The sequence below is a fragment of the Silene latifolia genome, chromosome 3 (genome assembly GCF_048544455.1).
Source record: "Silene latifolia isolate original U9 population chromosome 3, ASM4854445v1, whole genome shotgun sequence".
NCBI lineage: Eukaryota > Viridiplantae > Streptophyta > Magnoliopsida > Caryophyllales > Caryophyllaceae > Silene > Silene latifolia.
Window position 1 is genome coordinate 106,884,644 of NC_133528.1, and position 72,089 is coordinate 106,956,732.

The window sequence follows — 72,089 nt, forward strand, 5'->3', positions numbered from 1 at the left end:
CCCAGGTCATTCACAAATCTAGGATTACCTTATACCCTTGCCTTGAACAAATTATCCTCTCTAGGTCTTCTTCAAACAATAGGACCTACACCAGATCCAGAAAAGAAATCTAAATCGTGGGATGGCAATTCATATTGTCAATACCATAGGAGTAGGGGGCATGGTACCGAAGATTTTTATAAGCTCAAGCATGTCATGCAAGATGGGATTGAGGATGGTAGGATTTCTGTCTCACTCCTAAAATGTTTGGGTACAGAAACTAAGCGACCTTATAGGGATTTCAACATCGCGGATGATCAAAAAGATGAACAATCCACCAATCATTTGGTGAAAAGAAGAAAAATAGATTCACAAATACCCGACCAGTCGAAGGAGGCGACATTGGTTGAGGACGTTATTGACTGTCTACACCCAATTTACACCTCTCATTTGAAAGGTGGCATCAAAACCGTCGAAAACTTATCAGCAGAGATTGTTCATATCAATGAAGTCATCCAAGGAGGTTCACCGTCCGCATCTACACCTAACAATCAAACAATCTACATTACCGATGTAAAGGTTATAGAACCTTCACCAGAAAGAGGAACTCGGCATTCAAGGTCATACTCCAATTTAGGCATGCCGTATACGGTAGCCTTTAAAAGACTCTTTACCAAAGGACTGATCCAACCAATCGGTCCAACCCCAGACCCTAAGTACGAGTGGAGAGGTCGCTTCTGGGACGGTTCTCAATATTGCTTATTCCATAGGGGTAATGGACACGACACTGAAAAATGTTCCAAACTCAAATATACCATCCACTATATGCTCGATCACGGCAAGATATCTTTATCAACCCTCGATCCGTTAAGAGAAAAGAATGACCCTCATGGGTGTCTTACTCTTCAAAGACATGAAGGTCTCTTTGGCCTTTACCCTTCTAGTATTCCCAATGATGAGGACGAGGTGTTCAAATGGGTGAATGCTCAAAGTCAGATGCCGAAGCCAGTTGCTGGAAGAGAAAATGTTCAAGCATGGGCTGATGATTACGAGTCTGGATCTAAGATCGAGTCAGAGTTCAAGTCCGAGTCCTAGACTTTATATCCCATATTTGTTCTAGTATCATTCTTTGTGTCCATTTCCATTTCTAGTGACAACCTGGGGGCTATCCCACGAGTCACATGTCTTCTCGAGTCTATATTAAATACATTCATTATTCATTTCAATAAAAGTACAATTTTCAATCCACATATTATATCCTATCTCTTCCTTTACCCTTTTCTTGTGACAACAAGAATTGATTTGAGACATTTTTGAACAACAACACATGCCAAGTCAATGTGAGTGCACTTAGATGATGGTCCATTCTCTGTTGTAGAGGACTTGAAACTACGTGTTCTTTTCTTACCTATTTCATGCCTGGCAATAGAAACCTTGTTGTACCCCAGTTTAGGACGAGCCTATCTCAAGAGGTTCTAGGACGAATCCAAACCATCTCCCTTATTAACAATCCATGACGGAAGGCAAGCCCATTCCCCGCAATAAACAACCCCTGTTTACTAGAAACCAACCCATTTTATACCAAAGGTGCTAGTCTGACCCAAATCCATGGTAACAAGCAAATCCAAAGCGATACGAGCCATGATCAAAGACAAAGGCTCAATCAAGAGAAATTGAGGTCAATATCCAAGGCCGCAGTTGTGCCCGTGATCCAAGACAAATGAGTCAAAAGAAGAAGGCTCAATCAAGCAAGTCAAGTCAATATACAAAGCCAAAATTATCTTCAAAATTCTGAATCAAGAATCTGAGCAGAAGCCGAGATATATTCCAGACCAAGAATCCAAATCTGAATCAAGAACGAGTATGAAATCAAATACGAAATACTGCTGAAGTCTATAAAGAATCAAGACACCAATCAAGATGGTCAGCTAGCACCCTCACTTAGCCTTTCACATCATACACCCTAAGCCCTTCTTGAGACCGTTACAGGGAGATAGTTAGGAATTTTGAGAATCCTCTGAAGCTTGTCAAATATACCCATCCTTTAGGGCCGAGACATGGAAACTTGATCCCACGTCAATTAACCTACCTTTATGTGCTCAGGCTACATCAAGCCAGGACACCCCATTTCCAAGCCATATTACAAGCCATAATCCCATCAAGCCTTAACTCCACAAAATCAAACTCCAGAGATTTGTTGATCAAAGCCTCTTATTTCCAAGCTCCACATTCCAAATATCCAATCCAGTTTCACCTTGACCCGGACACGGAGTCTTCGAATACTTTGCTAGCTAGAATGGGACATACCCTTATCATCCTTATGGTCCACTAAGTGTGCTCACGCAACAAGGAAATTTTTACAAACTTAATTATACCACTCTGATCTATGATCAGAGGGAGTTATCTCAAATCGATTCTTCGAGTCACCAAAGGAATATTACCCTTGTGACCCATGCACTTTAAGTTCCTGACAACAGAAGCTTAGGCACACACCTGAACTACGAGCATGGTTTGATTTCACCTCTTCAGGTGAATACATAGGCAGTCCTTTCTTACACAAGAAGGATACAACCACAACACCCAAACAAAATTAAACCTCAATTCTCAAAGCCAAACCTCAGAACTACGATCTGGTTTGATTTCACTTCGCGTGAATACGTAGGCAGTCCTCAAGGACACAACCATCCCCACTTCCAACTTTCAATCTCAATTATCAACCACCTCAACCATCAACTTTCAACCTCTATTTCAACCTTCCAGCCTCAATTAACATCCCTTCCACAACCAACACCTCTATACTGGGGGCTCCTTATTGTCGCCCAGCCTCTTTTTTACCAAAGTCCAGAGTCATCTTCTCATCCTGGGGGCTTCTCTTCCAAGATGCCAACCTTCCTTTATTCCTCTAATTTTAGCTAGTACTCGGTCCGGACAATGACAAAGATCTTAGATCAATTCTCCAAGTCATCATGCCTTAAGAGGGGTCTCTTTTACAGCAAACGGTGGTGAAAGATGTCCAAGTAGACAGATGGTCTATGCCTCATACCTTGCCTTTATATGCCTTCATCATTCTTGCAATTCTTCTACCTTTGGAACCGATACGCATTATCACCCACACTTGGCTAGGGGTTGGGCATACTTAAACAAAGTCTGTCAAAGTTATCCCTGCGTCGTGTCAAATCTAAGTTAGTGTCGCGTCAGTCAAACCTAAGTCTATATTTTGCGTTGTGTCCTAGTAGATATGTGTCATGTCAAGTCCTATGTCTAGAGTCCATTTGAATATGCATATCGCATTACAAACGACAAATTTCTTTGAACAAGTTTAAACGACTTTTAAAAAGAAACGACTTTTGCAAAACCTATGTGTTTCCTCATTCGAGGTCCATGTGATAATTGCTTACGTGCACATATTAGATTGCATTCTTGTATGGCTACTAACCATGCAGGTAAGTATCAGAAGCAGTACTTCGCTTACAACAACGAGCGGATTTTATCTGACGGTGTTTCGACACACCTCAACAATCCCCCAGCGAGAGTTCATGACAGCCGATTGTTCTTCTCGAGACATGGAGATTCAACCACAATAATCCCCCAGCGAGAGCCGATTGTTCTTCTCGAGACATGGAGATTCAACCACAATAATCCCCCAGCAAGAGTTCACTGTTCTTCTCGAGACATGAAGATTCAACCTCAGTTATCCCCCAGCGAGAGTTCATGACAACCAATTGTTCTTCTCGAGAAATGGAGATTCAACCTCAAGTTTTTGCCAGAGTTCACCTGAAACCGACGCAAGCAGATTCCCCAGTAGTTCTTGCCTACATCCTGCTACCCTTGACATTTTTGTTTCCTCACAGAGTTTGGCAAAGGTGTCGTTCTCCATAAGTTCCCAAAACAACGCCTCCTTCCTTAGGTTTGTAAACCCAAGGTTAGGATTCTTACCCCTAGATTCTTAGGTTCATAAACCTTTAAGCTCCCACACCAACGACCTTTGGTTCATAAACCCATAAATCCTTTTGGAGTTCTTATACCTCAGAAAGCTTAAGTGCACGCGTTTAAAACAAGAATTAGTAACCCAGTAGTTCCTAAACTTAACCATAGGATCCCAATTCCTCTTAGGTTCATAAGCCTTTATGTTCCCATACCAGCCGTCCTTTTAGGTTCGTACACCCAGGTTCATACGCCTAGCTCTTTAGGTTCCTAAACTCCCTAGAGTTCATACACCTTTTCCTTTTAGGATCATATACCTTTAGGATCACCTTTTCCTTTTAGGATCATATTCCCTTAGGATCACCTTTTCCCTTTAGGATCATATTCCTTTAAGATCACTTTTTTTCCCCTTCAGGATCATAATCCCTTAGGATCACCTTTTCTTAGAGTTCCTACACCTAAACCTTGGTTACCCATTATGTTCAACTTATATTTGGCCTCCTTCCCGTCGATGCTTTCCTTTAGGGTCCCACACCCTAGCACAATCCTTATATATCTTTTAGGTCTTAACCTTAGCTCCTACGCTTAACCTTAGCTCCCATGCACCTCCAGAAGCATCTCGAGAAAGAATTCTCAGGTATGGTCTCTTCTTATGGCTGGCGAGCTTCCTTACGTAGTCTAATGGACTTTAAACGACCCTCCCCGATAGTCGACAGACTCTAAAATGTTCCCGACGACAGGTCCTTGGCTCAGACCCCTTGAACCGCCTCTCGTCGCCATAGTCGTCAGGTTGTAATCTTCGATTGATCTGATGGCTATACTTTGACTTTCGCCTTGTCCAAGCCTCGGTCAAAATGGGGGCTCTGTAGATACCTCATTTCTGCACCTCCCGCAAGCCACCCGGTGATGATTGGGCCGCATGTTTGGTACATGGAATGATTTCTGACAATTCTTAAGTTTATTGTCAAGTGATATCTCAAATACTTGTGTCTACCTCATGGTCGTCATCTAGGTGTCATTACGGTCGTTTTGGCAGTAACTAGAGTTCATTTGGAGTCCGGGTCAAAAACCGTCTTCATTTCCTAAAATCGTCAAATCCCGAGTCAAAAGCAATGTGATTGTCTACCTAAGGTTAGGATGTCATAAAATGTTAAGAGTATATCTCATTTTGAGTCTCATGTCACTTCTTTGGGTTAAGCTTAAAGTTTACATTACAAAATGTGCATTTCATTTAGGTAAAATAATAACCCGACCTTTAGGCCCATTTTACGAGGTGATAAATACTTTTTTAGGTCAGGCCTATTTCTCAGAAAGTTATAGATATTTATTTTAGCTTTCCAACGCCACCGAAATCACCTTATTCCGAGTCTTGTAGGGAAAGTTATGTCTAAAATACGACAGGCTGTCAAACGCGCTTTTCTACGCAGGAGGAAACCGTTGGGGAAAGGACGCAGCAACTGCTGCGCCTCTTCCAAGGGACGCAGCACTGCTCCGCCTTTTCCCTAGACTTTCTTTTTGTCCAAGTTTTCGTGTTTAACCTATGTCGGTTGTTTCCGGATCTTTCTCTCCTTTCCTAAACCCTTATTCCGTGATTAGTATAAATAGGGAGCTTCGTTCCTCATATTTCTCACGCGAGTGTCCGCCCTTCTCTTCTCCCTTTGCATTCTAGACCACGCTCTTGCTTTTTGGCGTCTACGTGCTGGAACTTTCTACCACATAAGCTAGGATCTTTCTGAGTATCAGCCTCGTTTTGCATGACCGACCAATTTGACCAACTCCACATCAATCAACATTAATCAATCTTATTCGTTTTCTTCCTAGAGGGCACTTTCGTCGTACATTCGAGTCGAGCATCACTAAACGTTAACTTAGTCAATCTCACTTCGTCAAACATGTAAGTCTGAGGGTGTAAATCCTTATTTTATTATTGTTATTTATTATTGTAATCACAATTGTAAGATTTATGTCGAAAATATGCTTTAAACCGATTTGTAAAACCTTGTTTCAAACCCTTCTTACGGATTATCAGGAGACAAACGTCGAGAAAGGACGCAGTAACTGTTGCGCCTCTTCGAAGGGACGCAGCAACTGCTGCGCCTCTTCCTGAGGCTGCCGCAGTTCCTGCTTCCTTTCTTCTTCCTTCGTTTTTTGTAAATCCGATTGTTTTTGTTTCGTCTTCAATTGTTCATGTTCTTTTAACATAATAATTTTAGTATGATAAATCTAATATGTAAATCATTAATATTTAATTCATCATTAAATTCCCGACGTAAATCCCTTATAATTCATATTTGCGGGTTTTCGTCATTAAAATCAATTCGGGTTTTTAGAGGTTCGATTCCTCAATACTGAATCTCTGGAATTCATTTTTGATATATTTCATCTGTTATTTATCGTCGTCATCATTAGTTCGTCATTAATAACATGTTTAACCTAATTAATTTAATTAGTTCGATTAATTTGTATTTATAATAACCTCATTAATCTTGTATATAATTCGTTCTAATTAGCTTTTATCCGTGTTTTATCGCTTTTATGACCTCAATCACATGTAAATAATCTGTTAATCACTTTCATCCAAGTCAAATAACATAATCAAGCATTAAATTTACCAATGAATATTAACGAGATGCAGTTCCGGCTTCACAGCCAGAACTCAACCCAGGAACAGACGCATCAACTGTTGCGCCTCTTCCAAGGGACGCAGCTCTGCTGCGCCTGTTCCCTGTTGATTTATGTCCCTGAATTCCCGTTTCTGCCTTGACCTAGTTTATTAGATTACGTATTTAATTAACTATTAATCGTATTATCACCTAATTTCTGTTTGTTTATTTATTTATTCTTTCTTTTCTAAAATTATCCGTTTTAGATGTATTTTCGACATAAATCATTAATCTGATGTAATTATTGTAATTTTCTTTATTGTATTTTTATTGTATTTTTTTATCATATTGCTTGTATGCTCTCACATGTAATCGATCTTAAATTTCTACTTCGACATTATTGCATGTTAAATTATGTGTTCACCGACTTAGTTAATTCTCACATGCTAGGATTAATCTAAGGAGTGTTGCATTGCATGCATATAATCGACAACATATCGAGTATAGACAACTTCCCTAATCATTAGTAGAGGCCGCTATCGAGGCGGGCGGGATTAGGTGTTCGATCAAAAGAGCTTCCTAATACGTACCCTCACCCCTTACTCCAGATCTCTGTGAACATCCATGTTCATTGGCATCCACGAGAGTCATTCTAGACATAGAATGCTAAGGGTAACGAGATCTTGGTGTTCATGTCACTACTTTGTGTCTTGACATGGCACGAGGTATTCGAACGGTTTCCAAATTTCCACAATAAATTGTGGCGACTCCACAAATGCAATAAGGAAAGCTTGCTCGCTTTTCGCCCCCATGGGCCCGCGTCCACAGAAGCCTGCGTAGCACTCGCGTACTAAGCATATAGACATTAGACACCATTTTCTACGTGACCATGTAGATAAGGGGAACATAAGACTGGAATTTTGTAGTACAGAAAAACAATGGGCTGACATTTTTACCAAAGCATTGGCTAGAGAACCTTTTGAGATTTTACGGTTGGAAATTGGTTTAATTGGTGGCAACTAAACTTGTCACAAATATTTTATTTTCCGTATGACTAACCAAATTTGACGAGATTGTATGAATGTGTCCGTATCTTTCGTTACAAATTTATTTGTGTTAAATGTTATATTATATTACGAGAATATTCCGTTTGCTAGTCATGTATATCTTGTGTCTTATTGCGAACCATAATTTCGGTAACAATTTATTCCTTCATATTCCCTTCACCGAAATTTTTACCAAAAATTCTATCCTTTTACCTTATCTTATCTTATCATATTTTCCAAAAGATTTACCCTAACAATTTTTCCTAATCTTTTATATATGATATGTAAACAAAACAAAACAAAACAAAAATCTACTCATATCTTGTGATTACCTACTTCTACAAGTTACCCCCTCCACTTTCCTAATCCTACCCAACCACAAAATTACCATCACCACAAATACTCCCTCCTTTCCACCGCCCTATCACCATCACTAATCCCTCACACCTTTTCACTCAAAAATTTACCAACACTCAACCATCCATCCATCATCATGTCTCCCAAACCCAAAATCCGGTTTCACACAACTCGGTCTTCCACTAAGGCCGAGACTCCCAAATCACCATGAAATCCCTCCAATCAATCTCAAACCACTTCCTCACCACCATCCAACCAAACCTTGCCCAATCCTAACCATAACCCTACGGATATTGACATAAGTGGGAAGAGACGAAAGCTCGCAAAGGCGAAAGGAGTTGTTTTTGAGGAAGGTGTAGTCAGAGACGAGGTCAGTGAGGTTGTTGTGCGCGATGGGTTTCAGCGTACTCTGTTTTGGGAAGCTTTGGAGCATGCTACTCTTGTCGGGTTGGATAAAGTCCGTCTTACTAATGACGATCGGATTAATCGTACTCTCCGTTATCCTATCCATGGAGGTCGATATTATCCTTCCTCTTGGTACACGAAAATTGATGCTATCAAATTCTTTCGCGATTTCTTGAAATTTCAAGAATGGGAGAAAATTAGTCAGTTTTTGGGTCCGATTTATCCGATTGAATTCATTCAATTCTTTGCCTCTGTTTCTGCAAACAATGGGGTCTTGCATGCAATGGTGAATGGTCATGAGGTTGAAATCTCCATTGAGGATTTCTTTCGGCTTTCTCGGTTCCAACAGATGGTTTGGAAATCAATCCGAGTCAAGAATGGCGCAATGTCACGGATGAAAAGAAGATGATCATCAAATGCTATTTTGATGACGGTGCTACATTTCATAGCAATGTCTTAGCCGGCTTATTTCCTCCAAAATTGAAGTTCTTTCTCAATTATTTGTGGAACACCGTTGTACCGAGAAAGAATGGCTGAGACAAGGTATCAAGTTATGAGTTAATTCTTCTCTATTCGTGGCTCGAAGGTGAAAAAGTAAGTCTTCCATTACTCGTCTTTTATAAGATTATTCAAGTTAGTTTGTCGGTAACCGGTGAAAATTTCTTAACCACGTTTGATTTACCTTATGGGATGTGGATATCCCGTCTTTTGGAATTAAATGGGCGGTAAATCCGGGTAGCTAAGTAGCTATGGTGTTAAGGCATTGGATTCAATGGGTGATAAGTATCTTGGTTTAATAGGTATTATGGCCGTCGGTCCCGAGTTGGTTTTTATACCGGAAGGTGGTGTTAAGGAAAAATCGAATGATTTGGTTGTAGCTTTGGAAAAGAAATTGGATTTGTTTATGGAGAATATGGGTGCCTTCATGGGAAATCAAACTCGGTTATTGGAGCAATTGGTTTCGGGTATGGGTAAGGAATCGGTTGTGGCTCCTCGAGATCTGGGCCGTGGTTTTTATGAGGTGCTAGCTCGTTTAAACGAGTTTGAAGCACGTCTCACGGTTGTGGAAAGGGTTGCTGACTCGTGTATGCATGAGGCAATTCATCAATCCACTTCGTTGGCCAATTTGTGTAGTCAAGGAGGTGCGGTGATGATGGCGGGTCGGGCTATGAGGGAGGAGATGGGTTTGATATTTGAGGCAACAAAGGCTTTATCGATGAAAGTGCTCAATTTTGATCGATGTCTTACCGCTCAAGCTGCGCACGTGAGCTCTTGCCTTGATCGTCTTTCTTCACTCGAGTTTCGAACTCGTCCCGATTATGTCAATCCTCATCGTGTCAATCATTAGACTTTATATTTTGGATATTTGTCTAAATTCGGCCCATTTTGGCTTAACTCTGTATTCGGCCCATTAGGCATTAAAACTTGTTATCTATTCGGCCCTTTGGCATTAGACTTCATGGTTTGTAGTAGACATATTTTATATGCTTATCGTAGATTACTATCTCTTTTTGTAATCTTTCTTTGCATGATTAATGTTGGAATATGTGTCCTCCGACAATAATGCGATCACAACTGTTGATCATGATGATCACATGTTTAAATCTCATTATAAAGAATACAATTGGGAAGTAATTTTTACTGTCAACTCGTCAACATATATCGGTAATGATTGGCTGACTAGAGTTTGACATTACTGTCGTGCGACGGTGGTGATCAGTTGACCCCCTAGGTCATACCTATAGGGCAACACTCTTAATTGATCATTTAATTAATCGTATAACGTTACGAGTTAATTAAATTACTTGAAAATTGACGGACGATTTTGGAAGTAAAATTTACGTATCACATTGAAATTTGATTAAATGAGATACGGTCTGAGTAATTGAATTGTATCATTACTCAGATGAAATTATTGTTTAAGTAAACAATTAAATTGAATGAATTATTATAAATACAATTTATTGTGATTTATAATTGGAGAAATATTTTGATACAAGTAATTATGAATTACTAAGTTGATTTTTGTATATGACGTATTTTTATTAATACGTTGATTTTTAACATGTTAAAAATACATAACAAATTTATGTTACATATGACATGTGACATATTGACAAATTGACAAAAATAATATGGAATCCATATTATCTAATGTACCGAAATTAAGGGGAGGTTTAAGCAAATATTGTGTTTGTTTAAATTAGTGGTAAACATAACGATTACTTGCTTTAGTAGCCATGCAACCCTAATTTACCTTGTGAAGATAAACAAGTGCATGTATTGGCTCCCTCCACCCCCTACTCCACCCGGTTTTAGAGAGGAAAAACCACTTGGTTTTTCCTCTCCTTTTACCATATACTCAATAATGTTATTGATTATTATTCATTCATTTCTTTACTCATCCAAAAATAAGAATTCTAGAGAGATAAAAAGCTCTCTTCTTCTTCTCTCCCAAAACCGAAAATATTAAGTGTTTTATAATATTTTTGGGTCATTTTTCTACAAGATTAATATTGTACTAGTAACTATAATATTAATTTTAATTAAGAGTAAGCTTTGGGTATAAATCCTTGGGAGAGATCCTACACTTGGGTCTTAGTTCATCCAAAAGGGAAAGCTCAAGAACAAGAGAGAAAGGTGATCTCTCTTGTGCCCATTAAACCGAAAATCACAATGTAAGAACAATGTTTCTTCCTTATTTTGTTTTAATGTTTGCATGCATAAGATCAATCATTAATTTTATGACAAATTAAATTATAACATATATGAATATGTAAGTATATAGATCTAATTTTCCTTCAATCGGTATCAAGAGCCATGGTTGTTTGCATGCAAATCGGTTAAAAGTTTTTCCGAGTTATAAAGATTAACATATAAAACTTGTAAAATTTGTGTTATTATGATATATCACGAAATTAATTCATGCATGTTAAAATTTCTGGTCCTAAAATGTTTTAGGATATTTTGGTTAAATTTACGGATTTTTATTGTTCATATTATACAATAATGGCATTTAAATGTGATTTTATGAGTAAAAATGTCATTTTCGGCCTAAAATTAGCTATGCTTCGAATTTTCCAGTGATTTTTGGATATGTTGTCACATATATTATTTTGAGATAACCTGTAAATTTTCATAATTTTTGGACTTTTTATGCTCGAAAAATGGATTTGTCATTATTAAATTCGGATTTAGGTGAAAAATAGGTTATATGAGATAAATTTCGAATCTGGTCATAGAAATTTAGTATGTTGTCACATGCAATTTTACAAGATGCGTGTAAAATAATGGGCTATAGTGAAGTTGTTTTGCATGATTTATGGATTTTTGAAGAAAAATAGCATAAATATTGACATTATTAGTGAAAAATTAATAAAACATAATCTATGACTAAGGAAAAACGTCCAATGTTGCATTTTATTATCTTTTTCAGATCTAAAATTGAAAAGTTAATGTATATAATTTTTCACATGTTTTTATGATTATTTTAGTTAAAACCGATAAGCCGCAACATTGTTTTTCCGGAAAAATTTCGAAATTTTTGACCTAAGATTTTGAACATTATGAGTGTCATGGTATCTTTCCAGAATGTTCATGAGTTTAAATTTCAAATTTTGAATTTATTTGAAATTTTGTGATTTATTTGAAGTTTATAGCTTATTTTTGTAATTTTTAGTCCATTAATGAACAATTTTATAAATATGAGTTAATTATGGTCAAATTATTAGTGAAGACTAAATTTTGAGTCCTAAGAGGTTAGGGTAATTAACTTATGCATAAATATGAATTTATGTAATTTTTGTGATTATAAAATGTTGAAATCACGCAAATCCGTAAAAACCGAGTAATATACGATATTGGCTAATTAAAGGCGATTTAGCATAAAATTGGGCATGTTCATACATATTATAATGCTGCATTTTCTTTATGATTGTCATAATTTTAATTTATGTAATTTTTGAATTATGTAATTTTACTTAGTATGGCCTTAGTTTTAATTGGTATTTCCCGAAATGTATGGGAATATCGATTCGGTTGTAATTTTATTGTGATCTCGTATCACCGTTTTGTAATTTAATAGATTTATTTTATTTTAGTTACAAATTTATAATAGGAAATTATGTAATTTGCTATGTAATTTATTTATCTCGGAGTTTCCCAAAGACGGATTTCTTCAAGATGGCGATACATAAAGACGGTGTTACCTCGAGATGCATGCCAAAACCGAAGTTCAAGGGACCAATGGTGTTGGTTTCTGAATATGTAATAGTTAAATAGTTTTTCTATTTTAGGAAAGGCCATACTAGGATTTATTTATTTTATGCTTGCATTTTATTTTATGTCGCATGCATCGCTAAATCGCCATAACTAAAACATGCATCTTATTTCATCGAGTTAATCGACCGTGTCAAATACAATTATCGTAGTTCACCGCTTTAGTTCACTTAAAACGTGATAGATAATACATTGACATGACCTCTCGCTAAAACAATTAATTGAGACATAGCCTTACCAAATAGTAGAAACCATGAAAACCTATTTCGCGAGGGAGTGCACTCGGCCATCCCGGGGTACAAACCTTGTTACGTAGGGAAAGTGGGTGATGAATGTCTATCCACCGAATTCATGTTGATGAGGGTTTCATCGGCCATCCCGTGCCCAAATTAATGTGAATTTGGATCATGGACACATTTATTCGAAATTTGGATTGAACTCAACGGAAGTATTCGTGACCATAGTCGCATGTGTTCCGGGCTATAGATAAACATTAGAGTAATTTTATCGACCAAGAGTTCTAAAAGTAGAATCGATTAAACGTTAATCCACCGAGTTATATTAATAAGGGTTCCATCGGCTATCCCGTGCCTAAGTTGATATGAATTTGGGTCTTGGAATCATTTATCTAATTGGGTAGAGGTCACTAGAAAAATGCATAAAACTTGTTTAAATCATACATTTTACGAGTATTATTATTAAAACGACATTTGTTTTACTCCTTATATTTTGTTTTGTAGACCACTTCTTTTTCTCATAACAAATGGCAACACCAACACCAAACGCCACGCCTCTCGCTAATACTTCATGGCTCCGATCCTTCATGGATCGATGTAAACTTGAAAAGAATGGGTCAAATTTCTCCGATTGGGATGCCCAACTCAAATTGGCCGCCCAAGGTGACGACAAGCTTCGTTACCTTACCGAGGCCTCTCCACCCGAACCTACTACTAGGTCGACCGCCGCCACTAGGGAAGCATATGAGGCTTACCAAAAGGAGTCCGCCGCAATGAAAAATGTCTTGATATTTGCGATGGAGGCGGACCTCCAAAGGAGAGCCTTTAAAATGGGCAATGCTAATGAGATTTACTCCAAGCTTGTGACAATGTTTTCACAAACTCCGCGGATCGTCCAATATGAGGCGGCCGCGGCATTCTTTGATCTCGACTTCAAAGAAGGCCAAAAGGTTAGCCCTCATGTGCTCAAACTCATGGAGCTTGTCGAGACCATGAAAATTCAAAAGGTTGAAATCCCCAAAGAACTCATTGTAGATAGGATTCTACACTTCTTGTCCAAAGTCAAAGCATATGTTCAATTCCGGGTGAATTTTAACATGCAGGACAAGGATGTGTCTCTTGAAGAATTGCACAAGTTACTTGTGCAAGCCGAGAGGGACATGGGGTTAAATGTGAACCCTCCAAAAGATGTGCTTAACATAAGCACTAAGAGTAAGGGGAAGTTCAAGAAGAATGGGAGGAAGGGTAAGAAGCAAACTCCCACATTCACCAAAGCTAAGACTTGTGAAGCTAGCACTTCAAAAATCAAGAAGGGTCCTCTTGATAAATGCCATTATTGTAATGGTATGGGACATTGGAAAAGAAATTGTTCCAAATACCTTGGTGATATTAAGGCTGGAAAGATTGCTCCAGTAGGTAAATGACTATCCTTCTTTCATTTTTCTAATTCAACTATGGTATTATGATGCAAAGTTGTGATAATGTATCTCCCTTTTTATTTGTAAATAGGGCCTCCACCAAGCAAAGACAAGGGAAAGGAAAAGCAAGCATGAGAAACCATCAAGAAGCTAGGGATAGCTTTCATGGAGCTTTGCTTTTCATTGTCTTATTTTAAATTATGTTTTGGATTTTAGAACCTTAAGTTTCCGTGTTCGACATGGAAAGGTATTTTGGATAATGGGTTGTATTTGGATAATGGTGACTTGGTTTGCAACCCAAGTCACCCGTTTTATCATTTTATCCTTTTGTTCTAAAATTCATGTTTAAATGCTTGTTCTTAGAAACATATAACTTAAAGGGATCTAATAGACAAATACAATGACGGGTTTCATTATATGTCCACATGCTTAAGGCTTGTGTATGATCATTTATAAAGCGATTTTGAGTCTATGAACTCTCTTAAAGGTATGTCAATCACCAAGTACACATATGAAATCTAAAACTATTAGTCAATCTATGAGATAGTTCTCCTCATAACTTCAACATCATTATTTGTGTCTCATATGCTATCTTTGAATCTATAGTGTATTTATTCTAAATATAGAGTGGGAGAAAAATGAGGACACAACACACGAGACAAGATAAAAATTGTGTACTTGTGTAAATGAAGATCTACGCAAGAAAGAATGATTTGAATGAAGGTATATCTATTTACATAATATACCAAATAGATGAGATCTATGGTCTCAAGTAAGTTCTATATGACAAAAGAGACCAAGTGAAGTAATCGAAAGAACATATTCTTATGATAACTACACGAGGAGACCAAAAGAAAGTTTTGGAAGAAAAATGACTAATGTAAAGTCTTAACAAGTTTTTGACTAAGTTCTATATGATAAATTTTGACCAATAGTTTCAACCTTGAGATTTACTTAAGAGCCTAAATGAATCATAGTAACATACTAGTTATGATCGAGTTGCAAAGATTGATATACCGATATCTTCAATGGCCAAGTTTTAACCACGCAAATGTCATTGCTTAACCTCATTATGAAATGGTTAAACCTCCTTCCGAAAGGGTATTTCGAAGGACGTGTTCTAGATATTATTTATATTTGAATAATGACATTGCTACACATCATTATGACATGAGTGTGTTAGAGATTTAAAATCTCTTTCCGTAAGGTTAAAATGAGACCTCTTCGAAATAGGTATTTTGAAGGGATATGATGGGAACATATATGGTTTTATCTTAATAACTTGGCAATGCAATTTATATTTCAATTCTTGAAAAGTTTCGATTGAGAAGTCAATTTCGAAATATGTGGAATTGAGTGGGAGTTAGGAAATTATCATGTGAAGACATGGAATTTAGTGGGAGCTATCATCCTTTGAATGTTTACAACTCACCACTCATTAAAGAATGACGAGCTAACACCTTCCTTCATAGAGGAAGTTTTGAGTTTTCAATTCTGGATGAATTTGGACTATGATGAATCCAATTACGACAAGAAATATTGGATTAGTATTAAGAAATACACATCATATCAACATACACATAGGTTATTCATATAGATGAAAATGGAATTGCCATTAGCAGTCATGGTCGTTCATTGAACCTATGAATGGTTGATCTCATGATTATTAGTAACTAATGTTTCCGCCATTAGAATAATCATGCACATGTTCAATAGTGAATCATATGCATAAGAGCATGATGATTCATTGGTAAGCCACAATAGAAACGTCATGAATTCTCGAGTAGAATCCGATGAGCGATTTCGGTGTTTGTCAGAATGCTCTTATATATGTCAAGAGGTTGCGCATATTAACGAAAATCCGAGCACATGTAAGGATTTATGAGAATCCTAAATCTTTCAGGCCTAGAAAGAAAAATAAGAAGTTTTGGAAAGATACTTAGTTGAATAAGAAGTTACTCAAAACTAATCTTTCCTAACCATGCTAGGACTTGTGAGAAGTGCTAGGCCAATCGTCTTGGCAAATTGTTGCAAGACTCTACAAAACATGTACCTAGTGCATTGTGTGTGGATGGAGTACTTGATCAGTACAAGTTATATCATTCACCACAAATTCGTTCGTTATGTGATAATCGATAAGAAAGTTCTTTCAAGATAAAGAACCAAAACCGAGGTCGGTAACCTTGATGTGTACTTGGTAAGGTTCATGCTATGAGAGAGAACATGAATGTAAAGGAAAATGCAAGTGTGAGAAGTTTGAACACATGGACACATGGCATGTTAAACTTCTATTGCAATCAATAAGTGTTTACACTTACGATATACATCACAAGGTTGTAATGTGATATTGACTACCCGAGTGTGATGTCGACATTTGTCGTTTGAGTTATTATTAACTCACCTTGTACATTGTTATATCCAAACGGGCTGTGGAGACAATTGAACCCCGTTAAAGTGAACATGGATTAACATTGTATTTGCCCATAGTTACTTACATGAGGTGACGTCTCGAAGTGACTAGAGTGTGATGCGATTGATGGCAAGTTCAAGTGCCATAGAGTCATGTGAGATGACTAGTCGATCACATAGGCAGACTGTTAGGAACATTTTGTTGGGCCTAATGACCGCTTATAGAGTTCTGGCAAATTTATATAGCCTGGTCGTGGCGAGAGCTACTATAGTATTCGAATGAGTCGATTATTTTGACTAAAGACTATTCACCTAAGATGGCACAGTTTCAGATTAACTTTGATTTGTGTTACTACGACCTTCGTAAATGGTGTCAAATGGGCACATTTTGGGTTATGATGGTTGTGGCTAGTTGAAGGGAATGAGTGCGATAGGAATTGTGCACCCCTAGTCAGGGTTATAACAATATCTCAGGGCCACTCGAGGAGTAATGAACTGGAAATACGTGGCCACGCTCGGAAGGTATCTATGATAGATAAATCCGGTCAATCAGTTATTCTCCAGATCGAGGAAACCACTCTCGATATGATCACTTGCAAGTACGACCTGAAAGACACCTTGCATTGAGTGGGAGATAGTAATAGGACAAGAGAATTGGTGACGCACACTTGTCGAGGACAAGTGGGAGATTGTTGGAATATGTGTCCTCCGACAATAATGCGATCACAACTGTTGATCATGATGATCACATGTTTAAATCTCATTATAAAGAATACAATTGGGAAGTAATTTTTACTGTCAACTCGTCAACATATATCGGTAATGATTGGCTGACTAGAGTTTGACATTACTGTCGTGCGACGGTGGTGATCAGTTGACCCCCTAGGTCATACCTATAGGGCAACACTCTTAATTGATCATTTAATTAATCGTATAATGTTACGAGTTAATTAAATTACTTGAAAATTGACGGACGATTTTGGAAGTAAAATTTACGTATCACATTGAAATTTGATTAAATGAGATACGGTCTGAGTAATTGAATTGTATCATTACTCAGATGAAATTATTGTTTAAGGAAACAATTAAATTGAATGAATTATTATAAATACAATTTATTGTGATTTATAATTGGAGAAATATTTTGATACAAGTAATTATGAATTACTAAGTTGATTTTTGTATATGACGTATTTTTATTAATACGTTGATTTTTAACATGTTAAAAATACATAACAAATTTATGTTACATATGACAAGTGACATATTGACAAATTGACAAAAATAATATGGAATCCATATTATCTAATATACCGAAATTAAGGGGAGGTTTAAGCAAATATTGTGTTTGTTTAAATTAGTGGTAAACATAATGATTACTTGCTTTAGTAGCCATGAAACCCTAGTTTACCTTGTGAAGATAAACAAGTGTATGTATTTGTAACACCCGCGAATTTCCCTTTGTGACATTTAAAATTTATTAAACCGTTTGATTACTTTATTTTATATTATTAAATTATTCAAATCAATTAATTCATTTTGAGCACGGTTTTTATGAAAAGAATATTTTAAAGCGTAGTTTATATAAAAATACGTATTTTTGGTCGAATAATAATAGTGACAATAATAATGACGGTAATAATAATAATAATTCCTTCTAGCAAAGATCGTCGCATTTCTCTTATAAAGCTATTTCAATTCAGACCAACCCGATTCCGACAACACACTCTCTTACACTCTAACTTTATTATTATTATTATTATTATTATTATTATTATTATTATTATTATTATATATTATTGTTACTACTACCCGCAAACCCCACACCCCCTGCAATTTCCCTGCAATTTCCCTGCATACTCACCTCCTTTCCTTTCCATTCTTCTTTTCGAAAAACAACAAACAACAAACAACAAGCAATAATAGAACCGTGTAACACCATTTCCGTCATCTTCAAGCTCAGTTTCCGACTGCATCTCTCAACGGTTTTCCTTAATTTTTCCACCAATCTCCTCCTTACTTTCCCCCTTCCATTGTTTCCCAATTCTTTTTCAATCTACAGCAACAACAACAATCAACAGAAAATCACCATTTTTCCTCCCGAGCTTCAAACTCCGATTTCTCTTCCGTTTCTTAACCAAATTCGATAATTTTGCACCAATGGCTTCCTATCCTCGTCCTCCTTCTTTGTATGTAAGAAAGAGTCCAGCTTTCATCTTGTTTCATTCGGCCGTCTTTCAAAGGATGCGGATCTTGGGTTGATTTATTCCATTTTTGGGTTTAAGATCTATCCTTGGGCGATTCCTTGGACGTTTATGGAGAGCAAAAAGGTAACGGTGATAGGTTACTCGACAAATGTCGAATTCCCGTCTTTTGTATCGTTTTATATGTGCTTACTTGATAAAGTTTGGTCCTTTACTGTTTTTCTCATTTGTATGATAAATGTCGCCTCTTGTTGGTGTTTAATTTATGCCTTAACCCCGCCTTAAATGTTGTCTAAAAATGGGTTGAAGTGGGTCATCGGGTATCGTCTGTGGAGCTGTGAAAGACGGCCTTTGTACTTGAAAATGAGACCGATTTGGTACCCATATTGGACTGTTTTATGCTCGGTTTTTATGCTCGGTTTTGGGATGGCCGAAAGGGTGGTTGTGGGCAATCAAAATGGTGGATGTTGAGTGGCTTGTCACGGCTTGGTCAGGCTCTGTCTTGGCAGCCCTTGCGGGGGTATCTCGTGGGGACTGTTTACTCGGGGCTTTGAGGATGGTTGCAGGCCATTTGGGTCAGCTATGGTGGAGCGTTTGTGAGAGCGGATCGCAGGTGGGGGTGGACTAGTTTTGAGTTCCGTTTATGGTTCATTTAGGCGGGTGGGTGTTTGTCTTGGGACAATTGAAATGGAAGTGTTTGGGTGATGTTTGTGACGGGTATGTGGAGTGTCGAGGCTTGTATTGGTTCGGGTCTTGGAGTCGTTTAGGGAAATTTGTCATGGCGGGTTGACTAGTGACGGATATTGGGCTGTCCAACGACCTCTTGAGTCGTGGGTTGGGTCATGTTTTGGCGCTAGTTTAGTTATTTGAAAATTAATTAGTATCCGTCTTAAGCATGCTCATATTTCCGTCTCATGCTTTATATAACTCAACTCGTTAAATATCATTCATTTACATATTAATTTAATTGGACTTGTCATATTCATCTTTTTGGGTTTGACTTATTAAGTTAATTGGACTTCTCATAATTATCCGTTGAACTGTCGGCTAATTTAATTGAAACTGTCTCGTTAATTTAATAGGACTCGTCATATTCATTTAGTTGGGCTTGTTGTATTTTAACTGTTGGGCTCACTTTCTCATGTTTTTCGGACTCACTTTCTTATATCATTTGGACTCACTTTCTTATAATATTTGGACTCACTACCCTTGTATTTTTGGGCTCATTTTGTCAGTTGTATTGGATTTGTTCGTATTCCGTAAATTTTCACGTGACGTAAATTATTCATTACCGCTTGTCATATTTAACCGGCATGTTTAAATATGAAATGAAATATTTATTTTTGTGTTACAAGTATGAAAATATTATATTAAATAATTACTTGTTGTGAGACGTATTCTTGTAGAAATGTCATGACACTATCATATATGCTTGGTCTATATTTACGCCTTACTTGTGTCGTTCTGCCAAGTATTGGTTTACGCCGCTCTCGTGCCGTTCTGCCGGGAGTTGGTCGATCTATGTTTTTCCCGCCTCTTTCGGTCTGTTCTGCCGATTGCGGGTTACCTCATATCGTATTCTGGTGACAATGCCTTTATGCTATACATTTTGCTTGACTTGTCTTTACGCCTCTTTCGGACTGTTCTGCCGATTGTGGGTTTAACTCATATTTTCCGCCTCTTTCGGACTGTTCTGCCGATTGTGGGTTCTCGACTTCCGTTCTGTCGATCGAGTCTTGGATGCGGACTGTTCTGCCGCATGTCGAATCGGGGACCGTTTCGCCCGAGAGTCGGGCGATTTAGACTAGGACCGAGTCTTGGGAGTACCATTGTCGTCCTACCGGGGGAATTATATATTGATATATGAGTAGTAAAGGTCTTGCTTGTTTATAGATATTGGTATTTGTCTTTTAAGGTAAGAGTTATGCCTTGTGTTGTTTGTCTTGGTCCTATTGGATACTAGGGGTGACCAATAAGCCCTCTAGTTGCGATATGATCGCCGGGATTGATGCTCCCATCCGTTCTTATGGTGAGATGCAAGCCATAAGTATGAATGTGACATTAGTAGCCACGTCCGTGCAATGTTTTCTAAGTGGTTTTCCAAGTAATGGCTACGGTTTCTATACTTGTAATTTGCATTGGTTGATCCCTTACTTAACTGTTCCACATGATTCGAATTCTAATCTCATATCTATGTCGTAATTCCTTGAAACGTGTGCTTTTGCATAAATGACCGTATTCTTATCTTTTATATTATTTAATTATTTCACATGAGTAGTGAGTCTCCATTATGCTAATATTGATCCATCGTATTCCATCTCATTTAATTACCATGTTTAAATATAAACTTGATATTCTTATCTTTTGTAAGTATCTTACATGATTTACTTGTTTTAGTTCTTTGTTATGTTCATTTCGACAATTTGTGGCTGGGAGAACCTTGAGTTACTCCCCACTGACTGTGGCGTTCATGTTTACATGAATGACAGGTGGTGAAAATGCTTACGTGGGGAAGACGTGTGGGCTAGCGAGAACTAAACCCTTGGACCTTAGTCTGTTATTTAGAAACCCCTTTATTTATTTATTTATTTATTCGTGGGATATCTTTTCCCCGCTTCCTAGACTTGGGTTGTATTAACCTAAGTTTATCTATTATTGTATTTGTTTCTTTTCGTTAGTGGCACCCGCGTGCTATTCTTTAACTAGTAAATTTTAAAAGTTTTCAAAATATCACAAATTTCCGCTTTAATTTATTAGTTATATTTTCCGCTTTATCGCGGGGTGTCACAGTTGGTATCAGAGCCTATGTTGCTCCCGACGCACACACGTGTACCCCAAATTTAAATTTGAACTTGACCTTGAATAATGAATGAGAGATGGGTAGACTTAAGGACCTAAGGTGGTAGTCTGTAGTGTGTTTGCTATTTGTTAGGTTCTAACATGTTTGTTGATTGCCATCTTATAATTGTTGGGCCCTTGGATCAATGACTGTAAACTTACCAATGTGGTGATCAAGATTTGGTGCCTATTCTTTGAGAATTGAAGATTTGTTAAACCTTTGAAGAATGCTTCTACTTCCTTGAAGATGTTTCTTATTCTTTGTGTATCCTGCCTTATTCTTTACCTCTTGGTGCTTACCCTTTCTCTAAACTCTCCTCTGTTCTACTTTGAAAGTTACTCTTGTATTTCCTAACTTGTCTTTTGTTCCTTGCTTATCTTCCCTTAACGCATTTTGAAAGTACTCTTTCTTTTGAGAAATGTTGACCTTGGTTGGAAATTTTGACCTTTGAGGAGATTGTTGTGTTTGACCCTTAATCCTGGTTTTGAGAGAATTTGATGTTGGAAAGACTTAGGTAGTGTGATGAGACATACTTAGTGATTCTTATACCTAGTTCTTTGGGTAAAGTGAGTATAATTGATCGATGGAATTATGTGTGTTAAGTGTGAGTTGCCTATGATACTAAGACTATGGAACTTGGCCTTGTTGTTTATACTTGGAATTTGAGGATTTGGTAACTTGAGTTTTGTTGCTTGGGTTTTGACATGGAGTAGAGTTTATGATGAGAGTTTGGAAGGAAACACCTCTAGGACGTTGTTAGACATTGGTGATGAAAGTGTTACTTGGAAATTTGAGTTGAACTCGAGGCTAGAATAGTCGATATGCTTTTGTGAGTGTTGTGATGGTTACATAAGAACCATGTTAGGCGAGAGTTGTTGTTAGTTTTGGAATCACATTTGGGTATTCGCCTTGCGGTAATGAGGGTCAATAGCCAGAGTTCTTGAGATGTAATTATAAGTTAGGGTCGATAGATGTTGAGTTGAGATGAGTTAGATGTTTTGGGTGGTTGTCTCGTGATTTGGAGAATGTCACCATCTATGCTTTAGGTTTCGAGAGTATAACAAGATCTCTTTGGGATGTTATATTGTACAAATGAACTTTTGAACTTGGACTTTTGATTGATGGTTTACCATTTTGAGAAACTCATAGTTGACACTAGTTGGATATGGGTATAACGTTGTTAGGAGCTTTGACCTGGACCTCGTGGAGGTGGTTAGTAGATGTGTGAGAATTTGGAGTGGTGAAAACACACTTATTGTGAAATACCTTGTTTCATGGGATGACTTAAGATGAAGTAACATAAGTGTTTTGAGGAAATCCTTGGGAGTGTTGTGGTTATAAGTTTTGTTGTTAGGAAGTTTTCGGAACCGTTTAGGATGATGTTGTTTGAGATTTGAGTACATAGCCTTTCTTCTTTGACCATAAGCGTTACTGTTCATACCTCTCTTCCTCGCTTCATCATGCTTCTCCGTTAAGTTTGACACTCGTAACTTGTGAAACTCTATCTTTGTCCTCCTTGTTGACCTTACTTTGAACCTTACCTCTAGGAAATTCATCATAACTCTTTTGTTGGTTAAGTTTGAACTCTCTTAGCGTACCTTGCATTTATGATATCTAAGTTCTTTTCTTTTCGTACAATTTCTAAACGTTTCAAGCTATCATTTTGGTTCATTGTTAAAAGTTTATATTATTTTTACGAAATCTTACCTATTTTAAAAGGTTCGAAAATGAAAATTTGATTTAGTTCCCTATGAGTGTAAAATTATTTGTCATGATTTTTAATTGTTAAACCCGAGATTTATTTAAATTTTACCCAATTTCTGTTAACTTTGATCTATTTATGATGTCTTTGTCAAGGCTTAATGTTACATTTTTAAATTTAACTCCTTTTGAGTTTAAAGGTGAAACCTTCATTTTTATTTTGACTTTTGCGAAAGGAAATTTGAGTAGATTATCTTTTTCTTTTGATTTTGACGTTGATCGGATGTTAGAACTCGTTATTGGAGACGTTTGATAACGTGTTCTACGCTTGTCAGCGAACTGATTTTGTTTTCAATTTGTCTTTGACTTGGAAAGTAAGCGTTCTTGTGTGCACGACAAGAGCAATTTCGTTCCATGAATGAGACTTAATTATAATTTTTAAAACTCTTCGTTAATGTGTTTGAAAGTGTTTTGATTTTGATTTATACAAATGATTTGCCTTTCGACTTGGTTTCATTTTCGGAAAATTTTAGTTGAAACTTTTGAAAGAATTTTAATTCTTACAAGTAATTAACCTTTTAATGTTTTGGTTATCGATTTTAAAAGTTCAGTTTTATTTTTATAACCTTTCATTTCTACTTTCAAGTTTCGAGGACGAAACTTTTTAAAAGGTGGGGTGATTGTAACACCCGCGAATTTCCCTTTGTGACATTTAAAATTTATTAAACCGTTTGATTACTTTATTTTATATTATTAAATTATTCAAATCAATTAATTCATTTTGAGCACGGTTTTTATGAAAAGAATATTTTAAAGCGTAGTTTATATAAAAATACGTATTTTTGGTCGAATAATAATAGTGACAATAATAATGACGGTAATAATAATAATAATTCCTTCTAGCAAAGATCGTCGCATTTCTCTTATAAAGCTATTTCAATTCAGACCAACCCGATTCCGACAACACACTCTCTTACACTCTAACTTTATTATTATTATTATTATTATTATTATTATTATTATTATTATTATATATTATTGTTACTACTACCCGCAAACCCCACACCCCCTGCAATTTCCCTGCAATTTCCCTGCATACTCACCTCCTTTCCATTCTTCTTCTTTTCGAAACAACAAAACAAGAAGACAACAAGCAATAATAGAACCGTGTAACACCATTTCCGTCATCTTCAAGCTCAGTTTCCGACTGCATCTCTCAACGGTTTTCCTTAATTTTTCCACCAATCTCCTCCTTACTTTCCCCCTTCCATTGTTTCCCAATTCTTTTTCAATCTACAGCAACAACAACAATCAACAGAAAATCACCATTTTTCCTCCCGAGCTTCAAACTCCGATTTCTCTTCCGTTTCTTAACCAAATTCGATAATTTTGCACCAATGGCTTCCTATCCTCGTCCTCCTTCTTTGTATGTAAGAAAGAGTCCAGCTTTCATCTTGTTTCATTCGGCCGTCTTTCAAAGGATGCGGATCTTGGGTTGATTTATTCCATTTTTGGGTTTAAGATCTATCCTTGGGCGATTCCTTGGACGTTTATGGAGAGCAAAAAGGTAACGGTGATAGGTTACTCGACAAATGTCGAATTCCCGTCTTTTGTATCGTTTTATATGTGCTTACTTGATAAAGTTTGGTCCTTTACTGTTTTTCTCATTTGTATGATAAATGTCGCCTCTTGTTGGTGTTTAATTTATGCCTTAACCCCGCCTTAAATGTTGTCTAAAAATGGGTTGAAGTGGACTGTCGGGTATCGTCTGTGGAGCTGTGAAAGACGGCCTTTGTACTGAAAATGAGACTGATTTGGTACCCATATTGGACTGTTTTATGCTCGGTTTTTATGCTCGGTTTTGGGATGGCCGAAAGGGTGGTTGTGGGCAATCAAAATGGTGGATGTTGAGTGGCTTGTCACGGCTTGGTCAGGCTCTGTCTTGGCAGCCCTTGCAGGGTATCTCGTGGGACTGTTTACTCGGGGCTTTGAGGATGGTTGCAGGCCATTTGGGTCAGCTATGGTGGAGCGTTTGTGAGAGCAGATCGTAAGCTGGGGGTGGACTAGTTTTGAGTTCCGTTTATGGTTCATTTAGGCGGGTGGGTGTTTGTCTTGGGACAATTGAAATGGAAGTGTTTGGGTGATGTTTGTGACGGGTATGTGGAGTGTCGAGGCTTGTATTGGGTCGGGTCTTGGAGCTGTTTAGGGGCTGTCATGGCGGGTTGACTAGTGACGGATATTGGGCTGTCCAACGACCTCTTGAGTCGTGGGTTGGGTCATGTTTTGGCGCTAGTTTAGTTATTTGAAAATTAATTAGTATCCGTCTTAAGCATGCTCATATTTCCGTCTCATGCTTTATATAACTCAACTCGTTAAATATCATTCATTTACATATTAATTTAATTGGACTTGTCATATTCATCTTTTTGGGTTTGACTTATTAAGTTAATTGGACTTCTCATAATTATCCGTTGAACTCCCGTCGGCTAATTTAATTGAAACTGTCTCGTTAATTTAATAGGACTCGTCATATTCATTTAGTTGGGCTTGTTGTATTTTAACTGTTGGGCTCACTTTCTCATGTTTTTCGGACTCACTTTCTTATATCATTTGGACTCACTTTCTTATAATATTTGGACTCACTACCCTTGTATTTTTGGGCTCATTTTGTCAGTTGTATTGGATTTGTTCGTATTCCGTAAATTTTCACGTGACGTAAATTATTCATTACCGCTTGTCATATTTAACCGGCATGTTTAAATATGAAATGAAATATTTATTTTTGTGTTACAAGTATGAAAATATTATATTAAATAATTACTTGTTGTGAGACGCATTCTTGTAGAAATGTCATGACACTATCATATATGCTTGGTCTATATTTACGCCTTACTTGTGTCGTTCTGCCAAGTATTGGTTTACGCCGCTCTCGTGCCGTTTCACGGAGTTGGTCGATCTATGTTTTTCCCGCCTCTTTCGGTGCTTTTCGCCGATTGCGGGTTACCTCATATCGTATTCGTGACAATGCCTTTATGCTATACATTTTGCTTGACTTGTCTTTACGCCTCTTTCGGACGTTTCGCCGATTGTGGGTTTAACTCATATTTTCCGCCTCTTTCGGACTGTTTCGCCGATTGTGGGTTCTCGACTTCCGTTCGTCGATCGAGTCTTGGATGCGGACTGTTCGCCGCATGTCGAATCGGGGACCGTTCGCCCGAGAGTCGGCGATTTAGACTAGGACTGAGTCTTGGGAGTACCATTGTCGTCCTACCAGGGGAATTATATATTGATATATGAGTAGTAAAGGTCTTGCTTGTTTATAGATATTGGTATTTGTCTTTTAAGGTAAGAGTTATGCCTTGTGTTGTTTGTCTTGGTCCTATTGGATACTAGGGGTGACCAATAAGCCCTCTAGTTGCGATATGATCGCCGGGATTGATGCTCCCATCCGTTCTTATGGTGAGATGCAAGCCATAAGTATGAATGTGACATTAGTAGCCACGTCCCGTGCAATGTTTGCTAAGTGGTTTTCCAAGTAATGGCTACAGTTTCTATCCTTGTAATTTGCATTGGTTGATCTCTTACTTAACTGTTCCACATGATTCGAATTCTAATCTCATATCTATGTCGTAATTCCTTGAAACGTGTGCTTTTGCATAAATGACCGTATTCTTATCTTTTATATTATTTAATTATTTCACATGAGTAGTGAGTCTCCATTATGCTAATATTGATCCATCGTATTCCATCTCATTTAATTACCATGTTTAAATATAAACTTGATATTCTTATCTTTTGTAAGTATCTTACATGATTTACTTGTTTTAGTTCTTTGTTATGTTCATTTCGACAATTTGTGGCTGGGAGAACCTTGAGTTACTCCCCACTGACTGTGGCGTTCATGTTTACATGAATGACAGGTGGTGAAAATGCTTACGTGGGGAAGACGTGTGGGCTAGCGAGAACTAAACCCTTGGACCTTAGTCTGTTATTTAGAAACCCCTTTATTTATTTATTTATTTATTTATTTATTCGTGGGATATCTTTTCCCCGCTTCCTAGACTTGGGTTGTATTAACCTAAGTTTATCTATTATTGTATTTGTTTCTTTTCGTTAGTGGCACCCGCGTGCTATTCTTTAACTAGTAAATTTTAAAAGTTTTCAAAATATCACAAATTTCCGCTTTAATTTATTAGTTATATTTTCCGCTTTATCGCGGGGTGTCACAGTATTGGCTCCCTCCACCCCCTACTCCACCCGGTTTTAGAGAGGAAAAACCACTTGGTTTTTCCTCTCCTTTTACCATATACTCAATAATGTTATTGATTATTATTCATTCATTTCTTTACTCATCCAAAAATAAGAATTCTAGAGAGACAAAAAGCTCTCTTCTTCTTCTCTCCCAAAACCGAAAATATTAAGTGTTTTATAATATTTTGGGTCATTTTTCTACAAGATTAATATTGCACTAGTAACTATAATATTAATTTTAATTAAGAGTAAGCTTTGGGTATAAATCCTTGAGAGAGATCCTACACTTGGGTCTTAGTTCATCCAAAAGGGAAAGCTCAAGAACAAGAGAGAAAGGTGATCTCTTGTGCCCATTAAACCGAAAATCACAATGTAAGAACAATGTTTCTTCCTTATTTTGTTTTAATGTTTGCATGCATAAGATCAATCATTAATTTTATGACAAATTAAATTATAACATATATGAATATGTAAGTATATAGATCTACTTTTCCTTCAATTAATACGTGTCTCGATCTATATTATTCTAGTTGTTTCATGTCTTTTCTCGTCTTTTCGATGATGTCAAGAGGGGGAAGAAAATGATCGTGACTTAAGTATTTGCCTAAGCTTACTCCTTGTCAGAACCTTTAATCGCTTAAGGTCCTTAGATGCTATACTTTTTATATAAGTGGTTTGTTCTTGCGTTCAACTGACTATGATTTTTATAGTATTATGTTGAGGGGGAACTTACACTTAGTCACAAATCGTAAGAGACTTGTCATCATCAAAAGGGGGGGATTTTTTGGACCATATTGATATATGATTAGTTTTGATAATGACAAGTATTGTACTTCATTTTATATATACTCTTGCTTGTAATTGTTTGTTGAATCTTTAAAAGATTGATTAAAGTTCACAATTTAAGCAAGTGATGTTATAGCAATATTGGCTATAACATTGAAGATTTGTGAAGCATTGTTCAAGCAATGTTATCGCAGCTTGAGCTATAACATTGAAGATTCTTAAAGCGTCATAGTAACTGTAACAAGTTTCAAGTATGATGATCACTCAAGCAAAAGGCTCGATCAAGTCTATAACAAGCTCAAGATGAAGAGTTTATGATCAAGATAAAAAGAAGATCCTATCACTGAAGATCTCCAGGAAGATTAGCTAGTATAGGACTTCATCTAATAACAATATCTTAAGAAGTAATATTAGGAAGGTAAAGTTATAGCTATTTCACTTATAACTTTACTTACCAAACTTAAAGTTATATCCATTTGTACTATAACTTTAGGTTGCATTTTAAGGCACGATTTTAATAGTTTTAAAATCAATTTTCTAAAAGATAAAATTCTTTAAATATGTTTCGAAATCATGCGTGTATATGGTAGAGATGAAATACGGGTTGTTTAGAATGAATAATTTACTTTATCCTATTGGTTAGTAAAACGACTTGTGAGTCGTCATGCTACTTAGGGTTTGCTAAATAATCTAAACCTAACCCTAATCTTCACCTTGATACTTTGACCTAGGGTTTCGGCTAAGATAGGCATATGGGCCGTGTGGAGGCCGAACTTACTCCCTAAGCAAGTAAATACTATTAGGTCAAATCCATAATATATTGCCATAAGATATTTTCATATCTTATCAATTATATTAGATTTACCTTATTTATTTAATGAAAATATTTAGTAGATTAATTTAAGAGGAGATAAGATTTGTTTCTTATGAAACAATTCACCTTGCCTCACGACACCCCTAGGGTTTCGACCAAAACCGAATATCTAGTACTTCATATTGTTTCTACTCGTTCAATTGTGTGAACACTAAAGGAACAATCAAGTGCTTTCTTAGTAACTTAGGATAGTCAAAACCGAATATCTAGTGATATTCAAATTGAGCTATATCTAGAGTTAGCTATACGAGTGGGTTGATAATTTTGTAATCCGGAGAAAGGTACTATAATTATTAATCGAGAATAGTGGACGTAGGCTTCAACGTGTGAAGCTGAACCACTTCAAATATCGTGTGTCCTTACAGTTTTCTTTATCGTTCATTTCATTACGTTTATAATCGTTTAGTTAATTAGTTAAAGTTTAATCAATAAACTTTAAATAATTAATTACTTTGATATAAAATAAAAAGTGCCCCCCCCCCGAGTATTGAGACCTTGATAGACTCTTCAATAGTCAAAGCGGTGGCACATCTTCCCATGGAACTTCGTAAACAAAGCACGTTTACGCCGTAACCTATTTAAGAGACTTAGATACCGGTGAAAGCTTGAACAAGCCTGCAATTGAGGAGTCGCCATCAATTTTGTGAAAAATTGGAAACCATTCGAATACTTTATGCAATGTCAAGACACAAAGTATTGACATGAACACTAAGAAATTCGTCACCCTTAGCATTCTATGTCTAGAATGACTCTCGCGATGCTAATGAACACGGATGCCCATGGAGATCTGAGTAAGGGGTGAGAGTACGTACTAGAAAGTTTTTTAATCGAACATCTAATCCTGTCCGCCTCGATGCCGGCCTCTACTAATGATTGGGAACGTTGCTTATATTGATTATATACTTGAAAGCAACAAACAGTGTATTAAAGCTAACATTTGAATATTGACTAAGTCGGTGAATTAGTAAATAATAATAAGAGTCGAAGTAAGAATTTAGATTAATTACATGTGAATAACATACAATATAAAGTAACATAAACTACAAATGATTATGACGAATGTAAATCATATAAATGTCAAAGAAGGGATTTGAAAAGAAATAAAATAGAAAAGATAAATAAAAATAAGGGTAAATTAATAAACAACACTAACATTTGTCCTCTTTTTCATAATCACTACCAACATAAATAAACTTTCAACATCACTACGGATAACTCATTATTCTACCTATATTTTATATAGTTATTCCTCGTAATATTATACTAATTTCTGACATTTTTAGTATGTTTTGTATTATATTTCCTTCATTTGCGGTTTACTACGATATTATATAATTATTTGCAGAAGGGAAGTATTTTGTACTAGAAGATGTCGACGAGCTAAGCGAGGATTTATTTTTGAAAGGCAAGAATTCGAAATCCACGCTGAACTGGTTGAGGATTGAGTACCAAATAGAAAGTGTTGTAGCAGACTAGCAGCCTATCTTATCTTCATAAATACAAGATCATTTAGAGCAATTTTGTGCGGCATATCAGCAAATAAAGTTTTTTTTAAAAAAATGGTGAAATGCGGGACCCACAGGAAAATTAAGGAATTAATTAAAAAACCGTCGTTGTTGATGTTTTGTACGTTACTTTTTTTTTGTACGTAAATGATTACGTTTATGTTTTTTACGGAAATATTTATTCATAAATTTACGAATTAACTATTAACTATATTACATTTGTAATTTATACGAAAGTATTTATGAATAATTTGACGAATTAACTATTTATTAACAAAGAAACTATTTATGAATAATGAATAATTTATATTATTATATTATATTACAATAAATAACAACAAATTACAAAAAATTGATATAAATACAAAACAAATTTTTACTACAGGAATGATATTAGACTATTTTAGTTAATTCTACATTTATCTTTCTTGAATTATATTGTAAACCCTTTTTAATTTTGACAATATCTCGATATCACGGATTTATAACATGTGCAAGTTTCAAACCCTTGCAAGTTTTTCACGTGTTTTAACCTATTATCATTACAAAAGAAATAGAGTATAAAATATTCATGTATTTTGGTTAACATTTTTGAAATATTAATCATAGTATCAATAATCTTAAAAACATACCCGTGCAATTTTGCACGAGTTGAAAACTAGTGATAGATAAATTGTGCTCCACTAATGGACTTGTGTTAGTAAAAAAAAATTATGGCATTGGGCTTTTGCTTAATGGGCTATTGGTCTAGGAAATAGGCAGTAGTCGGTTTGGTACTTATAAACCCATGATCACACGTGAGAATGAGTACAAAAGGCGGACATGGGTACGTAGTTTTGGGAGGCACGTAAGACGTAAGACGTAGGATTAGTTTTAGTTTTAGATTTTGGTGTTTTGTCATATCTCTTTTCTCACAATCTTGTACGTACGATTACGGTCTGGTATACTCATTTATTCCAGTTTTATTTCAAGACTAAGTTTTCTTCCCTTCTCTTTATTTTAATTATACATTTAGTTATTATTTATATTTGTTTACTTCGATTTATGAGTAGCTAAATTACAATCTAAGGTGAAGGGGATCTAGGTTGTTAGAAGGGGGTTTAATTAATGAGTTAATTGTTAAACTGATTTTAGGCGTTGTTCAATTGTTGTCCTGAATCTAGTTAGTTACTTTACTGATCAGAGTTAATTAATTAGTTTATTGCCGACCGGGTTAAAACTAATAAAGGCTGCGATAATTGAATAGACTGTCTTAATTATATCGATCGCGTGTTAAGTTTAGATCTAAAGGGCAAATTTGAGTCGACCGATCATATGACCTTAAACAACGTAATTTCTCTTTTAATTAGTTAAATCGCATCCCCGGATAACATACCTAGTGAACCCGATCCCTATATCTCTTAGTCTCATTGAATTTGTCTTTATTACTTTCGCAATTAGTTCATAAAAATCAACTCAAAAACCCTCAGATTTGTTACTGTAAGACGGACTTAGTTATTAGCAAATAGAATATTACCGCCTCCCTGTGGATTTGATACCTTACTTACCGCTGACTATTAGTTAGTAGTGAATTGAGTTTATTTTGATTTAGGGGACACGACTTTACCCTTATCAAATTTGGCGCCGTTGCCGGGGAGGCAACATTTTTCTGTTTGCTTTCATTTAGTTTGTCTTTTGTCTTTTTTGACGTTGACATTGACGTTGTGAGTGTCTTCTATTTTGGAACTCTTGGTCAACTACTTGAAATCTAGATAATCAGTGTCAAATCAAATAATTAAATTTATCGCCAACTATAGATCACGTTCAATGATGATACTAAGAAAGACCCTGAAAGATCATAGGTCCTAATTAGACTCTCTAATTAAAAAACAAATTATCTCATAATATGTTTATTTAGTGATCTATGTAACATGCATGCAATATAAAAGCATAAAAATAAAGATTAAGGAAAAATAATTTCCTTACATTGATATTTACGGTAAAAATGGGCACAAACTAGATCACCTATCTAGTTTGTTCTTGAGCTAAATAAAGATGGATGATCCTCCTACAAAAACCTTCAAAAAGAAAGTCTCCTTCAAGTTGCACCCAAGAACAACACCCAAAATAATCTTACAAGTATTAACTAGATACTTGTCAAATTTCACCCTTGATAATATGTAAATAATACTAACAATCTTAGTAATTATTTTTAGATTACTAACAACTTAGTAGATGATGGTTTTTATTATTTTAGAGAGAGGAACCAACCTAATACTTCACATGCAAAAGTAAATTCAAGTATGTAGGAAAAATGAGCAAAAGTTGGCATAAAAGGAGGGAGTAGGCCGGATGGAAGAGGGTGGAGTGAGAGAGTGAACTTGCTTAATTTTTGTCCAATCTTTATGACATGCATAATGATGTTATAACAACTTATGGAAGAAAAACAAGTAAAGTGAAATGATTATGATTATAATCATCCACTACACTCCATTTACACGGTCGAGTGTCCCATTTACGGGTCCATTTTGGTTCTTATATTTGTCGCACAAATACGTGTAAATTTTATTTAAACATCGTATTATGTTTAAATGTTACCCGATTAATTTATTCTAAAACACTCCGTAAATATACGTGTACCACTACACATATCATTTACGTACTAATATTAATTACATTAATCAATTAGTACAGTTTTAGTGAATTAACAAATAATTAACTAAAACCCGTCTCCCAAAATTTATTATTCAATTATCGCGTAATTAAATAATAACTGCCGTGCAACGAGTTCGCAACTCGAAATCTCTCTAAAAATAATCGACTAACCTATTAGTCAATAAATCAAGGGACTAAATAAATTGTATCTCATACAATTAACTAGTTATCAATTGGGGTTCGTTCCTATAGGTGTGACCGAAAGGGTCAGTTTATTACCGCCATCTCACGACAATAACATCAAACTCTAGTCAGCCAACCGTTATAGATTTACGTTAATCAACTGACGAGGATCAAATAATTAAATATCTGATGATATTCCTTTAATGAGATTTATTATGTAAACGCACTATTGTGGAGGACACTAACTCCAACAATCTCCCACTTGTCCGACATAAGGTGTGCGCTACCAATTCTCTTGTCCGTTTTAATCTCCCACTCAATGCAAGGTGTCTTTCTGGTCGCACTTGCACATGAACATATCGCGAGTGGTTTTCTCGATTGGGAGTGTGACTACCTGACCGGAAAAATCTCCCACAGATTACTTTCGAGCGTGGCCACGCATTTGTAGTCATTAACTCCTCGAGTGGCCTTGAGATATAGTTACCCAACGTGGGTGGACAATTCCTGTATGCCCTATCTATCTTTGCCCAATGCAGCTCATCATGACTCAGAAGATGTCCTTTTGGCCTCCTTTCACGGCACGACCTAGGACAAAAACCAAAGTCACTCAGAAACTGCATTGACTTGGATAATAGTCTCCAGTCAAAAGAATCGACTCATAGGAACATCTTAGAGATCCCTACCACGACCAGGCGTCTATAATAGAACTTAGGGACTCTCTAAATGGTCACTGTCCGGCAAAGTGTCACACACTCTACCTATGTAATCGACTAGTCATCACGTATGACCTCATAGTGTTGAACAACCATCAATCGACTTACAATCTAGTCACTCCGAGACGTCACCTCATTATGTGACTAGGGACAAAATACAATGTTCATCTAATTCACTTGAATAGTGTTCAACATTGTCTCCACAACTTATTCAGATAAACAAGGTATTAAAACTTTAGTCATACTAAATAAAAGATTCATAAGTGAATGTTTAAACAATGAATGCGATTATCATATATGTAATAAGAGATACACTATCCAATTATTACATATCCATAATCTAAATAAAATCTGGTATTCGTCTCAATCCCATTGCGATGACATGACCATCATGCTTAGCCTTTGATAAAGGCTTGGTTAAAGGATCAGAAATATTATCATCTGTCCCAACCTTGCAAATGTCAATTTCCTTCCTTTCCACATAATCTCTAATTACATGGTATTTCCTTTCAATGTGTCTAGATTTGTTACTAGACTTTGGCTCTTTGGCTTGAAAAATAGCTCCACTGTTATCACAATATAGAGTGATAGGATCTTCGGCGGAATGGACTACTCCTAGTCCCTCCATGAATTGCCTAATCCAAACAGCTTCCTTTGTAGCATCAGACATTGCAAGGTACTCAGCCTCTGTTGTAGAATCTGCAGTAACGCTTTGCTTAAAGCTCTTCCAGCAAACAGCTCCTCCATTTATCATAAACACATAGCCGGATTGGGATTTCATATCATCCCGATCGGTTTGGAAACTTGCGTCCGTGTAACCTCTTACACGCAACTCAGTTTCTCCTCCAAACACTAAGAACGAATCCTTAGTCCTTCTCAAGTACTTAAGGATGTTCTTTACGGCTATCCAGTGACTCTCACCAGGCTTGGCTTGATAACGACTTGTCATGCTCAAGGCGTACGCAACGTCGGGACGAGTGCAAATCATAGCATACATGATAGACCCAACAACGGAAGCATAGGGGACGGTCTTCTTGTGTTCAATATCCTTAGGAGTAGAGGGAGACTGTGACTTGCTCAAAGTAATCCCTTGGCCCATAGGTAGAAATCCTCTCTTGGAGTCTTTCATATTGAACCGGTCAAGAACTTTGTCAATATAAGCTTCTTGACTCAATGCTAGTATCCTCTTGGACCTATCCCTATAGATCCGGATACCCAAGATTCGTTGTGCCTCTCCCAAGTCCTTCATCTGGAAGTGTTTCCCTAGCCACTCCTTAACGGAAGTGAGCGATGGAACATCATTCCCGATGAGCAATATGTCATCCACATATTGGACAAGGAATGTAACCTTACTCCCACTAAACTTCATGTATAAACACGGTTCTTCAACACTTCTAGTGAAACCGTATTGTTTAATAACATGATCAAAGCGATGATTCCAACTCCGAGATGCTTGCTTAAGACCATAGATGAACTTCTTGAGCTTACACACCTTCTTAGGGTTAGATGTATCCACAAAACCTTCAGGTTGTATCATGTACACCTCTTCTTCTAGAATCCCATTCAAGAAGGCGGTTTTGAGATCCATTTGCCAAATCTCATAATCATGAAACGCGGCAACTGCTAAGATTATCCTAATGGACCGAAGCATAGTGACTGGAGCGAAGGTTTCGTCATAGTGTAGATCATGAACTTGGGTGAAACCTTTTGCCACCAATCTAGCTTTGTAAACATCTATATGTTTATCCACTCCGAGCTTAATTTTATATATCCATTTACACTGAAGGGGTCGCACTCCCTCAGGTAAATCCACTAAGTCCCATACTTGGTTCTCGTACATGGAATCCATTTCGGACCGCATGGCTTCTAGCCAATGGGAGGAGTCGGGACTAGACATGGCCGATTTGTAGGTAGTGGGTTCATCACTTTCCAAAAGTAACAAAACCCCATCCTCTTCGATGTTACCAAGGTAGCGGTCAGGTGGATGAGAAATCCTACTTGACTTTCTAGGAACAATTACCGTTTAGGAAGAAGAGGGAATGCTATCCTCCACGTTCTCCTCTCGAACTTCGTTAAGTTCAAATTTTCTCCCACTCTGTCTCCTAGAAATAAACTCCTTTTCTAGGAAGACAGCATCACGAGCCACAAACACTTTGTTCTCGTGTTTATTGTAGAAGTAATAGCCACGTGTTTTCCTTGGATATCCTACAAAAAGACATTTGTTAGACCTGGGTGCAAGCTTATTGTCAGACTTGATCTTAACGTACGCTTCGCAACCCCAAATACACATGAATGACAAATTAGGGACTTTCCCTGTCCATATCTCACATGGAGTCTTATCAACCGCTTTAGTCGGGCTTCGATTTAGTGAAAATATTGCAGACAAGAGGGCAAAACCCCAAAATGAACTAGGAAGCTCGGTTAGACTCATCATAGATCGAACCTTATCTAGTAAAGTTCGGTTTCTCCTTTCGGCCACACCATTTAATTGTGGTGTGCCAGGAGGAGTCCATTGTGATACTATACCACAATCTTTCAGGTGTGAATCAAATTCAGTATTTAGATATTCACCACCACGATCGGATCGTAGGGTCTTAATCTTTTTATCCAATTGGTTCTCTACTTCATTTTGAAACTCTTTGTGAAAGATCATAGATCCATATTAGACTCTCTGATAAAAATTATATTATCTCATAATTTATCATTTAGGTGATCTATGTAACATGCATGCAAATATAAAAGCATGAAAATGAAAGTTTAAGGAAAAATAATTTTCTTACATTGACTTTATGGTAAAATGGGCACAAACTAGTTCACCTTACTAGTTTGTTCTTGAGCTTATACCAAATGGATGATCCTCCTTACTAATCTTCAAAGAGAAGATCTCCTTCAAGATGCACCCAAGAACTTACCCAAAAATGATAACAAGTATTTAACTAAAACTTATTAAAATTATACCCTTGATATTATTTGTAATATTACAAACAAGTCTTAGTAATAAAATTTGTTTACTAACAATCTTGGTAAAGATGAATAATTATTTTAGAGAGATGATTGATTTTTTGTTCACATGCAAAACATACAAAATGATGTAGTGTAGAAATGAACAAAGGATGGAGTATATAGGAAGGGAAAGTGGCGGGTGGGGTGGAGTGTTGGAGTGGACAAATTGTCTTATATTATTTAATCTTACATCACATGCAAAATCTATATAAGATAAATTATGGTAGTATATAAATTAAGGTGAAATGATTATGTGTGTAATCATCCACTACTCTATTTTACACGGTCCACTTGGCCACTTACGGGTCCATATTGGTTCTTATATTTATCGCACAAATACGTGTAATTTTATTTTAAACATCGTTTCATGTTTAAATACTTCCATAATTAATTCGTCCAAATCACTCCGTAAATATACGTGTACCACTACACATATTATTTACGTACTAATATTAATCACATTAATTAATTAGTACAATTTTAGTGAATTAACAATTAATTAACTAAAACCCGTCTCCCAAAATTTATTATTCAATTATCACATAATTAAATAATAACTGCCGTTCCTCGAGTTCGCAACTCGAATTCTCTCTTAAAATAATTGACTAACCTTTTAGTCTACAAATCAAGGGACTAAATAATTGTATCTCATACAATTAATTAGTTGTCTATTGGGGTTCGTTCCTATAGGTGTGACCGAAAGGGCTCAGTTGATCACCGCCGTCTCACGACAATAACGTCAAACTCTAGTCAGCCAACCATTATCGATTTACGTTAATCAACTGACGAGGATCAAATAATTAAATATCTGATGATATTCCATTAATGAGATTTATTATGTTAACGCTCTATTGTGGAGGACACTAACTCCAACAATCTCCCACTTGTCCGACACAAGATGTGCGCTACCAATTCTCTTGTCCGTTTTAATTTCCCACTCAATGCAAGGTGTCTTTCAGGTCGCACTTGCACACGAACATATCGCGAGTGGTTTTCTCGATCGGGAGTGTGACTACCTGACCGGAAAAATCTCTCACAGATTACTTCCGAGCGTGGCCACGCATTTGTAGTCATTAACTCCTCGAGTGGCCTTGAGATATAGTTACCCAACGTGGGTGGACAATTCCTGTATGCCCGATCTATCCTATTGCACAATACAGCTCACCATGACCTAGTAAATGCCCTTTTGGCCTCCTTTCACGGCACGACCTAGGACAAAAACCAAAGTCACTCGAAAACTGCACTTGCTCAGAATATAGTCTCCAGTCAAAAGAATCAAATCATTAGAACATCTTAGAGATCCCCGCCACGACCAGGCGTCTATAATAGAACTTAGGGACTCTCTAAATGGTCACTGTCCGGCAAAGTGTCACACACTCTGCCTATGTAATCGACCAGTCATCACATATGACGTTATGGTGTTGAATAACCATCAATCGACTTAGAATCTAGTCACTCCGAGACGTCACCTCATTAAGTGACTAGGGACAAAATACAATGTTCATCTTATTCATTTGAATAGTGTTCAACATTGTGTCCACAACTTATTCATATAAACAAGGTATTTAAAATTTAGTCACACTAAATAAAAGATTCATAAAATAATGAATGCGAAAAAAATGAATGTGATTATCATATATATAATAAGAGATACACTATCCAATTATTACATATCCATAATCTAAAGAAAATCTGGTACTCGTCTCAATCCCATAGCGACGACATGACCATCATGCTTAGCCTTTGATAAAGGCTTGGTTAAAGGATCAGCAATATTATCATCTATCCCAACCTTACAAATGTCAATTTCCTTCCTTTCCACATAATCTCTAATTACATGGTATTTCCTTTCAATGTGTCTAGATTTGTTACTAGACTTCGGCTCTTTGGCTTGAAAAACAGCTCCACTGTTATCACAATATAGAGTGATAGGATCTTTGGCGGAATGGACTACTCCTAGTCCCTCCATGAATTGCCTAATCCAAACAGCTTCCGTCGCAGCCTCAGACGCTGCAAGGTACTCAACCTCTATTGTAGAATCCGCGGTAACGCTTTGCTTGAAGCTCTTCCAGCAAACAGCTCCTCTATTTAGCATAAACACATAGCCGGATTGGGATTTCACGTCATCCCGATCGGTTTGGAAACTTGCGTCCGTGTAACCTTTTACACACAACTCAGTTTCTCCTCCAAACACTAAGAACGAATCCTTAGTCCTTCTCAAGTACTTAAGGATGTTCTTTACGGCTATCCAGTGACTCTCACCAGGCTTGGCTTGATAACGACTTGTTATGCTCAAGGCATACGCAACGTCGGGACGAGTGAAAATCATAGCATACATGATAGACCCAACAGCGGAAGTATAAGGGACGGTCTTCATGTGTTCAATTTCCTTAGGGGTGGAGGTAGACTGTAACTTGCTCAAAGTAATCCCTTGGCCCATCGGTAGAAATCCTCTCTTGGAGTCTTTTATATTGAACCGGTCAAGAACTTTGTCAATATAAGCTTCTTTACTCAATGCTAGTATCCTCTTGGACCTATCCCTATAGATCCGGATACCCAAGATTCGTTGTGCCTCTCCCAAGTCCTTCATCTGGAAGTGTTTCCCTAGCCACTCCTTAACGGAAGTGAGCGATGGAACATCATTCCCGATGAGCAATATGTCATCCACATATAGGACAAAGAATGCAACCTTACCCCCACTAAACTTCATGTATGAACACGGTTCTTCCACACTTCTAGTAAAACCGTATTGTTTAATAACATGATCAAAGCGATGATTCCAACTCCTAGATGCTTGCTTAAGACCATAAATGGACTTCTTGAGCTTACACACCTTCTTAGGGTTAGATGTATCCACAAACCTTCAGGTTGTATCATGTACACCTCTTCTTCTAGAATCCCATTCAAGAAGGCGGTTTTGACATCAATTTGCCAAATCTCATAATCATGAAATGCGGCAACCGCTAAGATTATCCTAATGGACCTAAGCATAGCGACTGGAGCGAATGATTCGTCATAGTGTAAACTATGAACTTGGGTGAAACCTTTTGCCACCAATCTAGCTTTGTAAACATCCACATGTTTATCCACACCGAGCTTAATTTTATATATCCATTTACACTGAAGAGGTCGCACTCCTTCAGGTAAATCCACCAAGTCCCATACTTGGTTCTCGTACATGGAATCCATTTCGGACCGGATGGCTTCTAGCCAAAGCAAGTAGTCGGGACTAGACATGGCCGATTTGTAGGTAGTGGGTTCATCACTTTCAAAAAGTAACAAAACACCATCCTCTTCGATGTTACCAAGGTAGTGATCAGGTGGATTAGAAATTCTACTTAACTTTCTAGGAACAATTACCGTTTCAGAGGAAGAGGGAATGCTTTCCTCCACGTTCTCCTCTACCTCATTCTCGGTTTGTGGCTCTCGAACTTCTTCAAGTTCAAATTTTCTCCCACTCTGTCTCCCAGAAATAAACTCCTTTTCTAGGAAGACAGCATCACGAGCAACAAACACTTTGTTCTCGTGTTTATTGTAGAAGTAATAGCCACGTGTTTCCCTTGGATATCCTACAAAAAGGCATTTGTCAGACCTGGGTGCAAGCTTATTGTCAGACTTGATCTTAACGTACGCTTCGCAACCCCAAATACGTATGAATGACAAATGAGGGACTTTTCCTGTCCATATCTCATATAGAGTCTTATCGGCTGCTTTAGTCGGGCTTCGATTTAGTGAAAATACTGCAGACAAGAGGGCAAAACCTCAAAATGAACTAGGAAGCTCAGTTAGACTCATCATAGACCGAACCATATCAAGTAAAGTTCAGTTTCTCCTTTCGGCCACACCATTTAATTGAGGTGTGCCAGGAGTAGTCCATTGTGATACTATACCACAATCTTTTAGGTGTGAATCAAATTCAATATTTAGATACTCACCACCACGGTCGGACCGTAGGGTCTTAATCTTTTTATCCAATTGGTTCGCTACTTCATTTTGGAACTCTTTGAACTTGTCAAAGGCTTCGCCCTTGTTCTTCATTAAGTAGACATTCCCATATCTACTTAAGTCATCAGTAAAAGTAATGAAGTAGTGATAACCTCCTCTAGCGGTGATGGTTAATGGTCCACACACATCCGTATGTATGAGAGCCAAAACCTCACTAGCTCGTGTCCCTTTTCCCGCAAAAGGTGCACGAGTCATCTTGCCTAAAAGGCAAGACTCGCATGTACCATAAGATTCGAAACCAAATGGTTTGAGCACTTTTGATGAAGCAAGTCTCTTAATGCGTCTTTCGTTTATGTGGCCTAAACGACAATGCCAAAAGTAGGATTCGTTTGGATCACCCGTTTTGAGCTTTTTAGTTTCCACATGATAAACGTCATTCACATCATTTAAAACATAAATGCCTCCAATTGAAATGGCCTTGCCATAAACCACATCATTAAAAGAAAAAGTACAACACTTGTCCTTAATCATAAAACAAAAGCCTTCCGCGTCTAACTCGGAAATGGAGATGATGTTCTTAGTTAAAGTTGGTACAAAATAACACTTATTTAAATACAACTCTAAACCACTAGCTAAAGTGAGCACATAGGTCCCCACGGAAACGACGGCTACTCTAGCTCCATTACCTATGCGGAGATCCACATCACCTTTTACTAGTGCTTTCACGTCCCTTAAACCCTGCAAATAATTACAAAGGTGAGAGCCACATCCGTTATCAAGTACCCAAGTGGAAGTACAAGCATAATTAACGTCTATCACATAGAGAGAAGAAATCATACCAATAGGCGTCACACGCCCTTCCTTGAGATCCTCCAAGTATTTGGGACAACTCCTCCTATAATGCTCCTTCCCATTACAATGGAAACATTCGGCCTCGGAGAGCTTGACACTTTTTGCCTTGGGATTGCCATTCTCAACGGCCTTCCCTTTTCCCTTGTCATGTTTCTTTGAGGATTTCTTGAATTGGGACTTTTCCTTCCCTTTTCCTTTCTTGACTCCAAGGGACATGTTCTTTAACTTCATGGTTAAAACATCTCCTTTTTCACTCCCACTAGCTTCCATATCCCTCTCCGCTTGGGTGAGGAGTGCATGAATTTCATGGTAACTCTTATCCATGTCATTCATGTTGTAGTTTACCCTAAAGTGGGCAAACTTGGTGGGGAGTGAGTGGAGGATACGATCCACCACAAGAGTCTTAGGAATCTTACACCCTAGACGCTCTAGGATGTCAACATATTCGACCATTTTGAGCACATGGGGACCAACCTTTTCGCCCCTCTCAAGCTTAGCTTCAAAGAAGCGTACCGCCGCATCGTATTGACGGACTTTAGGTGTTTGTGAAAACATAGTGATCATACGAGTCAATATCTCATACGCATTTAAAGAAATGCATGATAGCTTGAGCTTTGGGGATATTGACCATATCAACACATTCTTGATATCATTCGACATCCTCACATGGTCATCATAGGCGGTCCGCACCGCCGATGAAGCCCTTGCACCGGGCTCGATAGGAGGAGCATCGGTAAAGTAAGTGAGCACATTGTCGGACAACGCGGCACTTTTGATGTTGGATTCTCATTCAAGAAAGTTACTACCATCATATTTTAAGATACATTTGTCCATTACGGACCTTAGCCATGAATCTTTGCCTAGTGAAGTAGTCGATGGAGTTGATGAAGTTGCCATTACGAATTAAAATGCTACAACAAAAAGGAAAAATTAACATCCATTGTTTAAAAATTACTTGTAAAAACATGTTTAGAAAGTTTTAGCATTTATATAATGATCTCCCACTAAATTATATAAATGATTCCAAGACCCAAATATTAAACAAAAATGAGCATCGCTTGGGCGAAACATCCCATAATTGTGTAAATTCGGCAAGTCACATTGACTAATTCTACCTCTAGAACTCTTGGTCGACGAATTTCCTTAAATCCATCTACTAGCCCCGGAACACAAGACCGTCTTATATCCCGTTGAGTCCAACCAATTTTAGCGTGTGATAACCTTTTACCACCCTACTTACCCAAGGTAAAAAGAGAACACCCCGCTTGGGCGAGCGTGGCTCTAATGAACAAGAGATTCATAGGTGTTACTAATTGGTAAGGCTAATCTCAATTTTAGTTATGTGAGAGATCTTGTCAATTTAGTCATAAATTCCGTATAAGTGAATTAATTCGGTGAATGTAAATGACGTGAATTGACAACCGCGAAAATAAAATGCATGTGAATGGCGATTTTGGCATGCGCGACAATAAAACAAGCAAACAAGTAAGCATATGTAAAAATCCTAGTATGGCCACCTAGTTAATAAAAACTAGTCTATTACATTTAGGAAACCAACTCCTTGGTCCCTTGCCTCTTTATTCCATAAGTGGCTTCTTCTTGTGGGATTTGGAACACCTTCCAAAAATAGACTCTGTCTCGATGTAATCCGTCTTTTGGAAACGCCGTTAAAAATAACTATTACAATTGAATTACATAGCTATTCCTATTATACATTAATTAATAAAATAAATAAAATTATTAATTAATTACAAACCGACGATACGAGATCGTATTTAATTACAAACAAATCAATATTCCCATTCATTTCGGGTAATTACGATTAAAATTAACTAGGCCATACTAGGTACAACAAGATAAATACTTTAAATAAATGACAATCATCCATTCAACGTAAATAAATATGCTTAAAATGCTGTAAAATGATGCCAAAATCTCCCTATCTATCATTCGTTGGTATCCATCTCAGGTTTTGTGGATTTAATCGATTTTTAACATGTAAAAATCAATAATCAACTCTTAAATCTCATTTAAGTCCAAACTAATTGTCTAAACTGTTTTGAACCTCAAAATTAGTCTTAACTAATTTTATGATAAATAATTAGTTTGATTTGGTGATATATTGCTAATTTAATCGGTAAAATCATAATATTTAAGTAAAAATCCAAAATAATTGAAATATTACCCAAAAAATTGAAACAAAATTTTTTAATATTCTAGAACACTCCCAAGAACACCAAAATGACAGAAAAATTTCCCACAAATTCCGGATAAATTTTATGAAGAAAAAGATCGATATTTATCGGTTTTTAACCACTAAAACCAATAAACATCAAAACAAGGTGAAAATACAAATTAAAATTCACTTTTAAAATTTAAATAATATTTTTAAATGTACATAAATTTATAAAGGGCGGAATTAAATGTTTCGAAATTATGATTATTTTATTTTACTTTTATCGACTTTTATCTCATAAAATCAATAAACATGCAAAAATATCGAACCAACCTTCAACCTTTTGCATAAAATCAGTAGAAAATATGCATGAAATATCATAAAACATTCATGCACCGAATCAACTTTTAACTATTTTTAGTCAATTTTTTAACTAAAATACGGCATTTTGATTCGGTTTTCTACCAAAACTCATTAAAAATAGCAAAATAACTTCAAAAATCACCAAACTTAACCACAAACCTTTTAAGATCAGTAGATATGCATGCCCCCAAAAATTTCGTGCTAAAACCTCTTCTAACACAACTTTTGAGTTTTTATAAATTATCTCATAATTCATTAAAATGCTTAAAATTAAGATGCAAATTACAAGCCTAAGCTCTGATACAACTTGAAAGATCATAGATCCATAGTAGACTCTCTAATAAAAATTAAATTATCTCATAATTTATCATTTAGGTGATCTATGTAACATGCATGCAAATATAAAAGCATGGAAATGAAAGTTTAAGGAAAAACAATTTCCTTACATTGACTTTATGGTAAAATGGGTACAAACTAGTTCACCTTACTAGTTTGTTCTTGAGCTTATACCAAATGGATGATCCTCCTTACTAATCTTCAAAGAGAAGATCTCCTTCAAGATGCACCCAAGAACTTACCCAAAAATGATAACAAGTATTTAACTAGAACTTATTAAAATTATACCCTTGATATTATTTGTAATATTTCTAACAAGTTTTAGTAATAAAATTTGTTTACTAACAATCTTAGTAAAGATGAATAATTATTTTAGAGAGATGATTGATTTTTTGTTCACATGCAAAACATACAAAATGATGTAGTGTAGAAATGAACAAAGGATGGAGTATATAGGAAGGGAAAGTGGCGGGTGGGGTGGAGTGTTGGAGTGGACAAATTGTCTTATATTATTTAATCTTACATCACATGCAAAATCTATATTAGATAAATTATGGTAGTATATAAAGTAAGGTGAAATGATTATGTGTGTAATCATCCGCTACTCTATTTTACACGGTTCACTTGCCCACTTACGGGTCCATATTGGTTCTTATATTTGTCGCACAAATACGTGTAATTTTATTTTAAACATCGTTTCATGTTTAAATACTTCCATAATTAATTCGTCCAAATCACTCCGTAAATATACGTGTACCACTACACATATTATTTACGTACTAATATTAATCACATTAATCAATTAGTACAATTTTAGTGAATTAACAATTAATTAACTAAAACCCGTCTCCCGAAATTTATTATTCAATTATCACATAATTAAATAATAACTGCCGTTCCTCGAGTTCGCAACTCGAATTCTCTCTTAAAATAATTGACTAACCTTTTAGTTTACAAATCAAGGGACTAAATAAATTGTATCTCATACAATTAATTAGTTGTCTATTGGGGTTCGTTCCTATAGGTGTGACCGAAAGGGGTCAGTTGATCACCGCCGTCTCACGACAATAACGTCAAACATTAGTCAGCCAACCGTTATCGATTTACGTTAATCAACTGACGAGGATCAAATAATTAAATCTCTGATGATATTCCATTAATGAGATTTATTATGTTAACGCACTATTGTGGAGGACATTAACTCCAACACTTTGAACTTGTCAAAAGCTTCACTCTTGTTCTTCGTTAAGTAGACATACCCATATCTACTTAAGTCATCAGTAAAAGTAATGAAGTAGTGATAACCTCCTCTAGCGGTGATGGTTAATGGTCCACACACATCCGTATGTATGAGAGCCAAAACCTCACTAGCTCGTGTCCCTTTTCCCGCAAAAGGTGCACGAGTCATCTTGCCTAAAAGGCAAGACTCGCATGTACCATAAGATTCGAAATCAAATGGTTTGAGCACTTTTAATAAAGAAAGTCTCTTAATGCGTCTTTCGTTTATGTGGCCTAAACGACAATGCCAAAGGTAGGATTCGTTTGGATCACCCGTTTTGAGCTTTTTAGTTTCCACATGATAAACGTCATTAACATCATTTAAAACATAAATGCCTCCAATTGAAATGGCCTTGCCATAAACTACATCATTTAATGAAAAAGTAAAACTATTGTCCTTAATCATAAAACAAAAGCCTTCCGCGTCTAACGCGGAAATGAAGATGATGTTCTTAGTTAAAGTTGGTACAAAATAACATCTATTTAAATAAAACTCTAGACCACTAGCTAAAGTGAGCACATAGGTCCCCACGGAAACGGCCGCTACTCTAGCTCCATTGCCCATGCGGAAATACACATCACCTTTTGCTAGTGCTCGCACGTCCCTTAAACCGTGCAAATGATTACAAAGGTGAGAGCCACATCCGGTATCAAGTACCCAAGTGGAAGTGCAAGCATAATTAACGTCTATCATATAGAGAGAGGAAATCATACCAATAGGCGTCACACGCCCTTCCTTGAGATCCTCCAAGTATTTGGGACAAGTCCTCCTATAATACCCCTTCCCATTACAATGGAAACATTCGGCCTCGGAGAGTTTGACACCTTTTGCCTTAGGTTTGCCATTCTCAACGGCTTTCCCTTTTCCCTTGTCTTGTTTCTTTGACGATTTCTTGAATTGGGACTTTTCCTTCCCTTTTCCTTTCTTAACTTTAAGGGACATGTTCTTTAACTTCATGGTTAGAACATCCCCTTTTTCACTCCCACTAGTTTCCATATCCCTCTCCGCTTGGGTGAGGAATGCATGAATTTCATGATAACTCTTATCCATGCCATTCATGTTGTAGTTTACCCTAAAGTGGGCAAACGTGGTGGGAAGTGAGTGGAGGATACGATCTACCACAAGAGTCTTAGGAATCTTACACCCTAGACGCTCTAGGATGTCGACATATTCCACCATTTTTAGCACATGGGGACCAACCTTTTGGCCCCTCTCAAGCTTTGCTTCAAAGAAGTGTGCCGCCGCATCGTATTGGCGGACTTTTGGTGTTTGTGAAAACATAGCATTCATACGAGTGAATATCTTGTACGCATTCAAAGAAATGCATGAAATCTTGAGATTTGGGGACATCGACCATATCAACACATTTTTGATATCATTCGACATCCTCACATGGTCATCATAGGCGGTCCGCACCGCCGATGAAGCCCTTGAACCGGGCTCGATGGGAGGAGCATCGGTCAAGTAAGTGAGCACATTGTCGAACAACGCGGCACTTTTGATGTTGGATTCCCATTCAAGAAATTTACTACCGTCATCTTTTAAGATACATTTGTCCATTACGGACCCTAGCCATGAATCTTTGCCTAGTGTAGTAGTCGATCGAGTTGATGAAGTTGCCATTGCGAATTAAAATTTTACAACAAATAAGGAAAAATTAACATCCATTGTTATAAAATACTTGTGAAAGCATGTTTAACAAGTTTTAACATTTATATAATGATCTCCCACTAAATTATATAAATGTTTCCAAGACCCAAATATTAAACAAAAATGAGCATCGCTTGGGCGAAACATCCCATAATCTTGTAAATTCGTTAAGTCAACGGTTGACTAATTCTACCTCTAGAACTCTTGGTTGACGAATTTCCTTAAATTCATCTACTACCCCCGGAATACAAGACTGTCTTATACCCCGTTGAGTCCAACCAATTTTGGCGCGTGATAACCGTTTACCACCTTACTTACCCAAGGTAAAAAGAGAACACCCCGCTTGGGCGAGCATGGCTCTAATGAACAAGGAATTCATAGGTGTTACTAATTGGTAAGGCTAATCTCAATTTTAGTTCTGTGAGAGATCTTGTCAATTTAGTCATAAATTCCCTATAAGTGAACTAAGTCGGTGAATGTAAATGACGTGAATTGACAAACACGAAAATAAAATGCATGTGAATGGCGATTTTGGCATGCGCGAAAATGAAACAAACAAGCATATGAATAATCCTAGTATGGCCACCTAGTTAATAAAAACTAGACTATTACATATCGGAAAACAACTCCTTGGTCCCTTGCCTCTTCATTCCAAAAGTGTCTTCTCCTTGTGGGACTTGGAACACCTTCCAAAATAGATCCCGTCTCCATGTAAATCCGTCTTTTGGAAACGCCGGTAAGAATAACTATTACAGTTAAATTACATAGCTATTCCTATTATACATTAATTAATAAAATAAATAGAACTATTAATTAATTACAAACCGACGATACGAGATCGTATTTAAATTACAAACAAATCGCTATTCCCATTCATTTCGGGTAATAACGATTAAAATAAATTAAGCCATACTAGGTAAAACAAATTAAATACTTTAAATAAATGACAATCATTCATTAAACTTAAATAAATATGCTTAAAATGCTGTAAAATGATGCCAAAATCGCCCTATCTATCAATCGTTGGTATCCATCTCGGTTTTGTGGATTTAATCGATCTTTAACTTGTAAAAATCAATAATCAACTCTTAAATCTCATTTAAGTCCAAACTACTTTGGACCTCAAAATTAGTCCTCAATAATTTAATGATAAATAATTAGTTTGATTAAGTGATATTTTGCTAATTTAATCGGTAAAATCATAACTTTTAAGTAATAAATCCAAAATAATTGAAAATATTACCAAAAATGAAACAAAAAATTTTGCGTATTCTGGAACACTCCCAAGAACACCAAAATATCAGAAAAATTGCCCAAACATTTCGGATAAAAATTATGAAGAAAAAGATCGATATTTATCGGTTTTTAACCACTAAAACCAATAACCATCAAAACAAGGTGAAATCACATTTTAAATTTTACTTTTAACTTTTAAATCATATTTTTAAATGAACATAAATTTATCATGGGCAGGAACAAATTTTTCGAGTATATGATTAATTTATTTCACTTTTATCGACTTTTATCTCATAAAATCAATAAACATGCAAAACTCCAAAACAACCTTTCAAAATTTTACATACAATCTGCAGAAAACATGCATGAAACACCATAAAAATTTCATGACCAGAATCAACTTTTAACTATTTTTAGTTAACTCTTAACCAAAATACGGCATTTTGACTCGGTTTTCTACCAAAAATCATTAAAAATAGCAAAATAACTTCATAAATCACCAAATTTTACCACGAGCCTTTTGTTATCAGTAGGTATGCATGCCCAGAAATTTTCGTGCTAAAACCGCTTATAACACAATTTTTGAGGTTTTATAAATTATCTCATAATTTATTAACATGCTTAAAATCACCATGCAAATTACAAGCCTAGCTCTGATACAACTTGAAAGATCATAGAACCTAATTAGACTCTCTAATTAAAAAATAAATTATCTCATAATATGTTTATTTAGTGATCTATGTAACATGCATGCAAATATAAAAGCATAAAAATAAAGATTACGGAAAAACAATTTCCTTACATTAATATTTATGGTAAAAATGGGCACAAACTAGATCACCTATCTAGTTTATTCTTGAGCTAAATAAAGATGGATGATCCTCCTAGAAAAACCTTCAAAAAGAAAGTCTCCTTCAAGTTGCACCTAAGAACAACACCCAAAATACTTACAAGTATTAACTAGATACTTGTAAAATTTCACCCTTGATAATATGTAAATAATACTAAAAATCTTAGTAATTATTTTTAGATTACTAACAACTTAGTAGATGATGGTTTTTATTATTTTAGAGAGAGGAACCAACTTAATACTTCACATGCAAAAGTGAATTCAAGTGTGTAGGAAAAATGAGCAAAAGTTGGCATAAAAGGAGGGAGTAGGCCGGATAGAAGAGGGTGGAGTGAGGGAGTGAACTTGCTTAATTTTTGTCCAATCTTTATGACATGCATAATGATGTTATGACAACTTATGGAAGAAAAACAAGTAAAGTGAAATGATTATGATTATAATCATCCACTACACTCCATTTACATGGTCTAATGTCCTATTTACGGGTCCATTTTGGTTCTTATATTTATCGCACAAATACATGTAAATTTTATTTAAACATCGTATTATGTTTAAATGTTACCCGATTAATTTCGTCTAAAACACTCCGTAAATATACGTGTACCACTACACATATCATTTACGTACTAATATTAATCACATTAATCAATTAGTACAGTTTTAGTGAATTAACAATTAATTAACTAAAACCCGTCTACCAAAATTTATTATTCAATTATCGCATAATTAAATAATAACTGCCGTGCCTCGAGTTCGCAACTCGAAATCTCTCTAAAAATAATCGACTAACCTATTAGTCAATAAATCAATGGACTAAATAAATTGTATCTCATACAATTAATTAGTTATCAATCGGGGTTCGTTCCTATAGGTGTGACCGAAAGGGGTCAGTTGATCACTGCCGTCTCACGACAATAACGTCAAACTCTAGTCAGCCAACCGTTATCGATTTACGTTAATCAACTGACGAGGATCAAATAATTAAATATGTGATGATATTCCTTTAATGAGATTTATTATGTAAACGCACTATTATGGAGCACACTAACTCCAACAGACCCAACTAAGTAGGATAGTAATGAAGACACCAACACAAGATTAGAGAAGATGACGGTAATCAGGAAGAAAAGTCAATATCTCACCAAAAAGAAGAGACAAGCAAGCTAGTTGATTCTTAGCAGGAGGGAGATACTGCTATTAACACTCAAGTAAACAAACAGGATACGTCAGCATCAGCTGATGACAAAACAAATGATTCAAATTCGCTTCCAAACTCGGGAATCCAAAAGGAGTCGAATGTTTTCTAATTATATTTAATAAAGGAATAGAAGGATACCTCATATCCAAACACGAAGATCCAGCTTTTGATAAGACTTTATCCTTCAGTTGATTACCATTGAAACAACAAAATTCAGAGCAAACTCTTGCAGCAAAAAGCTTAACTTGGTTGTGCTACAAAACAAATCGGAATGTATGTTCAGCATTACATGTATCTAGAAAATAATTGGAGTGTATATAGCTAGCTAGATGTATGTATCTAGCAATTTAAAGCAATGCATTCAAGTAAATAAACCCAAGACTCTGAGCTTATACTATATGAATCACAACTTACACCATTTAGACCCAAAGGAAAACCATTTCTATTGCCTCTATACTTCTCCAACAAACGCATGAGATAAATTCTGGAATCAACTCCGTCACCCAAATTTGATTACGGAATATACTCCTCTGTTACCAGCTTCTTGACGTCTTCTATAGATGGAATCTTGTTTTGGACCAAGCAATTTATAACAAATTGTATCTGCATTTGACAAATTAGTTCAGCAAACCAAATTAATAGGAAAACCAAAAAAAAACAATCAAAAAACGAGTGATAGACAGATGATAGACAGATTAGCCCTCATCACATACCGTAGACTGAATCGTTGTTGCATAATTGACAGATTTTGGCTTCGTCACATGTAGAATTTCCATCTTCATTGCTGTGAAGTTAAAACAAAACACAAAAGGCGTCTCAGATATTATTGGAATAAATATCTGCAATTTCATGTTTGCAAAAAAGGTCAAATAAGTAGCAGATGATAAAATAATAGGAAACTGGAATATTGAGTAAAAAATAATAATGCAAAACCCTAACATACACTAAACCCCAATATTCACTTACAAGATTTGCTCCTGCAAAATTGTGATCAATGCCGGTAGTATGAGTAGCAGTACGGGGATCCTGGTGATAAAAAAAATTGTAAGAAATGCAGTGAGTATGACTGCAGAAGAGATACACATGACTAATTCCGAGAATATCATGAGATAGTTTTAGAACTTACTTCATCGTCTGTTGAGGAAGATACAACATATACAGTGAACTGACAGCTCTGCGTGTTTCACCTTTGTTCAAAATGAAACACCAAGCGTGTGACAGATTTAGGGATTATATCACCTGTCACTATTGTCTTCAAATCTGCCCGACTAAGTTTATGATGATCACTTTGGAATAGGATCTCACTGGATAAAACAGGTATACATAAAGTTAGTAACACAAATTCATGCTTTATTAAAACAAGTATGTAACACAAATTCATGCACAATATTAGTGAAATTCATACCTTTCGTTAGATGACTCTGAAAATACATATTCCAATACATCTTTTTCAAATTTATTCAAATTCTCAGCAACTAGAATACTTCTCTGAAGGAAATGAGATCTGAAAAATTGTGTTTTCTCTTAAGCATTGCTCTCGTAATGGGGGGTGGTTCTTTTGGTGACAATGAAGAAATGGGTTCAACAACAAGTGGTTCCACAACTTCAACTCCGTCTCCAAGATCTACATCCTTTTCACATAACTTTTTAAACTCATCTCCTTGTGATTGTGATTCTGAAATAAGTAATGTAAATGAAGGTGGGGTAAAATCCTTATCCAATGGAAGGGAAGGAGGTGTAAACTTTGGAGGGGAGGGGTGTTTAAACCGTGGAGACCGACGAACAAATGTTGAGGAATTTGCTTTTTTTCTCAAAATTCAGTGGCTCAAACTCTTACGACTCAGAGTCCAAAATAATAGGAGAAGCTGGCTTTGCCTTGGTGTTGACGACAACAGGATCTGAAGCCATTACACGAGTTGCTTTTTCCTTAACATTACTTGTCTGATTTGCCGGCCGTTTCCCAAAAGCAATCTCTAATTTAACAAAAGCTGCCCACAACTCATCCTCATTTTCAAATTTGAGTTTACCAAACTTAGTAAGTGGATCCTGCTCCTCACTATCATCTTCATTACAAACAGCTCACTTCTCTTTCCCTTTATCAGCTCCATCCTCTTTCACTTTGTCAGCTCCCTTCTCTTTCACCTTGTCAGCTCCCTTCTCTTCCACTTTCTCAGACTTATCAAATTTGTTTTTGGGAATATTCAATTCCTCTGTTATAGGTTATGATGAATAGCGACAATCACTTAAAGAAGATGCTATTTGAGCCATCTGTTGTTCAATATTACACTCTGGATAATTCATTCTAGCTTCTGCCAGCCACTTTGAGAAACTAGAATAAGCAAGAGCAAGATTGTTTGCATCTTCTGCCAATTTCTTTACAAAAAAAAATATTGTTCTGTTTACTGTCCTCTGCCACTGTCTCAGTAGACTTCTGATCCTCGGTAGCCATCGGGTCCTCAGTAACCTTCGGATCCTCAGTACTCTCTGCTTCTCGAATGGAAGCCTCAGGCATATTTGATTATGTTGAGATACTGAAAGTTACTTCTTGAATTGTACCATTGACAATACGACATAGAACACCTCCAGTACCAAATCTGTCCTTCATCTCCTCCTTAAGCCTAGATTTAATCCTTTCCTTCGTCTATAAAGCTATTGTTGGGAAAACTCGAGGAACTGAAAAATAACTAAAGGATACTCTATGAAGATAGATAAACACGAGCACCATGATAGGCCCTGCAAAGTTATCATTTTCAGAACTTTTCCAATTTTTAACAGCTTCAATAAACTGTTGTCGAGTGAATTTACACCAGTTTAATGATGAGACAGCTGAAATATCTTGGAGACACTTCAACACTCGCAAGCTAGCGCAAGTTCCTTTTGTGCCCATTAGAAATGCTGAGACGATGAATACAATAAAGTTTCTTTTAAACTCTTCCTCACCGTCTCTTTGGTTGATAAGCAGCAGTAGTATGTCCTTAAAATAAACCTTTGTGGGATCTTTGTTATTGAATTGTGACAACCATCTACTCATTATCTCAATAAAATCAACACTCCTATCTGTCGAGGAAGTTATGATGACATCATTTGCACCCATTGGAATACAAAGTGACAAATGAACATCTTCATCCGTTATTTGAAGTTGCCCTTTCATATAGGAGCATGACGATGTGTTAAATATGGTAACAAGCCAATGAGCAAGAGCACCTGGAACCATGTCTGGCAGGAGATTAAGAAGGCCCCCAAAGCCCATGTCCTTTATATCGGCTACTTATTTTGCACTCAATTTGCTGTTGATAAATGTCAACAACATTTTAGGTGATATATGTGTCCTCAAATAACACTGCCCCAAATCATCATCTTCTTTCCTATTCCTTTTAACAGCTTTCTTGGAAGGACTTCTCTTAGTAATAGCATTCTGATTTTGTTTGCTTGTACTTACACCACCATTATATAGCATCAACTTATCCATTTGTGGTGACCTAAAAGAATGATTAAACCATTTGCTTAAAATAACATGTGTATCTAGAAAAGCAAGATATGTGTATCTGTAGACACCTCAAAGTTGTCTACTAGCCTTACGGCTACCTGATGATGAGGCTAAAATTTAATGACTAATTGAAAATTGACGTGTTATAATTTACGGCTCTTTACGCTTATTTCCCAATAAATTACTCAAAATGGCTAAATCACCTTTAAGCCTTCCGTATCATTTAATCCATTTTCCATTTCATTTGGTCCATTTTGACAATCCGGCTCGCAATTGGGTCAAGTGAATAAGGCAAACCACCTTATTTACCAATATACAGCCAACAGATACAATTATTTGTGAATATCCGAGGTCAGATGAGTGTAGGAGCATGAATCATATAGCAGGACAACTTTGGAGACAAGAAATTTATCATTGCGCGCTATACGACGATGTTAGGATAAGATCTAATAAAAAAACTAAGTGAATAAAGACAAAACAATAAAAAAAAGTGTGCATTAAACACACGTACACAACATAATAATAGGCTTGGTGAAACAAAGATTCTCTCAAATTCTATCTTCTCGAGAATCCGAAACTCAATATACTTCAATCTTCAGAGACTATAAATACACATCATACGAAACCTTTGAGAAAGACAGACGAAGATACACAAATATTATAGGAGGACGAAGCACAAAAGTAATACCGACAGCCAAGATCAAATCGGTCCCATAAATTCAATACTCTCCTACTCCATCTCAAATATTCTATCCCAGTTTCAAATCAAACCATACAAATAAATTGTCCTAGTTTTCATATAAGCGCGTAAGAGCCGTTAATTTACGACAAGGTTGAAATTCATTAATAGTCAACATCCAGATAGGCTTGAGGGTACCAATATCGAATACGTTTTCTTTACCCTTTTTATTCATCTTTTATTTGTTTATTTCTTTATTTATCGTATAATTGTATATAAACTAACTTGTTTAACTTGTCTTTGTATATAAGTTGTTTCTAACTTTCTTTTCTCCATCTTAATTTCGTCAAATATATAATATTACAAATAAATAGTAGAGGCCGTCAGTTTGATGGGCGGTCCGGGTGCCTAACACCTTCCCTGACCGTACCTTTACCCCCGAATTCGCAATCTTTAGTTCAGACCGGAGTGACGGATCAGTCCCCATTTCAGGGATCAAAAGGAGGCCTTTTCCGTTTAACTTATTTTTGTATGTTTTTTTATAAAACCTACTAGCGACTCCTCCATATTTACTTATTTCAAAAAAGAGATTTTTTCAGGGATTTTACAGTGGCGACTCCGTTGAGGATTTATTAAGCGGGTAAGACTTGAAATTCGTTTGTAATCTTGTATATCTGACGAAATTGATTTGTTCGTGTGAATACTTGTTACTCTAGTGAAATTGCACTTTTTGTCAAGAACAATTTAGCACATCGAACGCTTTATTACTCGAGCAAATTGGACGGCAACTGTACGTGAAATTACCATTGAAAATAAGATTGAATGCATGTGCATTGATAGTGGAATCACGTTGACACTGAAAATTACAGGTATGACTAATGAGTTGGTTTCTGATTTTTCTTAACATGAATGCAGATGTGTTGGATAAACTTTTTATTCTCATTTATTTTTATTTTCTTGTTTTTTTTATAATCTATTTTAATATCATGTTTCAAATGACAAAAAAGGTGTAGGCTAAGCCAATATTACGCCATCTAAGCTACTCTAATTCACCCCCGGTAAAGTACATTGTATACTTAGGAGGTCCATTCGACCGACTAGGCCTTACATGTATTTTCCACCTCATGACGTCGTGTTTTGGCAACTCGCCTGGTCCATTCGACTGGGTGAGCACAAAAGCGAGAGATACCCTCGGGTATTTTAATGTTGTGAGTACCCAATTTCTAACCCGCAAACCTAACCATAGAGCCCGTAGAACCTTTAATTGGGGTAAAAGTGTACCTTATTTATTGTTTGTAATCTTATATATTTTGTCATGAGTCATCTAATCATATCATAAAATTAATTTAACTCACATAGGTAATAGTCAATAGTGTAAATACTTCACATTAGTATATTCTCATATGCATTGTTTTATTAGTCGATTCGTAATGACCAAACACACATAACAATAACGATAGATCTTAATCTAATCATTTGATAACTACATCCAGCATGGCACTAGCTAGATTTTTAGGATTTAACGTAGACACATGTCTTTTAGTCTAATTGAATAATTAAGTACCATATATCATATGCATGCATGCATTCATCAGTTGCCATCATCTTTGAATCACATTGATTTTTTTTTTCTCTTTTTCTCTTTCTTTTTTTTTTTAGAAAAAAAGGGGTCTAACTTTTTTTTGTAAAAAAAAAGTTCTTTTTTTTTTCTTTTTTCTTTTCCACTTGAAAATTTCGTTCTTTTTCTAAAATAACTCAATTGTGATCCACGGTAGAACTCCACTTCCAAATCACTCTCTCAAAAGACGATTCTATCACATAAAATGGTAGAATCAAATCAAGTTATAGTTACCAATGATTATGTACTCCCTTGCATACATATCACCTACATCAATGAGTTAGAGAAAAGAAGGACTAATTGAGACAGAGCAAAAGTATATTGAAATATTATTAACACAAAATCTCATTGAAGACGGGCACTATCCGTCACAAGCTGAAGACGGATAGTGCCCCTTTCACAAGATGCAAGTGGCAATATGCATGGGTGCTCCATTTTCCCTCCCACTTGCCAACCCACTTGCTTTATTGTGAGAGGTCTTCAGCTTGTGACGGATATTGTCCGTCACAAGCAAGACGCTTTGATTATTAAAGAGGCCATGGCATCTTATTCTTTGACTTCAGTACTTTATCCACCGTATGTAACCCTTTGGTCTCTTCGCAAAAAAAGAGCAATACATGATAGAATTAGGGAGCACATGATTGGCAATTCCTTCTGGACGGACGTTTGTATCATGATCTGATCACCAATTTTACCACAGTTTATAATTTATGTCATGTAATACATTTGACATTTTATATTAAATTAGGACCATTATAATCCTTTTTGAGTTGAATAAATAAAAAAAGAGCATATGTCATTTTTATTAGTCACTTGTTCTGTTTTTTACCCTTAACTAGTAGAATAGACTTGAAATACTTTAGGTCATATCTCTTTAGTTTAGATCAATCGACCTCTTAGAATCAGCCTGAACGAGGGCGTGCATTTGACCATCTTTTCCATCTACTATGGTGTGATAGTTCCTTGATAGCCGTGTCTCTATCTAGGTGACCTATAGGTTTGGAGACTTAATCTTTCTACTCGATTTGTCAATTTTACATATTTCAAATGACTACCAAGTAAGCACAAATTGCTTTCTACCAAATATCTTAATTTCTCATATCTTAAATGACTGCCAGATGAGCACAACTCATACGATCGACCATTTTATCCAAATATTATCATTCACTCCCATTAGTGCTAGAAAGTCAGCTCAAAAATATTCAAACCAGATTCTCAGTACACCCGTGTCCAAACATACCAAATAAAACACGGGAGCGCACACTACATGCTGTTAAAACAGATGAGGTGACCACTAGTCTCTTAGGATGAACTTAAGATATGAGTCTAAGTACCCATACAAGTTCAAACAAATCCAAATCCAGTTTCAAGACTCTCAATTATTCACAAGACCAAATAAGATGATCTCAAATCGATACAATTCCAGTGTCAAAAGACATAAAAATTCACAAGTAAGGAAAAATTCCAGTCAAATTTGCAATCAAAACCAATAACAAAAGTCTCAAAATTTCGTAAGACAAAAAAAAAATTCCAGCCAAAGTTGCAATTGAATCTAATGTCAAAAGTTCCAAAACATCAAAGACAAAAAATATGATCTCTGATCCGAATCCAGTATCAAAAGTCTCAAAAAGGTCAAAGACAAAAACATATGATCTCAAATAGATACAAATCCAGTCTCAAAAATTCAGAACACAAAAATTTCCAATCCAAGTTGCAATTAAAACTGCAGAGTAGTCATTTTTCATTTCTCAGAAATTTACAATTCAAATTCCAGAGTAGTCATTTCTCCTTTCTCAGATGAGTTAAACCACAGTTACATTGTCTTCTTACCTCTTGGAACGATCCTTTCATTCACTTTGGTGAGTGAGAGAGGCACAGAGGTCTCCAGTGTCTTCTAACACCATAGAACCTTCTACTCCATTCCATTTATCAACCTCGTTTAGCATCTAAGAATTTGGGGGATGTACTGTTAGTTATTTAGACCATACTAATACTCATCTTATGATATTAAAATTACAAATTAATTTAAAGTGGTCTAAATCTACATGCATGCAAATAAAAGTATAAAAGATGGTATTAAACCATCTTAAGACAAAAGTTCCTTACATTGTATAAGGCAAGTTTTAGGCACAACTCAAGGACTCCTTCCTTGATGTTATTCTTGAGCTATGAAAATGGATGATCCTCCAAGACAACAAACCACCAAAATAGATGGTCTCCTAAGGAAGCACCTAAGAATCAACCCAAAATACTACTAAAATACTAACTAGGTATATGTAGTAGTAAACCTTGTTTATTGTATATTTGATGTACTAAATAATATTATTACTTTGATAATATTACTAGTTAATTTATATATGTGTTTTTAAGATGAACAAGATAAACAAATGAGAAGAAAAATGGTCTCTTGATAAAGTGCTCAAACAAAGACACAATTTTCTTCAAATTTTTCCAACTTGAAAAATGATGTGAATAGTTGGGTATTTATAGCCAAATATGGGAGACAAATCTAAGTGGAATTTGCCACTTAAAAGGACACTTGGTGTCCTCTAAAAAATCAGCCAAATGGACTTATATGGCTCCATTTCAGTTTTCGACATTTGCCCCACAAATGCTTATAAGTCTTATATTTAATTATCTTACATAATTAAATATTAATTTAATTATTTAACACTTAAATAATACAAATTAACTACCAATGACTACTTAACCATTAAGCAATCATAAGACCATTTTATCAACATATAATGTATCAATATTAACCCACTTAGCTAATTTTACAACCTCTTGTAAAATTTAATAGCTAATTAATTCCACCTCAAAACATATACACATATCGTATAAAATTAATTAATTAACAATTAATTAATAAATTCTAATCATTTATTATTTAAACATCACATAATTAAATAATAAATCTCCTTGTCCCGAGTTTGTAACCCGCCATCAAAGAATACATTTATGTGACTAACTAAAAGTCAAATAATACAAGGATTTAATTATTTTGTATCCCATACAAATAATTAGTTTTTCCATTTGGGCATCATCCTATAGGTGTGATCTAAAGGGATCAGCTGATCACCGCCGTCACACGACAGTAATGTCAAACTCTAGTCAGCCAATAATATACCGATTAACGATGACCAGCTGACAAATAAAAAGATAAATCCCTGATATTCCTTTTACGATATTTAATATGTAAACGCACTTATTGTGTAGGACACTACTCCAACAATCTCCCACTTGTCCGACACAAGTGTGCGTTACCAATTCTCTTGTCCAATAATATCTCCCACTCAATGCAAGATGTCTTTCAGGTCGTTCTTGCACGTGATCATATCATAAAGTGGTTTCCTCGATCGGAGAATGATGTCGACCGGATAATCTACTATAGATCTCATCCGAGCGTGGCCACGCATTCACAGTCATCACTCCTCGAGTGGCCTTGAGATAAAATATGACTTAAAAGGACAATCTCGTTGACCTATTTTCTTCATTCGATACAGATCACAATGACCCAATAAATGCTCATCGGCCTCCTTTTACGGTGCGGCCTAGAAAAAAAACCAAAGCCACCGGAAAACCGTAACAACTCAGACAAATAGTCACCAGTCTAAAGAATTGTCTCAAAGGAATAAATAGAAATCCTTGCCACGGCCTAGCAACAAAAGGACTCTATAAACGGTCACTGTCCGACAAATTGTCTCACAATATGCCTATGTAATCGACCAGTCATCACTATGACCATATGACAGTCGAACATGTCATCTATCACCTTACAATCTAGTCACTCCGAGACGTCGCCTCATTAAGTAACTAGAGACAAAATATAATGTTAATCCAGTTCACTTAATAGGGTTCGACATTGTCTTTACAACCTATTTGGAGAAAACAAAGTATATAAATTCAAACATAAAACTGAATATAACGATAAATGCAACTTATCTTATATGAAATAATAAATACAATATTTTGATTATTATATATCATATAATTTACAACAGTTCTGGCATTCGTCTCAACCCCATCGAAACTACATGACTATCATGTTTAGCTTGAGACAAAGGCTTGGTTAAAGGATCAGCGATGTTGTCAGCTGTCCCAACCTTACAAACTGTAATTTCTTTCCTTTCGATTAAATCTCTAATTACATGAAATTTCCTAAGTACATGTCTAGATTTGTTACTAGACTTGGGCTCTTTTGCTTGAAAAATTGCCCCACTGTTATCACAATACAAAGTGATAGAATCCTCGGCGGTAGGAACTACCTTCAGTACCTCTAAAAATTGCCTAATCCAAACAGCTTCCTTTGCAGCTTCAGAGGTTACAATGTACTCAGCTTCCGTTGTAGAATCAGCAGTCACAAACTCCTTGAAACTTCTCCAGCAAACCGCCCCTCCGTTCAACAAAAAGACAAAACCAGCCTGGGATTTCAAATCATCCCTATCGGTTTAGAAATTGGCATCCGTATAACCTCTTATACGTAATTCAGATTCTCCTCCAAACACTAAGAATGAATCTTTAGTCCTTCTCAAGTACTTTAGAATATTCTTGACGGCTATCTAGTGACTCTCAACTGGAGTTTTCTGAAAACGACTCGTCATACTCAAAGCATACGAGACGTCAGGATGAGAACACATCATAGCATACATGATCGATCCAACAGCGGAAGCACAAGGAATCGATTTCATGCGTTCAATATCGACATTGTGACTTACTCAAAGTGATCCCACTGCCCATAGGTAGAAAACCTCTCTTGGAGTTTTTCATATTGAATCGGTCAAGAATCTTATCGATATAGGCTTCTTGACTCAATGCTAATATCCTTTTGGATCTATCCCTATAGATCCGGATACCCAAGATGCGCTGAGCTTCTCCCAAATCTTTCATTTGGAAGTGATTTCCCAACCACTTCTTAACAGAAGCAAGCATATCAACATCATTCCCAATGAGTAATATGTCGTCCACATAAAGAAGTAAGAAAACAACTCTACTTCCACTAAACTTCATGTATAAACATGGTTCCTCAACACTTCTAGAAAAACCATTCTGTTTAATAACATGATCAAAACGATGATTCCAACTCCTTGACGCTTGCTTAAGACCATAAATGGATCTCTTAAGTTTGCATACTTTGTTAGGATTTTTAGGATTCACAAAACCCTCAGGTTGTGTCATGAACACTACCTCTTCCAAAAACCCGTTCAGGAAAGCGGTTTTGACATCCATTTTCCATATCTAATAATCATGAAATGCAGCAATCGCTAACATTATCCGAACAGATCTAAGCAGAGCAACTGGTGCAAAAGTTTCATCATAGTGTAAACCATGAACCTGAGTGAAACCTTTTGCAACCAGTCTAGCTTTGTAGACATCCTTATGTCCATCCATGCCGATTTTAATCTTGAATATCCACTTACACTGAAGAGGTCAAATATCTTTAGGTAAGTCAACCAAGTCCCATACCTAATTATCGTACATGGAATCCATTTCGGATTGCATGGTCTCGAGCCATAGCTTAGAGTCAAAACTCGTAATAGCTGCTTTGTATGTCTTAGGTTCATCACTTTCCAAAAGTAAAACCTCATAGTCACCATCTTCCTCGATAACACCAAGGTATCTATTAGGCTGGCGACTAACCCTTTCTGACCTCCTAGGTTCAGAAGGAACAATAACTGATTCAGACGTAGAAGGAACATCTTCCCGTACTGTCACATCAGTTTGTGGCTCTTGAACTTCGTCAAGTTCAAATTTTCTTCCACTCTGTCTTCTAGAAATAAACTCTTTTTCTAGAAAGACAGCTTCACGAGCAACAAACACTTTATTCTGTTACTATTGTAAAAGTAATATCCACAAGTTTTCTTAGGGTAGCCTACAAAAATACATTTTTCAGAACGAGGTGCAAGCTTATCGTCAGACTTGCTCTTGACATAAGCATCACAACCCCATACTTTCATGTATCGCAGATTCGGGACTTTCCCTTTCCATATCTCATATGGAGTTTTGTCAGTTGCTTTAGTGGGACTTTTATTAAGTGATTGTACAGCAGATAAAATGGCAAAATCCCATAATGACTTAGGTAACTCTGTTTGACTCATCATCGATCGAACCATATCTAATAAAGTTCGATTCCTCCTTTCAGCCACGCTATTTAATTGTGGTGTGCCAGGAGGAGTTAACTGAGATACAATACCAAAGTCTTTAAGGTAATCTCTAAAGTCATTGCTTAAATACTCCCTACCACGATCTGATCGTAATGCTTTAATCTTCTTATTTAATTGGTTTTCTACTTCATTCTGAAACTTTTTGAACTTATCAAAAGCTTCACTTTTATACCTCATTAAGTAGATATACCCATATCTACTCATGTCATCGGTAAAAGTAATGACATAGTCATAATTACCTCTAGCAGTGACTGTCATTGGACCACATACATCGGTATGTATTAAACCCAATAACTCACTAGCTCGAGATCATTTTCCTAGAAAAGGTGAATGAGTCATCTTGCCAAGAAGACAAGATTCGCATGTACCAAATGATTCGAAATCAAAAGGTTTAATTATACCAGCCGACACTAGTCTTTTAATGCGTTTCTCGTTAATGTGTCCTAATCGACAATGCCATAAATAAGATTGATCGGGATCACCTGTTTTGAGTCTTTTATTATCTAAATGATAAACATCGTTGCAAGTGTCTAGAATATAAATACCATTGATTGAAATAGCTTGACTATATACAATCCCATTAAGGGAAAAAGTACAACACTTGTCTTTAATTACAAAGGAAAACCTTTATGTGTCTAACACAGATACGGATATTATATTTCTAGATAGCGTTGGTACAAAATAACAATTATTAAGATGCAACTCCAACCCCGGAGCTAAACTAAGTACATAAGTTCCTACTGAGAAGGCAACTACTTTAGACCCGTTTCCCATTCGGAGATCGACATCACCCTTGTTTAGCTTTCTTATGCTTTTTAGGCCTTGCAAATGATTACACAAGTGAGAACCACAACCAGTATCTAATACCCAAGTTGTATTTGAAGCATAATTTATGTCTATCGTAAAAGATTCGGTTGAGAAATTACATGTCGGCTTCACAATGCCAGCTTTTATGTCATCCAGGTACTTTGTACAATTACGTCTCCAATGTCCCTTGTTATTACAAGTATCTTTAAGAGGATTACCCTTTATAGGTTTAGGCTTGGTAGAGCAATTCGCAATTGCTTTACCTTTGCCCTCCACCTGAACGGGCTTTTTACCTGCGTTCCTCTTAAACTGCTTCTTCCCCTTCACATTAATCACAAGCATATCTTTCCTTGTACTCCCACTCAATCCCATGTCCTTCTCTGCTTGCACAAGCAGAGAATGGAGCTCATGTAAACTCTTTCTCATGTTCGTCATATTATAATTTACCCTAAATTGGGTAAATCCTTTGACGTGAGAGAGAGAGAGTGGAGCACTCTGTCCACCACTAGTTCGTCGGGGATCTTACATCCCAACCCCTCTAAAGTTTCCACGTACTCAATCATTTTAAGTACGTGTAAACTTACAGGTTGTCCATCTTTGAGGTTAGCCTCAAAGAACCGAACTGCAGTGTCATACTGAATTATCCTCGGGGCTTGAGAAAACATAGTAGAAAGCCTCGAGAATACTTCATGTGCATTGCGAAACTTGACACATTACCTTTGTAAAGCAGGATCCATTGAAAAAATCAAAACATTTTTAATTGCGGCGGATTCTTTTTGATAATTTGAAAAAGCCTCCCTTACATCGGCAGTGGCCCTAGTACTAGGCGAAGGGGGAGAGGGATCGACAAGGTAGCGTAATTTGCCATCACCTGCGGCAGCTAATCGAAGTTGTTCCTCCCAATCTTTAAAATTACTACCGTCGGCTTTTAAAACATATTTGTCCATAAAAGATCGTAGCCATGAATCTCTAGCTATGGTGACGGTTTCACTAGTAGAAGTCATCGTGATTACTACAAAGGAAATAAAGGAAAGATTAACATTTATCGTTTAGAAATATTTAACTTGTGAAACTATTTAACAAGTTCCCATTTATATAATGATCTCCCACTGAATTATATAAATGATTCCAAGATCCAATTTTATATAAATACGGGCACGGTGGACCGATACAACCCATATTTATATAAATTTGGTGAGTCAACATTTTGACTGATTCGACTACTAGAACTCTTGGTTGACGGATTTTCTTAAAATCTATCTTTTAGCCCCAGAATAAATATGGGCACGGTGGACCGATTCAACCCATATTTATCCCGTTGAGTCCAACCAATTTTCACGCGTAATAACTTTTATTACCCTACTTACCCAACGTAAAAAAAGTGTACCTCGGTGATCCGAACCTACCTCTAATGAAGAAGGGATTCATAGGTGCTATTATTTGGTAAGGATTAATCTCAATTTTAAACAAATGTGAGAGATCTTATCAATTTAATTGTCTATCACTTTTAAGTGAACTAAATTGGTGAATGCTAGACAATTAAATCGATAACAACAAAAGTAAAACATGTAGTGACGATTTGGCATGAATGCATAAATGTAAACAAGTAAGTCCTAATATGGCCATCTAGTTAATCTAATTAACTAAAATTATTACATATCGGAAACCAACTCCTTGGTCCCTTAAGTCTTAATAAATTGACCTCCTTCTTTAGGATTTCGGAACGCCTTTCCGTAAACACCGTCTTCATGAAAACTCCGTCTTTAGTTGCTTCATCTAATTACTAATAATTAAATTACATAACAATACACTATTATACAATTTGTAATAAAATTAAAATAAAAACTATTAATTAATTACAAATTAGGCGATACGAAATCGCAATTAATTACAAAACAAGTCGATATTCCCTTACTACCTATAGGCTATAGCCATATTAGGAAAAAAATTACATAATTATAATGCTAAAAAAAAAACATTCATCCAAATGAATAATCAAATGCATTATGGAAATGACATGCCAAATCGTCTAACTTACCAACAACGATCATTTGAGCTTGCTTTGACGGAATTTTTACCAATATCAAAATAATTATTCTCAACAATTATCTTGAATTTATATGGGAATTAAAACACAATTATGACAAAAATGATATAATAATTCACAATTATCATACAAAAATTCCATTTAATTTAAAAATTTATGGAAAAATAAATTTCAAAGCCATGAACATTCTGGTCTTACACCAAAAATGTCATGCAAGTGAAAATTTTTGTTTTTAAAATTTATTTAAAACGATTTCACAATTTAATCGGTAAAGCGACAAATTTTACGATTTAATTCTAAATCAAACCATAAAAATTGAAATGACTTAAAATAAAATTTTGTACATTTTGGAACAATTTCCAGGAGCTAAAAATTCAAAAATTTCAAACCCAAAAATTAAATCAATATTTATTTACAAAATAACCATTATTTACCAATTTTTATTAAATAAAAATCAATAAACTACCTAAATTAATCACATTAATCTAAAGTATCTACTTATCTCATAAATAGAACATGCATGTGGTTATTTCTAAATAAATATGCATAAAATTAACATGCAACCAAATTTAATTAACTCTTAAAATACATGCATGTTGTTTTAAGACGATTTTAGTAATTTATGAGATAAATTAATAAAATTGATATTATGTTACTAAAATTAGTTTTATCACATAATATGGTCTTGCATGTAAATAATCTGGTCTTAGGATGATATGGGACGAAAATTTGATTTTTGTTAAATTTTTCCACTTTTTATAAATAAATATGCATAAAATTAACATTCAACCAAATTTAATTAACTCTTAATTAATTTTAAAGCATTTTTACTCAATTTTATGCCATTTTAAGTTATAAAAAGTGGAAAAATTTAACAAAAATCAAATTTTCGTCCCATATCATCCTAAGACCAGATTATTTACATGCAAGACCATATTATGTGATAAAACTAATTTTAGTAACATAATATCAATTTTATTAATTTATCTCATAAATTACTAAAATCGTCTTAAAACAACATGCATGTATTTAAAAATGCTCTGATACCACTTGTTAGTTATTTAGACCATATTAATACTCATCTTATGATATTAAAATTACAAATTAATTTAAAGTGGTCTAAATCTACATGCATGCAAAAAAAAGTATAAAAGATGGTATTAAACCATCTTAAGACAAAAGTTCCTTCCATTATATAAGGCAAGTTTTGGGCACAATTCAAGGACTCCTTCCTTGATGTTGTTCTTGAGCTATGAAAATGGATGATCCTCCAAGACAACAAATCACCAAAATAGATGGTCTCCTAAGGAAGTGAAGCAAAACGAGTCACCTTAGGCATGCTTGTACCCGGTTTCGGTCCCTTATCCGAAATGGGGTCCAAATTGGAATCCGTCTAAGCACATGGGTCCTTTTCCGGCCTAGAAATCTTTCATGAGGAGTTTAGAGTATTTTTGTCCAAGAGCTTATGTCTTGGGAAGGTGATAATCATAGAGAAAGGCAAAGAACAAAACCGGTGGCCCTATGGTTACACGGTTTGCAAAGGCAAGTACAAGGGTCGCTTTCAAGTCCTTTTCACCCTTCCTAATTTAACCAAGACATACACAAGGCTCCTTTTGTTGCTCTACTACTCTTGCATAGACTTGGCCGGACCCCCTTGAAGCTTCCAAAAGAGTTTACTCCATGTTTAATTAATCATTGTCCTTATTAGTTTACTTTCTTACTTTCTTTTAAGATTTTTAACTTGTGTAAGAACTTTGTGTAAGGCTTAGGGCCACCTTTTGAACCGGTTTTCTAGGGTCTTTTGGACCGTTAGATGCTAAGTTGGATGGATGGATAGGATTGCTTGGCTTGGCCTATAAAAGCAAGGCATTCCCTAATGTAAAAATCAAATTTGATGAATGAAAAACACAACTTAGAAACATTGATTTCTACTAATCTCCTTTGCTTAGTGCTGGGAAATCCTCTATTGCTTAGTGCTTAGAGTCGGGTAGTTTCTTTGCTTAGTGCTTGATATTATCCTTAGGCTTAGTTTAGTGGCTTAGTGCTTGGATTAAGTCATATCCCAATCACGTCTTTTACTCAATTCGATTGTAGAGTTCAGGAAACCGTGGTTATAAACAGTTCTGTCGACTGTTCGATTGCAGTGCTCGGAGTTTCTGTTCAGTTTTCAGTCGTTTTTATCACAATTAAACAGTCCGTCTCACTATCCAAATCCAGTCATATCTAGTCAGATTCCGAGTCTTGAGCGTTTCACTTCAAATTGGTTATCAGAGCAAAGGTTTAACACAATTCCATTGTTGTGTTAGTCTTGGGAAGAAGTTTTTCTTGTGCGTTCACCATAAACCTTAACCACATCCAAAAACACAAAAACAACCATGAGTGAAGAAAGACTACTTGGAATTGAGACTCAAGTAACACAACTTTCCGAGAAATGCAACCTAATGATAGACGCCTTCAATGCTATCATGGCTAACATTCCAACACCACCAAGGAACCGGGGAAGACATCCACCTCACCGTGGTAGAGGGCGTGGCCGAGGACTTGAAGAGAGAAACCAAGAAGCCGACCATGAAGAGGAGGACTTGCACTCGGATGAAGAGGGTTCTTTTATTGAGGCCGAGCATGAAGAGCATCCTAAAGACCTAAAGGTAGAAATTCCGGACTTCCATGGTAGTTTAAATCCCGATGACTTACTAGATTGGTTTAGGTCAATTGAAAGAGTCTTTTAATTTAAATTATACTCGGATGCTAAGTCTTTCAAGGTTGCTATTTTAAAGTTTAAAGGTTATGCATCTCTTTGGTATGAAAACATGAAAAATCAAAGGAAGAGGGATGGTAAAGAACCCATAAAATCTTGGTCAAAGTTGAAAAAGAAGCTTAGTGACAAGTTTATTCCCAAAGAGTATACTCAAGACATTAAGGATGGCAATTATGACCCAAGCCAAACCGAACCCGAATCGAACCGAAGGAAAAAATTCGATCCAAACCCACTCTTTAAAAACACGTTCCCGATCCACTATTTAAAAACCCATATCCATATCCACTATTGGAAAACCCGAACCAAATCCAAACCCGATCCATTCATACCCGAACCCAATCCAAGTGGATATTATTGAAAATTTAGGCTTTATTAACCTTGAAATTTAAATTTTCTTATATAAGATTAAATTTTTATGTAGTCAAATCAAGTTTCGTATTGGGTTTTGGATTATGTAGTGGATGGGGTATGGATTTGGAGCGGGTATGGGTTTGAAAAAAGTATAATGGATCGGGTATGGATTTTAAAATTTTGGATATGGATCGGGTATGGATATGGATCTGTGATCCAATAAGTAAGTGGATCGGGTTTGGATCTTGCAAAACCCGATCCAACCCGACCCATTGCTATCCCTACAAGACATGTTCATTAAACTTACTCAACTAAAACAAGATCAACAACCACTTGAGTCTTACATTAGGGATTTTGAACAACTCACTTTGCAATGTGAAATCAATGAGAAACCGGAACAAAAAATTGCTAGATTTGTTGAAGGGTTGGATGATAAAATTGCTAATAGAGTCCGAATGCAACCATTTTGGTCTTTTAATGAAGCAGTGAACTTGGCTTTAAGGGTGGAAAAATTGGGCAAGGGGAAACCCTCCAACTCAAAATTGCCGACCAAAACAACCACCAAGACTACCTATGCCGAGACTAAACCCAAAGAAACCCACACCCTAACCGTTACCCCCACACTTGACAAAGGAAAAGACATTGAAACCTCACAAAGAAAGACCTTACCCCTTAAAAAATGTTTCAAATGTCAAGGTTATGGTCACTTTGCCAAAGAGTGTCCAACTCAAAGAGCCCTTAGTAGCTTTAAAATAGTTCATTGGGGAGAGGATGAAATTCTTGTGTGTAATGAGGATGAGGAAACCGAGGAGACTAAGGATGAGGAATTAGTATTGCCGGATTCCGGGATGAGACTAGTCACTTGGAGAGTGTTGAGTGCCCAACCATTGGAAATGGATCAAAGATAACAACTTTTTAGGTCTAGGTGTACCATTGGGGGGAAAGTTTGTAACCTAATCATTGATGGAGGTAGTTGTACTAATGTGGCCTCTAGTGTCCTTGTTGAGAAGCTTTCTTTGACCACCCAAAACCAACCATGTCCTTACAAATTGAGGTGGCTTGACAAGGGGGCCGAATTGAAGGTTGACAAACAATGCTTAGTGTCCTTCTCCATTGGAAAAAATTATGCTGATAAGGTTCTTTGTGATGTTCTACCTATGGATGCTTGCCATCTCCTACTTGGTAGACCTTGGGAGTTTGATAAGAGTGCGGTGCATCATGGAAAGGATAACACTTACTCCTTTGAATTTGACAAGAGGAAGATCACTCTAGCACCTATTCCACCATCCTCCATGCTTGAACCTTGCAAAGAAGTGATGCTAATCAAGGAGGCCGAAATGGTCCACGAAAAGAGTAATGAGAAAGATATTCATGTTCACCTTGCCGAGGGTGTGTCCAAGGAACAAGACGAAACATTCCCTAGCGTGGTTCAAAATTTGAACAAGTTCTTTCAAGACGATCCACCTAATGTCGAGCACATGTCCATGAAACAAGATGAACCATTCACTAATACGGTTCAAACAAGGGTCGAGGTCCATGAAAATTTTCCTCCAATTGCTAATCTAAGAATGAAGGTCGAGGTCCCTAAAACCCCTTGGTTCGACTATGGTGCCCACAAGTTCAAGGACAAACTAGGGGAGTGTTCAATTGTACAAGAGGTATCCAAGTGGAGTAATACCAATGATCAAGCTCAAGAGGAGCTCTTTGTCAAGATTAGAGCCGAGAGTACCATTGGTGAGGTGCAAGTTCATTATCCCGTCTCTCCTACCACTAGTCCAATTGGGAATGAAAGCAAGGATAAGTCAAGTGCCTACTCGGGCGATCTAGGAAATAGGGTCAAAAAACGGGTTCGAGAGGGGATCCTTAACAATGTCCAAACCGTAGGTGTCCATGATGGTTTGTATTGTGACTATTCCGTATACTCTACTCCAAGTTCAATTGAAGATGAGCACAAGGCCAATGGCATGGGCGGTATGATCAAAACAGTTAAGGAGAGTGTTCACCCAAGTAAGCAAGGAAATGGTGTCAAGGAACGGGTTGAACAAGGGCTCATTTGTCATGTTCAATTCATGGCCAACAAGGGAGGGTCCATGAACTCCAAGAAAGTCATAAAATTCAGAGTTGGGGATCGTGTTTGGGTTCGTCCGTACAAGAGGAGGGTCCTCAAGCATGGGAAGAACAAGTCCATGGTCTATGAAGAAGGTCCATTCAAAATCGTCAATCAAATTGGACCCAACAAATACAAGGTTAATCTTTTTGGAACTTATGTCACATTTGATGTTGGGATTTTAAGTCCTTGTTGTGAAGAGCTTAGTGATGAAGATGCCAAGGATTTGAGGACAAATCTTTTTCAAGAAGGGGAGATTGAAGCAAAACGAGTCACCTTAGGCATGCTTGTACCCGGTTTTGGTCCCTTATCCGAAATGGGGTCCAAATTGGAATCCGTCTAAGCACATGGGTCCTTTTCCGGCTTAGAAATCTTCCATGAGGAGTTTAGAGTATTTTTGTCCAAGAGCTTATGTCTTGGGAAGGTGATAATCATAGAGAAAGGCAAAGAACAAAACCGGTGGCCCTATGGTTACACGGTTTGCAAAGGCAAGTACAAGGGTCGCTTTCAAGTCCCTTTCACCCTTCCTAATTTAACCAAGACATCCACAAGGCTCCTTTTGTTGCTCTACTACTCTTGCATAGACTTGGCCGGACCCCCTTGAAGCTTCTAAAAGAGTTTACTCCATGTTTAATTAATCATTGTCCTTATTAGTGTACTTTCTTACTTTCTTTTAAGATTTTTAACTTGTGTAAGAACTTTGTGTAAGGCTTATGGCCACCTTTTGAATCGGTTTTCTAGGGTCTTTTGGACCGTTAGATGCTAGGTTGGATGGATGGATAGGATTGCTTGGCTTGGCCTATAAAAGCAAGGCATTCCCTAATGTAAAAATCAGATT